The following is a 71,789-nucleotide window of genomic DNA, read 5'->3' on the forward strand; positions in this document are numbered from 1 at the left end:
CTTTGGTATTGCTGGCTTTTGAAATTGCTTAGCAGGGACAGCTTTCTTTTGTCCATGGAGAAATAAACACCCCGCCCTCCCATTCTCAAACCTAACTATGCATTTTAGGTCCTGGCAGCGGGTTTTTTTTTTAAATTCACTAATCCAAGCATTTAAAGTCTTTTCTTATTTCATTTCCATTTCAAAGGCATATAAATCGGACTCCCCTTGTAGATTCTGTTAGCAAAAATAACTGCTTTTTGGGGAGAGGGCCTTTCTCTAGAATATAACCTTATATTGAATAAGGGCATAGGTGGGTTGAAAATCTTCCCCAGAAAAGGAAGGGAATCGCCCAAACACCGCTTCTTAGCCAAGGGCATCACCTAACACAAGGGTGGTTAATTGGCCACAGGGATCTGTTCCTTAAGCAGAGCAAACCGGCTCATTTCTCTAACCACCCGCTCCCTAACTGCTGAGAAGTAGGGGATTAGTATGACCCCTCAACCCTGCAGCGTGGATGGCGGGGGTGCTTAGCAAGGAAACAGCAAGAAGGAAGCGTAAAACGAAAGTGCAAAGTCAGTACCAAGCAATCCTAACTACCAATTCAAGGTAATTCTCTCCCTCCTTTAAGGGCATTAACCAGGTCGTTCTAAATGCTGCATTTTCTCTTATAGATAATAAAATGTAGCTCATTCAGCCTTTTCTACTTGTGGCAGTTGCAAGTGGTATATACAATCAGATGTATGTCTGAGAAAATATATCTTGGCCAGACCCAAAGACCACTCAAGGAATGCCCAACCTTTTTTTTCTTTTTCTTTTTGGCAACAAGCCCAACCTATTAAAGAATTAGCTTTCTGGGTGTTGGGAAATTGCACGAACTAAATCCCAAACTTCTTGGAAATTTTGGATTCTGCAGCTGGCCAGGCTAGTTCAAGAGTCTGAGGACCTGGAATGGTTTCCATTGCTGTGATTTGAGAAAGGACCTCACCAGTTTGCTCCTAAGCAGAGAAGACTGGACTTTTTCTTGCAATGGGGTTTGCCTTCATTACATCTGCAAGCAATTTGGAAAGATAAAGCCAGGGTGAATCCTCCATCCTTTTTGTTCTTTTAGAATAGAAGCATTAGAAAAATGTGGTGATACATTTGAAGAAAGATATTTGAAAGAAAGAAAACAAAAGGCATGAATTACGGGAGGAAATTCTGTAATATGCTACTAAGGCCAGGAAGGTTTATTGCTAGTGGAACAATTAGTTTTAGCAGCCTAACGAGAATACTAGATTTGATTCACTTTAGGTGCATGTGTTATGCAGTCCCATGAAGAAGAAGCTTTTAATTTCCAGGGTAGCTGTGTTTCACATATTAATAGGAACAAGCAATCAATGAGAAATGTTATCTTTTATAACCCAAAGCCATTTTTAATACTTGTCTTATTAGTGTTGCCAAATGTGGATGTTTCAACATTCCAGAGATGTTTACATAAGTGAGCAGTTATTAAAACCACTGATATTGTTTTACAATATTTCAATTATACCCCTGAGAAAAGAACTTCCTTTCCAAAATACATTGGGCACAATTAACTTTTTTTTCGGGAGCTTGATACCATTTTCCCTTTTGAGGACCTGATGTCCACCCTGACAACAAGAGGACCACCAAAGGTGACTTTGCTCACAAGATTCCTGGTTGCAGTGGACATCCTGTTGAATATCTGAGGCTTCCTAAGGTGTTGTGTGTGGGTTCTTTTCTTGGTATCAGTTTTAATAGTTTGTTGTATGTAAAATTAAGAAGCCCATTTGTTGTTGAAATGCTGATATACAGGGGTTTTGTTCCCAGATATGTCTGATATGATGTGTGTATATGTATAAGTATTGACTTCTATAAATTGGTTTGTTCTGTTGAATGTGCCTTATTTGTTTATATACATGTCTTTAAAATATTATAAACTGTCTGTCTGCCTTTGATATATAGTTGGCTAACTGCAGTTCTGTAAGGTTATTTGCATCTTGTGTGTTTTTCTTGCATTATATTTGGGGATTCTGTCTTTTTTACTTTATTGAGAACAAAATATAAAATGTTTAGACAGCCCTAAAGAGGCAAACAAGTAAAAGAGATATTCAGACCACTTGACATTTGAGCTCTGTTAAAATCATGGCATCATCTTGATTTTAGGAAGAACGTGGAGTTTGCTTCTGCCTCAAGACTCATTTCCTTCAGAAAGAACATTACTTGGTTGGAGAAAGGGATATTCTCTTTTGCAAGTAAAAACAGCAAACCGCATTTCTAGCCAGATAACCACACATACCCGAGGCTAGAATATGTTTTCAGAACCAAAGATACTTCCCTGACCAGGATCAGCCTGAATCCGTGTCTCTTGACCGGTGCGTTTGCTGCTACTTTCACTGCTTTCACTTTCGGGTTGTCATCTGGGGCCACCCCACTGAAGGAGCAAGGATACCCTGGAAGCATGGGGCCATTTGAGCAGCCAACATGGCTGAGCTGGGTGTCTTCTTCCAGAGACTGTCTCCACTAGTCCACAACTCCTGCAGCAATTAGAAAGTTTTAAATATTGTTCATTGGTAGCTGCAGAGGAAGGAATTCCTATCTTCTCCAACATGGAAAGTGAGCCAGCTCGCAATACACAAGCACATTTGTGATTTTGTGTCCCTTTTCTTGTTTTCCTACATGGTGCCTTCCTAATTTTTACTATTTCAGCAGCCTGCTCTCCTACCTTCTTCTTGCCATATTTTCTAAGAGTGCCCTGTAAGAATTGATTGGAACCTAAGAAATACCAAATGGCACTGGTAGTGGGCCCCCTGAGGTGTTGGACTGGGAGGTCTTGTGAGGAAGGGGAAGCATTTGCTGGTCCACTTCAGGTGGCAAAAATGTCTTTGGCTAGTCCCATCTGCCAGACTCATTCTACCCTGAACAAGAAAAAGATCTTGGAGTAATTGTGGGTTATAGGCTAAACATGAGCCAACAATGCCATGCAGCTGCCAAAATAACAGAAGTATTACTTCCAAATCATAAGTAGAAGTTCCTCTATACTCCTCACTAGTCAGACCTCATCTGGAATACTGTGTCCAGTTCTGGGCACCAAGATTTAAGAAAGATGCAATTAGAAATTGTCCAGCAGAGGGCAACAAAAATGATCCAGGGTTTGGAAATGCTGCCCTGTGTGGAGAGACTGAGAGCTGGGCATGTTCTGTCTTGAGAAGAGAAGACTGAGGGGGGGACATCATATCCCTCTGTAAGTACTTCAAAGGCTGTCACAAAGGAGGAGGCCAAGATGTCTTCTTAATGATGCCAGAGTGTAAGACATGGAATAACCAATTCAAGTTGCAACAACCCAGATTCAGGCTGGACATCAGGAAAAGCTTCCTCACTGTCAGAGCAATGCAACAGAGGAACCAGCTGCCTAGAGAGGTGGGGGGCTCTCCCACACTGGAGTCATTCAAGGTGAAACTGAATGGGAGTCATTGAGTGGGAGGGTGTAACTTGGTGTCCTGCAACAGCAGGGGGCTGGATTTGATGACCTTTATGGCCTCTTCCAACTCTACTGTTCTATGATTCTATGAATTGAGTGATAACCAGCTTCTTCCATCTTTTTTGTCCCAAAACTTTTTCATCTGTACTATCATATTTCAGAGTGGCACTCTATTTGTCCATTGCTACCTGATGGTTTTTATTGATTGATTGATTATTTATTTAGAAAGCTTCTATGCCGCCCCATTTGCTGAAGCCTTGGGGCAGCTCACAACAATAAATAAATAATAACACAATATAATTGGAGATGTCCTGGTTTTATTGCCGTGTGATTCCTAACCCTGGCGAGAATCACACTTTGTGTTTTCAGCCTATCACATTAATTAATGTTAATATTAAACTATTAACTGCAATGTTGGCAGATAATTTGCAGCAAGTCATTATAGCACCAGATCAACCCAATCAGCTGGGGTTTAAAAAATAGACATGGGACTGATAATGTGACTGTTTCATAAGTCCCAGCTGCCGTGGCTTCCTTGGATGTCACACAGGCCTGTGACAAAATTCTTTGGGAAATTATTTGTGATACTGAGAAAATGTGACTGTCCAGCAGAATTTCAGAAATGGGTCAAATTCTGTATTCAGCCGTAAGAGCTAGAGCTATGACTTGATGGGGGTGGAGAAGGTTCTTGTTATAGCTGGAAGAGTGGTTAATGGGGATTTCCGTTTCCTCCACCGATGCTTGACTTATGTCTGGAACCCCTGTTAGGTGGAATAATAGTTTTCCTGAATGCATGTCTGATGCTTTATAAGTCAAAATTATTTAGGCTGATCACCTTTTACTGTTTATTTTGAAACTCCAGTCATCTGTTCTAGCTTTCATGCAGGTATTTTGTTTAGCTATTCAATTAATTAGTCTGAATTGATGGTAATTGGAGAGACTATATTTTACTTTATTTATTGTATTAATATTCTGCCTTTTTCCCTGGAAGAAAATGAAGGTGGCTTACATGATCCTCTTCTTTTTATCCTCACAACAACCCAGTGAGGTGGGTGCTCCAACAATGGCGATCTGATCCAGCCAAGCATCCTTTGGGTTTGAGGACACTTAGAAAGGAATGGAATCACTTTTGTCAAAGATGATATACAGTTTATTAAATATAAGGATGACCTATGGATGAAGAAAGTGGATGCTCCCATTCTCTGTGGCCTGTTGGGTCAATGAGTGGGCCAGAGTTGCTACATCTGTTTCCGAACCTTGCCTGTGTGAGCGATGCATCATCCCTCCCCTCCAAGTTGAGACAATGGATTGCCATGGATTTTATACCATTTCTGCATCCTACTGTTGCAGAAGCTTGTTGGCAGTTATACAGGCTCCCCCTCCTTTTCTGGGAACTCTTCTGGAAAGGTAAACAGCTTTATTCCTCACTGCAAAGGAAGGTCTTATCTGTAGAATGATTGGGGAAGCCTTCTCTCAGGCCATTATCTGAGAGACTCTTCTTAACAAGCTGAAGGTCATGAGACCCTGGGGTGCTTTTGAGAAAGGCTTGCTTTGGGATACCAGAAGAGTCACTTCACCACCTCCTGAACCCCAGGGAGCTCCTTGCCCTTCCTCTGGTGGAGGCTGAACAGCGCAGTAAGTTGAGGGTTAGCACAGGCCCAAAGTCACCCAGTAAGCTGGAACTTGGACTAGAACTTGGATCTCTAGTCCAAGACTAACTGCTATTCCACGCTGGGTCTCCCTGTTCTGACTGTGCAGCAGCTCAAAATATTGTCTCCATCACAATTAAAATGTGAAACATCAGCATACATTCCCCTTAAGAAAGTTTTAAGTTCTGACAGAATTAGCCAGACCTGTATTTCTTTCAAACTTTTGTTGGGCTAATTCATGACATAATCACCCTACTAAAAGCCTGTGAAGAATAGTCACAGAGTGAGAACTAATTACCATTTCTAATTGCTACAGTCTTGCATTGAGAAGGCTGGCTAGAGGGGAGTGCTGAGGGGCTTTCCCGTGTGTGTGTGTGTGTGTGTGTGTGTGTGTGTGTGTGTGTGTCCTCACGTGCATGTCACACTGAGGTTCTGATGCCAGCCAAAAGCCCCTGGAGACCATCCTGCTAGGGAAAGTCAAAGGCAGAAGAGGAAAAGGAAGATCAGACATGAAGTGGAAGGAAGCCGCAGCCTGGAATTTGCAAGAGCCGAGCAGAGCTGTCCGGGATAGGGCATTTTGGAGAGTTTTCATTTTTAGGGCTGCCATTAGTCAGACAACTTGACAGCACATAACAACAACAACAACAAAGGTGGAATTTAAGTGTGATGAAATACCTGCAAGTAGGAATCAGAAGCATTTGTGGTGGGCATGAATCAGAAGGAGAGGCCCAGCATGCCTGCAGTTTTATGGTGCTTTTACGAGGTCTAGGAATGCTGTTCGAGGGGAAATACCGGCTCACACATTTTTGGAAGCAAAACAGCAAGTTCAGGAAGGCACTGGGTGATCCCTTCACCACCACCTGCCCCACTGAGCCCTGTGCAAATGCCTGGGAATTATATGAGAGTGCCGTGGCTTGTGCCACATTTGACCCCACCACGTCACACGGAAACCTCTTAAAGTCTGTGTTCCTGATTCCTTTCCCTTTTTCCCTCTCTTTCTACGGACACATATGCCTCTTTCTCCCTTTTTCTTTTGCATGACCCTACCTTTCTCTTCACTCTTCTTTTTAAGGGCTCTTCCCTAAGCACTTGAGCTCTCTCATTCCATCACACCAGCACAAACAGACCCGGGGTTCCCTTCTGGGCTGGACCTGGCTCATACCATGTCCACACCGTGGCTGCCCTTGTGCCAGTGGGAAGACCTCAGATAGGACTTGAGTGCTGGAATCAGGAGGAAGCAGAGAAGTGGTCAAGGTTGCTCAGGACACCAAGCTAAAACCAGAAGGGATTGGGAGGAGCTGCAAACAAGAACGAGCAGAGAGTTGGAGCAGCTTGCCTATGAGGTGTAGCTGCAGCGACTGAGGCTGTTAGGTTAGAAAAACGGTGACCCAGGGGAGACATGATGGAGGTGTTAGATTATGGATGGTGTGAAGAATGTGGACTGGGAGAAATTTTCTTAGAACAAGAACTTGGGGTCATCTCTTGACGCTAAAGATAGACCATCATTGACCACCATCTGGAGCAGGAGTGTCCAACCTTTTGGTTTCTCTGACAGAAGAATTGTCTTGGGCCGCACGTTAAATACACAAGCACTAATGAAAGCTGATGAGCAAAAAAAAGGTCTGTGCATAATTTTTGTGAAACCCGCCACCACAGATAAGCAAAGAAGTCCTCACCTAATAATCCTAAGAGAGCATGCGTATGTTTATTTTACATGACAGTGCGACATGACGTTGTCATCCAGAAAGTTCACACTTGAGAACCAAGCCATCCTGGGCCACATGCAGCCCAAGGGGTGAGTGTTGGACACCCCTGAGCTAGAGCCTATGGAAATTGGGTGGCATATACGGATTAAAGCAAACAGAGTTCTTCACAGAGTTCCGAGCTGAACTATAGAATTTGCTGCCCCAGGAAGCGGTGATGGCCACCAATAAAGATGCCTTTAAAAAGGGACGGGCAAACTCATGGAGGAGGAGGAGGCCATGCACGGCCACTGGTCTTTCAGGCTATGGCTACCTGTGTCACAGGGCCGTCTGCCTTCGCACACCAGTTGCTGGTGAGCTTGGCTTTCCTATACCAGTAGGCTTATTCTGCAGGCTCTATGAATGCTTTTCACACTATCTCCCTACAAGGTGGGTTTCCAGCCTGTAGTTTCCATGTAGACTTGAGCCCCAGCCTCTGTCGCATCTCCTCAGAGGCCGTCCTGCTTCAATCCAACTGAGGCTTCGTTTTCCTCCCTACAAGAGCAAACTTTTCTTATTTGACTGGTTGGATAGAGCTCTGCGCTTCTGTAGTAATAGCCATCACAAAGCTGTGAAGCAGTTTTCAGGCAGGCAGCATCACGTTCAGGGTCCAGCCCATGATGTAATAATGACCTTCCTGACCTAATGTAGAAAACAATGGCTGCAAGGCCTTTTATAATCCTGCTAAGAACGTGTTGGTGCTAGCAAGTTTTTGAACTCAACATTGATTGAGTCTTTAAATGGTGTGTGACTGAAATTTCTGAATAAAGTTTTTCAGTGAAGTCTGTTTTTAAATCAGTTGCTGGTCCTATTTTGCTCTTGCCTTCCTGTTTCATAAGCTTTCGTATAGGTGTGCGCATGACTCCTATGGGAAATGGGAAGCTGGTCTAGCGAGACTTTCCTGGAGCCAGCACAGCAACTCTTCCATCCTTGGCTGTGTGCTTAATTTTTCCAGGAATGTAAGCTCAACTCTGCTGCTCCAGAGAGAAAAGCTGTGGATAATATTGCCTGCTGATTCATGCTGGCAGCAACTGCTTTCTCATTCACCAGCTCTGTCCACTTTCTTTCCTGATGGAAAGATAAATCCCAAGGGGATGCAGATTTGACCTTGAATTAGTGAGGATTGGAGAGTGTGACATGTGATGAAATTTCACAGATAAGAAACAACAAAGCTGCCTAAAAAGGAAAGGACCTTTCTTTTAGATCTTTCCCTGCCTTTGAAACTTCCTCAGCAAAAAAGACCCTGTACAGCAGAGTGCAGGATATACTTCGCTAAGGTTCCTGGGATGAAAAGAAGCAGAGATAAGACACAATTGTTAGTAAAAAAATCTCACACAGGAGCAGAGAAAAAGTCTTGTGGAACAAGTAGACTTTCAGATGGTTAAAAAGGTTAAATATTTGGGAATTTATCTTACAGCTAAGTGTACCGCTCTGAAAGAAGACAATTATGATAAACTGTTTAAAGAAATTATGAGTGATTTGAAAAAATGGGCTAATTTGCAATTATCCTTGCTGGGAAGAATAGCGCTAGCTAAAATGAATATATTACCAAAGCTTTTGTTTCTATTCCTAATGATTCTCATAAAAATTGATAGAAATTTTTTTGTTGATTCAAATTTTTAAATCTCAAGATTTATATGGAGAAAGAAGAAACCAAGGATTAAACTAAAAATACTTAAGGAGGCTAAAGAGAATGGGGGCTTTGTTCTCCCTGATTGGATACTGTATTGTCAAGCTTCTGTTTTAACGTGGCTAAAAGAATGGATAACTTTAAGAAATAAGAGAATCCTGTATCTTGAAGGGCATGATTTACAAATGGGCTGGCATGCTTATATGTAGTATGAAAAGGCTAAGGTACATGGCTCTTTTTTAAGTCATTATATTAGGAAATCATTAATGTCGGTATGAGAAAAGTTAAAGACAAAACTGTATAATAAATTACACCTATGGAAGCTCTTGTATATCCAAATGCATTGAACTTTGAAGGGATCATAAGATATGACGACATTTTGGATAATGATGGAGGATTGAAACTGAATCAAGAAATACAAGAACAAGGATCTAATATTTCTTGGTGGCATAAGCTGCAGATACAATCGAGATATGCTAAAGACTATAGAATGTGGGGCTTTTATAAGGAGTTAACAGTATTTGATCAGGTGATGCTTAAATCAGATGAGAAAATGATTAAAAGACTATATAATTTCTTACTTGATAGGAGAATGGAAGATGAACAGGTTAAGGAAACTATGATAACGTGGGCACAAAACTTTGGATATAATATTGAATTAGAAAAATGGCAAAAGCTGTGGGAGAGAAATATTAAGGTAACATTAGCAACTTCATATAAAGAAAACCTGTATAAAATATTTTATAGATGGTATCTGTTGCCAAATAGACTAGCCAAGATGTTTCCAAATATGTCAAATGGATGTTGGAAATATAAACATAAATTGGGTACCTTCTATCATATGTGGTGGACTTGCGATAATGTGAAAAAGTATTGGATTAAAATACGTAAATGGCTTGAGGAAATGTTACAAAAATCCTTAGCTTTTAAACCTGAAGTTTTCTTATTAGGCATTATACCTGTTGATATTAGTAAACAAGAAATGTACTTGATCTTACATGTAATTACTGTGGCGAGGATTGCATTTGCTCAACACTGGAAAAGTGAAGAACCACCCACCGATGAACTGATCCTAAAAAAGATCTTGGACTGTGCAGAAATGGACAGATTGACTTTGTTATTGAAGGAGAAAGAAGATACTGATTTCTATCAAACTTGGGACTCTTTTTATTATTGGTTAGAGAAACAGGACTTTGTATAGATTTAAATATGTTTCTAAGTTATCATAAATAGAAAAAAATGTGGGGGCTGACCCAGCAGGTCCGATGTTTCTGATGATTGATGTTGTTTTTAGTTTTCCTTTGTTTTAGGGTTATTTTGAATAAAACTTTTTATAAAAAAAGGATATACTTTGCTATTGGGCATACGGTACGGGTTATTTTTTTGCATGCTTGTGCAGGGATGATGATTGGAGGCCTTTGGGGTTTGGGGGCAGAAGGCGGAGCAGGGATTCATGAATTCAGAGCAAGATGTTGGAGGATTCCATTCCTCTAGCACAGAAAAGAACCCCTCCTGTTTCAGCAGCTCCCCAGGAAGTGAATGCTGAGTTCCCTGATCCATCTTGAAAAACTGTACCAATACAGCAGTTATGGGCAGCTTTAAAAATAGTGAACTTGTTTGCAGGAAAAAGCATATGTGACTTAATTACCTCATCTGCACTTTGTTATTGGGCTAACTGTGGGTTATTTAATCCAGGGTGTCAGGATTCACATGTCACCAAGGAGTCTCTGAATGGGCCAGCCCGGTTGCATAGACTAAGAAGGTGGCAGCACATGCCCCTGGCAAATTGTGGGTAAATTAACCCACAATGTGCAGCGAAAATGTGTGAGCTACATCAGAGGTTATATAGCCCTTTACACAACACCTACTTGGGCATACATTTCACTGAACTCAGTGTGGTTTATACCTAAGTATGTGTATATATGGACTTGGTTATTAACAGAGGTACTGCAGCAGAGGCTGGAGGGTTAGTTTTTAAAAATTCTCCATGTTTGGGGGAGGGGCTAGCATTTGATTTTTAATGCATGCTATAAAGTTAAATAATTGCTTTCCTTGTGCGGGACTGTGCCTTGCAATGCTGAAGGCTGTACTTCTTTAAAAGGGCATCGTATTCTCAGAAGGGCTTAAGAAAAAAAATCCAAGCCTGACTGGGGGAAGGATAGGCAGTATGGCTTCTTGGTTACCATAGTCCGCAGACTTACAGAGGCTACTTTTCGATAGCCGATATGAGGCACACAATTAACATTTCTCCCCCACACTGCCCTTCCAAGTTTACAACTTCTGCATTCCTACATGTTGGAGCAATAAAAAAAGACAGTTTAACAACCTGATTTAAGAAAAGAAAATCTCCAAGCATGTGCTGTTTGGTTCCCTTAAATCATCGCGGGAAGGAAATGGAGTTGGCTTTTGCCATTAAGCATCTTTCCTTCAGAGTGAGCACAGTGCTGTTGGAGAAAGTGATAAAACAATAATATAAAAATAAAAGGAGCATCTGTCCGTTCCCAGCTGGCATCTCTCAGAGTAGAGAGTGTTTTTAAAAGTAAGGCTGCTGGCCCAGGCATCTTTGCCGCTGCGCAGATCAGCTGATGCTTTTGGGGTGCTCCTTTGGGAGTCGATGTGGCTGGACTTTGGTCCCCAAATGTAGTGAGGGGAATTTGGCGAAAGCAGCGTGAATGTGGCCCCGTTTTAGCAGACATGGGCACGACTCAAGTGTAGCTGCTGAGGAAGAAATCCAGCCCTGACCACACTACATGGGCACGCTTGCGAGGTGGAACCTTCTCCAAAGCTGTACTTTTTTTCAGGGAAAATTGTCTGCACCACAAAAGTCTCTGTCAGTCTAGCGATGGATAAACATGAACCTACCTATGCAGTATGGAAAATGTGTACTGCAGTTAATCATGTTAGATGGACTGAATACAGGATATGAGCTTCTGTAAGTTATTATTCTAAGGCAAACTCTCATGCAGAGTTACTCACAGGGAAACTGAAATATAAGTACAGTTGCCTTCTTGCTCCAGACTTTGACCTGGTTGCTAAGTTTTTAAATGACAAACTGAAGGGAGACTGAAACTAAGATGGAACAGCTGTGCTGGATCAGACCAAGGGTCCCATGTGGCCCAGCGTGCTGTTTAAACAGTGGCCAGCCAGGTAATAGCCCTGGAAGTCCCACCACAGGACACAAGTACAACAGACTCTCCTGCCCATGTTCCCCAGCCTGTGTCCCAGACCCTCATCTGTCATCTAATGAGAGAGAAGGGCCAGATAGTTGTTTGGAATCAGACTTTTCTCAGCTTGGAATGGGACTGAGAAGCAGTGCAGCGCATGAGCGAAGCTGAAGGCACTCAAGTTACCCCAGCAAAAGAAAACTGAATTTTTGATATTCAATATGGCAGTAATTTTGGAGTGCATATCCTAAAAGCAGTGTGTTCTTCAGGTGTAGTCCTTTTTTGTGGAATATAAACAGACGCCATAAGGAGATGCTATGGTCTTCCCATTTTTACAAATATTCCATTAATATAATTTTTACATCGAGCTTTCAATGTGTTTTAATGTAGCATTCATACTGTACTGTGTCGTTAATTTAATTTGTCTCAAGCAACTCTTTCAGTTCAACTATTTCATAATTATTGGGAAAACTTTGGCTGTAGTTGTATTGCATCTAAAATGGACATGATTAGCTTTTTAATGCTATTTACTAAATAGAAACATAGAAACAGAGCAACTCAGAAGGGGTCTCCCAGGCCATCTAGTCTGACCCCTGGCTCCAGCCAACTCCGCTCACAAATATGAGATATTCATGTAGTTACTGAGGGAGAATGCATAAAAATGAGTCAAACAGAGGCTGAGTCAGATGACATTATTCAGAGCATTGGAAAAAATTTTGGGAAAGCGTTCCAGTTCCTCTTTTTCCAGGAAACTCGCAGTGATTCTCAATGAAGTAGAGATGAGATTGTGCATCAGGCCTACCAAAAAGACAGTAGCCACATGGCTGGATTTGATGGTCCACTTCAGGTGACAAACAGTATTTGGCCATTTCTGTGTGTTTGTCTCTTACTTGGCTCCCTGGGTCTTTGTTGTTAAGTGTGAGATAGAGTGTTTAGTTGAGTCTAAGCTTCCAGTGCCTGTGTACTGTATGGCATAAAAGGAGAAGTTAAAATAGGATTGTGCATTTGTTTTCGATTTCTCTAGCTTGCCAAGACCCTAGATTTTTCCCCAGTAGACTCAAGGAGGTTACTTCTACCTAGCCATATGTAGAATTACACTCTAGAATTTTATGGTATATGAACATGCAAAAGATGTCTCTACACAAAAGCTCTGAAAGAGGATTTCTATTGCTTTAGATGAAAGGAAGCATTTTTTTTCCAGGTGATACAAAGAGTTTTTTCTAAGTAATGCTGATTTTATAGAAATTCTACTATTGTGATTCAAGAGAATTGAGATTATTGGGTTTTCATCATGTCATGAGAGAGCATACAAAGAACAAGCAGCCCACTTTGGTCATTTTTGCATATGGGACAATGGTTATAGGAACATTAAATCCACTAAAAACCTGCAGCTTTCCTGTTCCCTACTAACCAAATCCCCCAAATAGATGAAGCTACTACACTTCAGTTGGCACCTGGCAGCTGTATTTTGCAACTTCTAATGACTGCTGTTATTTTTGTAAATTCAATGAGATCTAAGTTGCTTGCACCCATCATGTCTGCAAGGACCAAGACGCAGGCAGCAGGGGTCTATGTCTGGAGCACTGGGACCAGGAGTGGTGGAGGTGGATGAAGATCTCGGCATGATGCAGCAGGGCCAGGGGCAAACGGGGTCAGGGGCAAGCGAGCAAGGCATGGCAGGTTCAAGGGCAAAGAGCCAGGAAGAGGTAGATCCAGATACAGACAAGTCATGGCAGAAGAACCAGAGGCGAAGGCAAGGCAGGGCCGGAGCAGAGGCGGGAGCAAGCAACACAATCATGGCTACAGTTCGTCTCTGTGGTGAAACACATTTCTATGAGAATAAGTAGCACTGTATTGTTGAAAGGGGAAATCTGATTTCTGAGTCCAGTCATACCCCTTCCCACAGGAGCAAAAAAGGCAGACTATAATTAGCACAACAAATCAGTAACAATTAATTCTAACTTCCATGCAAAGAGTTTTCCATAACTGATGCATCACTGCTGATAAGGATGGCATATTTTGATGCATTTCTGTCAGCATATTTTCAGTCCAGCCATCATAATCACAAATTAATTCAATGCAAATTGGTATAATTTTACCTTCCTAAAGGTTTACTCCTGCCCGAGCTTGCCCCAACGCGCCACTCTTCTTTTCCTCATGGAGGTTGCCAACCTGAGCAGCGCTGAGGGAGCAGTGAAATTTTCAGGTTCCATCCAGGGCAAATGGCAGTTCAGCACCTAGGACTGGAAAAGGAGGTGGTGGAAAGGAGTTACTCCAAACACTTTTATTCTACCCTGGCTGCTTTGCATTTGATATCTTATCCGATCTCCAGACATTATGTCTGGACCGCAGGGGCCCAAGAACTCTTTCCATCTTCAACGCTTTGTTTGTCTTGGGGCCTCAATGGGAGGGTCAGTTTTGCGTCTGCTGATGCTAAGCCAAATGCTGCCACTGCTAGAAATTAGTTGCTTCTTAGGGCAATGTGGTTGAAATCTTCAGCTGATAGCTTTAGATCCTGCTAAGTGTCAGCATATATATTACTATAATACTTTTATTGGGCTGGTCAAATGATCCACAAAAATATGAAGACCTTGAGTCCCTCCCCTTTTTTTTTCATCATCAGGAGAGAGACAACAAGAGGCAGGGGGCTGGAATCAGACGGAGGGGCTGGGGAACCTGCTGATTTGATCCTGAGAGCCTATTGTTTGTATGAGCACAGTCCCAAGACTACACTGGGTTTTGCAGGCTTGTCTTCAAATGGTTGTTTCCAGTCTCCATTTTAGTGTATCCTTTTTATGGATTCTAACTGATTTCATCATTTATGAAAACTGCTCGGTGAAGTCTGCTTGGAAGGCAGTATATAGAAATATGTCAAATATTCACATAATAAAGTTAATTGGGCTTGGCTGAAAGTATTCTTTATGTTGCAGTTTCAGCAGCAACTACAAGTTGATTTTGAAGGTACCAGTTCAGGGATTAGACCTAGACTTAGGCAGACTAACAGCAGACATTTTGCAAGCACTAAGATAGTGGCTGCTAACTAAATTCCCATTAATTCCAAGGGGTGTGTTCCAAATATGACTAAGTCTAGAGCCAACCCAAACCGATCAAGCTGTTGTAGGACCAGTTATAGCTACATATTGGGGCAGAGGCAAGACTGGGGCTGCCCTGAAGTACTTGTGTTTTATCAAGAAATACAGTGATTTGGATGACTCTTAGATAGTCAGTTCTCGCTGCTTGGGCTTCAGGGTGTGCAATGAATTTATTTTCAGAATCATTTTAAGAATTCTGCACCACAGTGTGATTGGGACCAGCACCTTCCATTTATTCTGCTTCTCTTATGAACACAGGCCAAGTTCAGGCCTTAGTCATGACTAAATACGGCTTGTGTTCTGGGTGTTTGCGACTGCACAGAAATTTTAGTGATGAAGGTTGTCTTTTCAGTGAGAGCGTTGTGCAAACCCAATACATTTCTGAGCTGTGGCAAATTGTTCTTAAACCCTGAACAAAATTTCTCTCTTACTTTATGATTGCACAGTATATAATCCAAGCTGTGTAGCTGCTGTAAATGTTTGCTTTGGCTTGCCAAGTTGTTCCAAACTGCGACAGAAATGGGCTGCAGTAAGAGAAGAGACTGGCTTAGGTGTTCTCCCCATGACCCAGCTCTAGTTAGTCTTATCTGCAATGTACATTGCACTTACGTTGTACATTTGCATGTGTGAAGGCTGACCTGCTTCCCCAGGTGCGCATTCACACATTCAGATTTATTAGATTAGGTGTAAGTAGGTCTTCTGCACTGGGCTGGGCTGATTAAATATCTCATCTTTTATTTTGATCCACCTCCCTGAAAAAGTAAGTTTTTATCAACCAAGGCTACAATTTTTTAAAAGAGTGAATCTGATTGAAGATAGACTTTGGGTCCCCTTAAGTTATCTCATGAGAAGCAGGACAGAAAAAGCCAATAACCTTAAGTCTAAAATCACAGGAAATAATTTGTTGCATGTGATATCTCAGAGCTTCATCCTTGGACTGTGCCATGTGAATGATTTGTAGGAATATTCTGACTACATATTTTCCCATTCTTGAGGATTCTTAGCAAGAATCCCAACAAGGAAGCAAGAAATGCTTCAGCAGAAGGCCAGCCGCTTACCACTGGCTCATGGTCTGTCTTCTTTACCCACTTTAAAGAAGGCTTAGATCGAAAGGACAGGATTGGTGGTTGACTGAATTACTGTACACCTTTCAGTGAAGGAACTGGTCAAGTGGTCTAAGAAAAGATTTGGAAAATTAAGATAACTAATTACTGTAAGATAGAACTTTTGATCTTGAAGGAAATGTCTTGATTGCTGGTTACCTGTCCCAGGAAAAGCAGCCTTAGGAGGTGGATGTATGATTGCAGATACTGAGTCTTAAAACCACATGCATTTAAAAAGATATGCAGTGATGTTAGCCTCTTTCTTGGTACCTACGGGCATGCTAAGATGTTGCCATCTCAATTTTAATGCTGGGTTATCCTAGAAGAGTACCTTTTCCTAAAAGGTCATATGGTCCTTTTTCAGGTCTTGTAACAAGGCTGCACAATCTACAGTCCTCAAAGGCCTTTATTGTAGCACAAAACTATTTGAAGGAAGAGCAAGTTTAGTCTTCTACAGTTTTAGCCAAATCCCTTTGCAAAAAGCACATGCAGTTTGGAACAGAGGAAGGTATAGACAACAAGGCCTTCCCACCCCTCCCCCTCGAGCAAAAGCATTTCCGATATGTGACAATGAGCCCACATGCTCTCCTTTTGCATAATGGACTTATCTCAGATTCTGCCATGAGTCATTCTTGGTCTGGCGCTGCTCATTGCTGAGAATGAGTGCAAGCGAGTGGATTTCACAGTGCCTTAAGCACAGGATAGTTCTGCTTTCTTCATTCTGTGTCACCATCTATATTCTGTTAGACACAAACCAGCAAAAATTGGATGGCAGTCCTATAAATGCTTATGCTGAAGTAAATCTTGTTGAGTGGACACACATAAGGTCATGATGTTAATTATTAGCTGCCTGAGATGTGGGAAAGTTGAGCTGAGCAACAGTTTGCCAAAGGTGCCTCTGGTTTTCATGGCTAATTATATGGAAAATTAAGATTTCCAAAATGTGTTCACGAGGACTCAGACTTTGGGGGAAATACATGCATTCTTCATTCATGGACATGGACAAATCATTGCAGTAGCTATTGTTTCATGGAGTAGAAAATTGCTGATATTTGTCTGCCCAATTTGGAGGCAATAGAATTGAAATACAAACCTCTTACTTGTCCAAAATATGAGGAGAGGCCATTTTTACAGGTGGCTGTCAGCTGTGGGTACTTTCAATCATTCCTCCATCATATTTTTACTCCTCACTTCTTCCAAAGAATACAGAACAGCTTCCTATTAATTATGTATTCATTAGAAGTATTTCTATGCCACCTTTCCATCTTTAATAAAGCATCCCAACATAGTTAATACAAGTGTACATATGGCTGTTTGTGCATAATGCTGTGATAAAAAAGCTAAACCCAATTTGCAAGCTCAAAACAAGCAAACAAAATGTTCTCATATTCAGCACTATTAATTTCCAGTTATCCCAGAAGTCTGGAACTTGCTTTGGTCAACAGTCATAGAGCCAGACATAAGCACCATTGTAAGCACCATTTTGGTATAGGAAAGGAGACTATAATTTGAGAAGGAAAAATAATTAAATGAAAGTTTGTAATCTTGTTTATGCTGTTGTCTAGACAATAATAACAATACAATTTGACAATATGCATCAACACCCCCCTTTTCTTGGGTGTTTGTATTAGCTGATGAAACATGAAAGGGGAGGAATGGTAAAAAGAGATGCCATACCTGCAACTACAAAATGGTTTGCAGAGCAGATAGCAAGCGGGAAAACAGTGACACAGACAAAAGTAAATTGTTCCTGAAATAGTGTATGTATTGACTGGATTTTATCGTGTTTGCTTTCCATTGCTTTGTGTGGCTTTTATCTTGCACCCTTGAGAAAGTTCTATACTTCTACAGCCTAAACATGTTAAAAACAAGGGGAAAATATTCAGGAAGGCAACAGCTATACTCCAGGGTAAATGCCTCTTGACCAGTTTTGCCAGTCCCACCAGGAAGGCAAGCAATTAAACCAGATTGAGTATTCTTATTCATCTCACTTGAGAGATCTTGTGGGCAAATGGTTTGCCAGACTGTTTAAATTAAAAATGAAATATTCGTCTACATTGTGGGCACAATTTCATTTTTTGCCAACTGCCGACAACACCTCCAACAGTCTACCTTCAATGTGCCGCTTGGGCCCATGGGAAGGGGTGTCAGGGACTGTCAAGCTGGAGATCATGACTTCCAAAATGCACATACAAAAGTTGCACAAACAGCTTGCCATCACAGCTATGTGAGGGGGACAAGCCGAGCTGCTTCTGTGGAAGAGTCCTTGGAATGGCGAGCCCAATGGTGCACTGTGGGTTGTTCACACAACTACCGTGGCTTACCGCAAACCACCCAGAAATAAGAAGACATGCCTGGGAATTTGATATTCCCACAGTTACCTGTTTTTATGGCTAGAACATATAAGGTAGAATGTGAACAGCTGTCTAAAAGATAGACCTTGAAAAAGACCTTGAAAGATCTATCCACGGGAGGTCTTTGAGGCCCCATCGGTGCGGGTGTTCAAGGATAGGCTGGACGTGCACATGGTGGGCATGTCATGAGCGGAGACGGCTGGTGCAAGAGGTCAGACTAGATGGCCCGGGAGGCCCCTCCTGACTCATTCTGTTTCTATGTTTCTATAACTGTGTCATGTTCTTTGTATTCTAGCTTTTGGTGGCAATGCTTCCTGACATTTCTGCATAAATATTCAGCCTTCTGAAAACACTTTCAAAACTCCTTTTCCTTTCTATTTTGGAATAATGCTATGACAAAACCAATAATACTGGGGAGGCTTGGTTGGAAAAGGTGTCATTTACGATGAAGCCGACAAAGAGGGCCCATCAGTCCACACCATATGCAATTTCTTTAAATCTGGGTGAAAGCTCTCACAGGCAGAAACTCAAGGCTTGGGGCAGGCGAGGGGTGGTAGCATGGAGTCTACATCCGGCCATCCAAGTTCAAATCTCAGTAGAACCTTGGATGCTTTCACATTCCTTTTTCCAGACCGGAAAAAAAATATTTTAGACAGCAGTGGTTAAGAGTGCGGGACTGGGACTCAGGCAACCTGGGTGCTAGTCCCAGCTCAGCCATGGAACTAACTGGGTGACTTTGGGCCAGTCACAGACTCTCAGCCCAGCCTACGTCACAGGGTTGTTGTTGTGGGGATAAGATGGAGAGCAGCAGGAAGAGAACTATGTAAGCTGCCTTGAGTTCCTGCGAAGGAAAAATGTGAGCTATAAATATAATAAATATGGAAAGCCATAATGGATCAGACTGAAGGTCCATCCAGTTCAGCACTCCATCCCCAAGCCAGCTGCCCACAGGATGGGAACAAGGATGTCCACAAGCAAGCCCTCCTCTGATGATAGAGTAGCCACAGAGGGGCGCCCCTCCATGAATTTGTTCGCTGTCTTCTAAAAACATCCAGACAGGCGGCCCTCAGTACTCCCCTAGGGCAGGTTACCTGCATCCTATCAGAGGAACTGGGTGCTGGGGGAGGGCCCACCGAGTGGGCCAAGCTATAAAAGGAAGATAAAATATATCTAGAGAAAGCTAATCTCTCACCCCAGGAAAACCACTTATCTTTTCCAAGAGAGTCTGCCAAGTCTAGCTGACTGACTCAGCAAGGGATGAGACCATCCAACCAAGGTAGGAAGAACACCTTTTGCTAAAATCTGCTTTTCAAAAAGAAATTAAAAATGAACCAGAGCAAATAATTTAGATATGGGGCTGAGTTTTCGTTTCTGAGTGTTCCAACCCAGTCACAGCTGGGGTGCAAAAGCCCACAGCAGGGCTGATGGGTGGGTGGTTTATTCAAACGGAATTTGAATTCCTGTTACTAATCGGTTGTTTCTCCCACACTAAATTGTCCTCAGCCGATCTCAAATAAACTGTGCCTAGATGATCCTGCCAATTTCGTTTTAAAACTTGGGAAGGTTTTCCCTGGATAATGAAGACTCCAATTTTGCTTGGAAGATGGAAACGCTTGCACAGGATTATAGTAAATAGCATTGCTATTTAAACTGTTGCGACAGGATAACAATGCGCTTTCTGGCATCTCAGAAATGCAGGGGTGGCTGTGTTTTTAATATTGCCCATTCCCAGGTGGGTGATCTCAGGATTTGCTAAGCAGAATCAAATTTAGGATCGAGAGGCACATCTCGCTAAACAGGAAGACCTAGAAATGCGGTCTGTTCAGACTGGTTGCTTGATGGTAGCTCTCCAAGCGGAGAATCGCCAGAGTCCCGTACAAACATCTTCGGACTTCAGTGGAATCCTGTTCAAATGGATCCCACCCCACCGGGAAACATGGCTAGGAGAGGGCTCCCAAACGGAGGAGAGAGGAGGATGATACAGGAAAACGTTCTTCGCCTCTTCTTTTTCAAGCTGTAACGTTTGCGAAATAACTTTTGCGAAAGCGATTTTGGGGGACTTTGGGGAGGCTGCTCTTTTTCAGCATGGGGCAAGTTGTAGGTTTCCTTCCAAAACCAGCTCTGCATAAACAGCTGGCCTTAGCTTGGCTCAAATTAGTTGGAAGCTGGCACAGTGGTTAAGAGTGCTGAACTGGGATGCAGGAGAGCTGGGTTCTGGTCCCTGCCAGCCATGGGATCACTGGGTGACTTCGGTCCAGTGAAGCCCTCTCAGCCTCCCCCACCCCACAGGGTTATCGTTGTAAAGGTAACATGGAGAGGAGAACCTTGTAAGTGCCTAGAGGTCTCTGCTTTTTTTCACTGGAAGGCGCTTTTTCATTTCGGCGCCAGGCCAAAGCCTTTTTTTTTCTCCCATTCTGTTAAACGTGAGCAGCGTTTTTAAGGTTGGATTTTTGTCTACGACAATTTGGATGCTATATCTTATTTATTTATTTCATTGCATCACTGCCCTGAGCCTTTGCGAAAGGCGGGATGTAAGCGCAAGGAAGGATGAGAGGGAGTGTAATGGCAAACCGGTAATGGGGTGTGCGACAGCGCCCCCCTGAGGCTGTTGTGGGCGACACTTCAGCGGGGAGCTGGTCCAGGGCCCGTCCCGCAGAGGCGCCCAGCGGGGAGCGGAGCTGAAAGGGTGCGTGTGTCCCCCGTCCCGCAGGAGGACGCCCCCGCGGAGCAGCCGGCGGCAAGGGCAGCGGCGAGCGCCGGAAGCGGACCCATTTCTCCCCCGCCGAGGTGGCCATCCTCGTGGAGGCGTTCGCCAAGGACCCCTACCCGGGCTTCGAGGAGCGGGAGAAGCTGGCGAGCAGGGTGCAGAAGCTGGAGCCGCGCGTGCACGTAAGAAAGCGCGAGCGAGCGCGCCGGCCGGGCTGCAGGGGCTGCGCGGGGCGCGCACAGAGCGCGGCCCCGCGCCTGCCCGGGGACGCCGGCGGCCGTGGCAAAGCGGCCGGCGGGACGCGGGGCTGAGCGCCCCAGGAGGGCTTTCCGCTGGCGGCAGGTAGGCAGACGCGGGGGGGGGGGGGGCCCGGGGGCCCCCCCCCCCCCCGCCCGCCTCCGGCGCACCTGGACAGGTGTCCCGCGAGAGGGGGGGAGCGCCGCGCGCCCGCCAGCCCCCGGGGGCAGGGAGCGGGCGCCCGGTCGCTGGAAAAAGGTATTTGCAGGCTGGCCTGAAGCGGATCAGGGCTACGACCAGAGGCCGCCTGGTTTTGCATCCTACGTGACCCAGCGGCGTTGACCCCAAATAGGCGTGCACCGGACTGCGACCTCCGTGTCTTGCGCTTGAGAGGGCGAAGCCTGCGCAGGTCACCGAGCGCACTTCGGGGTGGTTGCGCAAGCGCTCGGTCCTCAGCTGTGGAAGTGAAGTTGTGTCTGACTTCGGCGGCTGCTGCGGGGCTGTCCCGCGACAGAAGGTCCAAAGGGCCCCGCCGGGCAAGTCCTGCGGCTCAGTCTGGTTGGAAAGTGTCCTCGCACAGCCCTCGCTCATCTCAGGGCAGCCCCTGGCGGGAGAAGCTCCCATTGCAAAGAAGCTCCCCTGGATTCCGCCCCATTGCAAAGCCTTGCTGATCGCTAGCCCCACTACCTCGCGTGGTCGCCTTTGCCTTGCCTTTCCCCCATCGGATGAATGCTGAAGATCCGTAGCCCTGCCTCCTTTCAGCCCAGCCCTTATCAGGTTTATGCGAGCAAATCGATTTCAATTGAACTTGTAATTCTGGATTAGGAAACTTTGGGATTAGGATTTGAGAATAGTTCCCACAAAACTTGATGCTTCTGCATAAACATAGGCTGTTTCAGAAGATGGGGGTTGGATAATCTCACATGAACGAGGCTCTGCTGCCTTCCAGCTCTGTTGGACCATAATTCCCAGTGAGCCCCAACCAGCATGCTAGGAGTTGTAGTCCAACTTACCTTTTGAAATTGCAATCCCAAGCATGTTTAAAAGGGGCCATGCCGGAAGACTAGACACGGGATGAAAATGAGTGCAGCAAGTGACTTCTGGGGGGCGCCTCTGATTAAGAAGCATGGCAGTGTCTGAACCGACTCTGTAACCCCTAATACAGAAATGGAGACTAAGATCAGAGTTAAAAGTTTGTTATGAATCAAGAGTGTTAAATGAACAGGTATAGGGCAGATTAAGTATAAATGTAGATTTGCAAAGAACAAAAAAGGCCACAGAAAATATTTAACAAGAATTTTGATAAGCTAAATTGGTTGAATGTAGCTTGTATCTATAACACTGGAGGTTCAAGAAGAGGCAATGGGGAACATGTGTATTTTATAAGGGCTTCTATAAATTTACTACACAAAACCCATTTTTTTCACAGCAAAAAACAAACAAGATTGTGTAGGATCTTCTCGTGTGATGCTTATCTTTGATTTGTTGTTCTAGTCTAGAGAGATTGGACATGTGGTTCTTTCCATTCTTCTATTTTAGGTCTGGTTCCAAAATAGACGAGCCAGACAGCTGAGATCAACGAATGTCAAAGTAGAAAGAAACAAGGGAGCCCTCCTTCAAAACATCCAACTTTGGTCCCAGCCAAGAGAGAGCCCAAGTCATGCAGCAGCAGCAGCTGCAGCAGCAGCAGCTCAAGATCTAGTGAATGAGCCAAGCCAGCCAGGAAGAAGTTGGCATCTTCATCATCCACTGCAGCACTGGGGACAATATGAGCAAACCAGCGACTTACAGCAGCACCAGATGGTCCCTTTCCCGCAGAGTAGTTTTGGCTTGGGTTCTGCGGCTAAAAATGTGCAGCCGGGTTTTGGAGGTGCCGGGAATCTACCTTTTATACAGCAACAGGAACAGCAAAACACATTTAACCAGACAACTTCCCCTGGGAACTCTTACACTGATCAAAGCCTACAGCCTTCTGGAAATCTACAGTTGGGAGGGCAAGCTTGCACACCATATCCAAGGCCGCAAAATTTAACACATTACTCTTATTGTAACCAAGGTGGAGTTAACGAGGAAAATAACTATGCTCACGCCTCTCTGACTGGTATCAGTCCAGTTCTATATAGTGATGAATTTCAGCTGGATAAGAAAACAAGCTCTTTTGGGGATAGTTGGTCTCATGGGTCTAGAAGTGACATGTCATTGGGATATGGTAGTAACATGACTACTCCTTCCCCATCTGCACAATGCCAAGAGGGTCTTCAGGAGCAGATTCCTCCAAGCCATGTTTTTAATCAGCCAGTGACGGAGTACTATCCCCTTTGGCCTGCAATGGGAAATGATTATTTGCAAGAGCTTTGCAAGATTCTTGCAAATGAGTAAAACCAAAAGCAAGTTAGCAGTTATTTCCCTGATACTCCCTAACTCCAACCTCATCACACATACTGCTAAAAGTGTTTTATATTTGTAGAATTGTCTGTGCATGTGTATCTGTATATATGGATCAATTAAACTGTAAGGTGCATTTATTTAACAATAAAGATCTGAGTTGGATGGCATAATTTGGTGTCCTGCAACAGCAGAGAGTTGGACTTGATGGCCTTCATGCCCCCTTCCAACTCTACCATTCTATGATTCTATGAAATGTTCAGCTATTTTAGCAAAGTAGAGGATCATGAGCAGGGATGCTTTTTAAAAGTATGACATGTGTGACTGCAATTTCTGTATAAAGGTTCTTTCAAGCCAAGTCAGCCAGAAGGTATTTGCGATCTCTTGCATCTAATGCAGTATCTGGGACATTATCAAGCCTCAGAACAGCCCATCTGAAGCAGATAGTCTTCCTTCCACAGTTCCCTCTTTCTGCACAATGCTAAATAGAAGCTGATCCTTCTGAGCCATGTTTTCCCATCAGCCAGTGACACAGTACAATCTCCCTGGACTGAAAAGGAAAACAAAGAAGTTGCACAAGCTATACAAATGATGTAAACCTTCCCTCTGTAGCCTAGTTGGAAAATTCTGGTCATAATGTTAGGAACTTTTTGTATACTTGTAAAGTCTTTATATGCGTGTTTTTCTACAGTGTACCATTTAAATGGCAAGATGTGTTTACTAAACACTTGTTATTTTAGCAAGCTTTTTTAAGGGAATCAGGAGCAAGGCTGTTTGTTTTTGTTTTTTTTAAAGTACTGAATGGGTGTAACAGAGATTTGTATGTCACTTTTCAATAAAGGTTGTTCTTGAACTGATTTGCCCTATTGCCCTCATGGTCTTCCCAGAGACGTCAGCCTAGCCAGGCTGGGAACAGCCTGTTGGATATGCACACTTTTTGTCTGATGTCCTTATGCAGTTAAGCATGTACTTGAGTTTCTAAATGTGAAAGGACAACTCTGCTGCTCACTGGCAGTAGAAATAAAAGTTTCAGTTGCAGTTAGCACTGACTGCTGAGACAAATTCTAAGGTACTTAAGTCTGTTTCCCTCGTGCTTCTTATGTTTGATAGACACCAACTCAAAGGGTGCAGAGGACCTTGAATTAATTAGGACTTTACAATGCATGGACTGAATGAATATGGTTCTAAATGGGTTTATTCACAAGCTACCACATCCTTGGAGAACAGTGTTTATTCTTAATGTACCAGACATGTACTAGTGATAAGGTATTTCAAGCTCTTCTTACAAAAGCAAGCACAATTCAAATTTGTCATTAAGCCCATGAGGAGTTACTGTTTTTCAATTAAAAAATCCAGAAGAAAAACATGAGGATTTTGACCTTGTATTAGACACAGGATCAAATGTGGGTTAGATCAACATTCAAGACAAATGTGTTTTCACATTTATGCTCTGCTGTTCAATTGAACTATTCTCCAGATAGTGTACAACAGGCTATAACAATACCAAAAGCTGCAAAAATTCACACTTGCTACACCTATAAGCCCATGGTCCCCTGCTGAAGAATGGATCAAGTTCTGCAGTGCCTGGCTAATTACTCTCCCTGGCAAGAGAGGAAACCAGAAAGCTCCTTGCAGGGACTGTTTCACTGGGGCATGCTGGGCGGCTGCTTCAGTCCATGCTGGGGCATGCTGGCAGTTCTTTCCACACAGGCCAGGCTTCCACTCCTATTCACAGATAAAGCCTTGCTTTGCGTGGAACTAACTCTCCTTTCATTCTTCTAAGGGACGCCGACATCTCCGCCCGTTCCTTTTTCCTACAGCAGCTTCGCCCAGCCTGGGACGCTGCAGGAAAGCTTGAACCACAACTCCCAGAATTCCGCAGCGCACTTCCAGCGCGGACTTCCGAGGCCTCCTCGCCCGGTTGTCATGGTTCCCTTCGGCGTCCCTGTAGAGCCCCGCGGAACCAAAGTTCTCGGGCAGGCGTTTCCGGGGGACGGCGGGGGCGCGGAAAAGCGGTGCACGCGCACGCTTCTTTCTGCCGAGCCGCGTAGAGCCTGTGGCAGGTTGGCTCCGCGTGTGCACGCGTCCGTCTGAGCAGAGGCGAGGTATGGGGGGACTGGGGGGCGGTCATCCGCGGCTCGTGGGGGCGGGCGAGGGCCTCGTGGCCCCATTCCTGTTAGGGTCATGGCCTGGCTTCCCTACGCCAGGGGTAATTCTCCCAGACTCTGTTGTTATGGTTGCGATGTCTTGTTACTATTAATTGCTATCATCATCATCATCATCATCATCATCATCATCATCATTCTGTGTTTATAGCCCTCCTTTGCTATTGTTCTCCTAAGTGGATAGGGGAAATTGAAGAGCAGAGGAGATCAGTGAGAAAGATAGATTTATTTATTTAAAGCTTTTCTGTCCCGTCTTATTATAAAAAGTCTCAGGATGGTCTTACGATAAAATGAAGTAAAGCACAATATCACATCCTCTGTAAAACCCCTATTAAAATTACAATTAAACCTTAAAATGTTGAAAAAATAAAAAGGTTTTGGCCTGGCGGGGAAGAGAATAAAGTGTCGGTCGGTATCAGGCAAACCTCTCTGGGGAGCGTGTTCCATAACCAGGGTGGCACTGCAGAGAAGGCCCTTCCCTGGATAGCCACTCTTCTGATCCTCCTTCAAAGAAGGCTCCTGAAGAAGGACCTCCAGCCTAGATCTTAGGGTGCAAGCAGACACGTAGGGAAGGAGATGCTCCTTCAGATATCCAAGTCATCACCAATACCTAAAATTGGGCCTGGGTTTCAATTGGTAGCCTGTGTAGATGGTAAAGGACCGGTGTTATATGTGCATATCTGCTGGTCCCTGTTAACATCCCACCAACTGAAGTATCTGGACCATCTTCAAGGGCAGTCCCACATAAAGTGCACTACAATAGTCCAGTCTTATGCTTTCATGTTGTATGTGTTCCATTTTGCCTTAATAAACTTAGTGAAATAGAGGGTAGCAGGGTCCTATAAGAAGTAGTTTCTGTGACTAAAATTCAGTCTTGCATTTAATGTCTGGAATGGCAAGAATGTGTGTCTATTCTGAGACTCGTACAGATGATGCCACTAATTTGTTTATGCAGTAATAGCCAAGATGTGCTAAGCTTTCTCCTCCACTTTCATGCCACTGAAAAAACTGTCAGTAACCAGCTGCTGAAGGTTTCATTGCGTTGGAATAGGGGTCCATTACTCTGTTGGTGCTAGAAGTGTTGAAATAACTTGGTTTCTCTGCTATGTGATGACACATACTGTATATTGCATATTTTTATTCATCTCAGTTATACTTGTTTTCTTCTAAAAGAGATCGTTTAGCAATGGAGGAGAAGGACCAAAAGCAGCATCGTAAGAAGCATAGTGGGCCAAAGGCTGACAAGAAAAAGAAGCGTCATTTGAAAGATTTGGGACTTGAAGATGAGGAAGATGCCCGGAAGAGAAACCCAAAGGCCTTTGCAGTCCAGTCTGCAGTCCGAATGGCCAGAACTTTCCACAGGTATCTTACAGCTGGATTTAGTAATGTTAACCTTGGTTTAGCTCTCTCCCTTATCATCCATGAAAGGTTTTATTCTGATTTTTTCCCCTCCCTACCTTCCAGAATGCTCCTTTCCCCATCTCTGAGGTTGACTTTTCAACCAACACAGTTCCCTCTACACCCCTGTCTTGCACCTCAGAGTGGTGAAAATGAGCTGTCCTATGGCCCCTGGGACATTTGCTCAAGGATCATAAGCTGGCTCTCTGAACTGCTCTTAGTCAAAAATGGAAGGGAAAGTTTCTCATCTTGTAGGTGTGCTAAGGAAGTAGAAGGGAGTGGCAGCAAGGCTTGCTCTCTTAACACTAAACCAGGGATTATTATTTTGTCCAAACACAGACTTTGTTGTTGCTTTATAATCTAAAAGAATTCTTATTCACAAACAGGACTCAGGATTTGAAGACAAAAAAGCATCACATTCCAGTGGTTGATCGCACTCCTTTAGAGCCTCCACCTGTGGTGGTGGTTGTAGTTGGCCCTCCAAAAGTTGGAAAGAGCACCTTGATAAAATGCCTTATTAAGAATTTCACAAGGCAGAAGCTAGTTGAAATCCGAGGTCCTGTAACAATTGTGTCAGGTAAGAAGGCGTGGGTGCATGTAGCCTTAAGGTTCTTAACTTTGGCTGGACCATGTCCTGGATTAAAAACACCAAAAACAATACTTAAAAGTTTGAGATATGGCATCTGACTGTTCTGATGAGTAGGGCCCAGTTGAATGTCTCTGGGAAAAATGTTTCACAACCAGAATGCTGCCATTGAATCCTGAACACCAATTGCCACCCACCTTACCTGCCGCAAGGGAGGCATCTGGCACAACAATCTCATGGATCAGCAGGTGCTCATATTTACTGAACGTTATGGATGTAACTAATTGGAAAGGTGTCTTCAAGGGAGTCCCTGTGCTGTCCTTGATCATTTGTACCATAATATGTTTTATTACACCAAAATGAGCCAGAACTTCTTGGATTTCCCTGCCACATAGTCCTACCACATAGAATCAATTAAGTCAAAATTGTTATAATAACTGACATTTACACTGTACTGAAAACTGTCATGTTCTGCTGTTTTTTTCTTGTGAACAGGGAAAAAGCGCAGGCTAACAATAATTGAATGTGGATGTGATATTAATACAATGATTGATCTGGCTAAAGTTGCTGATCTGGTAAGTCATATGAGTATATGATGAGGAAAGTTTTTTTGAGGGGGGTTAAAACCTATATAGGGAGAACAGGTCACACATTAATTACTAAGTGTATAAGATGCAAACTCACTACATTGCTTTAGAGTAGTACTCTAAACAGTAGCTGGAATGAGTAATCCTACACATTTTTACTCAGAAAAAACTCCTGTTAGTTCCGTAGACCTAATCCTATATAATACGTTGAGGATTGCAGCTTTGCATATGGATCCTATGTTTTGATCTGTGGACGAAAGACCTTTAATGCAATATGGTTTATTGGAGCAAACTTGTTACATATTAACTAGGTACTGTGAATAGCTAGGTCACGTTCATGAATTGTCTTTTTGCTTCTCTTTGAACAATTCAGTAGCTTTCTGGGTGAAACCACTTGTGTGCTTGAAAAAAAAACTTTTGCTGTGCATAATTCCATTTTCAGCCAGTGGTGTTTACAGTACCTCTTGATGATTCGCACAAATGAAGTACATGCCAGAAAAATAGAAACAGATTATATTTCCTCATGTGAAAACTGCAGCAGAAACTAATAGCCAATGGGGAAAAGGAAGACACAGTCCCAAGGGACAGAGAGAGTTTGACTCCTTCATGTAGCCCAATATGTTTCAACCCTGCATTTTGGGCTGCCTTCAGGAGCTTAACTAAAAAAGAGGGACAGTAGGATATGTTCGTATATATTCTTAACTAAATATTTTAGTATTTCTAATTACCTGTTACATATGACTACCACAACAATCACTATGCATACTTTTTAAATTAGTCTGCAGAGATTTCTGAAATTTGAAAATGTTTCCAAGATAAATCTTTTGATTGGTTTATATATATTTATCTTGATAAATGCCAGTTGTATTCATATTTATGCTGCTTAGACTTAAGGTCATTCTTTTCTAAAAGTGCAGCCTCTCTCTCAGAGAGTCTAAACACATGTGTATTTTAGAAGAAAGAAAGAAAATCTAGCCCTTTATTAAGACCCCCTAACAGTTTAAAATCCACTCAGGTTCATTTCTTATTTTTCCATCTGTAAGGAATTTTTATGAAGTCCCAAACCTAAAACTCTTTGCTCAATGTACAAAACAAAAAAGGTGCTTTGGTTCTTAGTTCTAATATTGTACTGATGTTTCCCTACCCACAAATAAAAGATAAATCTCCCTCTCCCTCTGTGTGTGTGTAAACATTTATATAAATGTATACATTTGTATAAATATAAGCATTTTGATACTTGGTTTCTTTTCCCATCAGGTTGTTTTGCATGTTTTCCAGTTTTTTGTCTGGCCCCTATAAAATAAAGATCACTTCATTATTTCAGCGGACTCCCCGTCCCCCAGCTCTTTACACTTTGAATTCAACAGGAACAGGGTGTATTTTCCTATGATGCTAGTAAATTTGTTCCAGCTAATTGTTGGGACTTTCATTTTTCAAGTGGTTGTTTACTTTCCATTTTTCCTTTCAGGTTTTGATGCTTATTGATGCCAGTTTTGGTTTTGAAATGGAAACATTTGAGTTTCTGAACATTTGCCAAGTGCATGGCTTTCCCAAGATCATGGGCATTCTTACACACTTGGATACCTTCAAGAATAACAAACAGCTCAAGAAGACCAAAAAGAGATTAAAACACAGATTCTGGACTGAAGTGTATCAGGTATGATAAGTCACTAACTTTGTATGAAGGAGTTAAGAGTGTGTAACATATCTTTAAAGAGGGAAACACAGGTGCCAATAACGTGGATTGACTGTGCAATTGCATTTAGTTGCCATTGCAAAATTGCATGTATTTAGGTGGTTTCTATCACAACTTGATTTAATTCCATTCTGAAAATCTATTCATGTTGTCTTGTAGTTCAGTGTCTGCTTGTGTAAACTCATAGACTTTGATTTATTCGGGGAGAAAATTTAGTCAGGTCACTGTGCAGTGCTTGGTAATAATCCTCCAATAATGCAAGCATTTTTATATTCCATGCGCATTTCAGTTATGCTTTCACTGTAATTATGCCCATTCCATGGTACTGCAGTCTCAACAGTAGCATTCATGCAGGAATGTGTTACATACACGTAAGCCATCCTTGCCATCGCTTGTTTGAAAACTCTGTACATTGAAGGGATAAGCAGTGCAGCGCATTGGCACCCTGCAGGACCCACTACCAGATGTCCTTCCTCATCCATCTGCCTGTCCGCTTGCTTGTCTGCTCTTCTCCTTGCTTTTGTGGCCAGAACACCTCCGAGTTGCACAACTTCTTGCTTCCTGGTTGCTGTGGTGACTCAGAAGCATCCATGGAGGAGAAGCAGCTGGCTAGCCGTGCAGAAGAAGCTGCAACAGGCAAAGTGGCGGTGGTGGGACAGGAGAACCTACGGTGGCGGGCGAAGCAGCAGATGCTGCAAATCTGGCCTTCATTTGTCTACTGTTCCCACAATTTTAACATAGGTTTTCAGTCATACCTGATAGAAGAAGCCAAAGGGGAAACTATACATCTCGCTTGTTGCAGGACTGCCACTGCAAATGGTGCTCCCAGATCAAATCATCGTGTTCCTCTCCCCAAAAATGTGGCCTTTGTCTTGTCTGTGATGGCAGCAGGTTGTGTGTTTTCCCAGCCACTGGTAGCCAGTTGTTCAGAGCACAAGTTGTGAAATATGCGATGCAGTAATGTCGCTAAATTTTACGGGGAGAGCTGTTGGGACTGGATGGGGGTGCTGCTTTCGGTTGTAACCCTGTTGGTTATTGAATGTTGCCCTTCCTAACCTTCTCGGGAAGGTGAACTTTGTTTTCAATACCGTGTTGTGCTTTTTCCTATCTTTGTATTCGTATCACCTTGCATTTATAGTGAATGAAAATCCCAGACTTGCTGGAAAAATAGTTAATCATGCAATTCTATACATACTGAACTCAGAAGTAAGCCCTAGTATATTCAGTGGAACTTACTCCCTGGTAAATGTGTATAGGAGTGCAGCCTAAGTATAGCACCCTGCTTCAGGTACAACAAGATACATGTGTTCTGTGAATTAATGGTATTATTTGTGAATTTAGGGTGCCAAATTATTTTATCTTTCTGGGATGGTACATGGAGAATATCAAAAACAGGAAGTCCACAACCTTGGGCGTTTTATTTCCGTGATGAAATTCCGGCCTCTTACATGGCAGACGTCTCATCCATATGTTCTAGTGGACAGGTAAATTCCTTGTTGCGTTTTTCATTATTCCCTCCAACTGTCCACAACTTTAGTTGTTGTTGTTTTTTTAAATCATATGAAAGTACTGTGAAACTCCTCATTGTTTGATATTTGCGGAGGCAAAATATTGCCTCTGATGTATTTCATTGTCTTAAAATGGATCAGGCTAACAGAGTGGTGAGTGTGGGGTTCAGCTTCGTGGTTCAGTCCACATTTTAAGTTGGAGAATGTTTTTAAAGGTGTGGGAACTCCCTTTATGCAGAGCTCTGCAGCAGGTAACCTGGAAAGGTATGAATGTTGAATTGTGGGTAGCCATGATTGCAGCTCCTGTACAAGCAACAGTGAGGTAACCAAAAGAAAGTAGAGGTGACATGACCAGGCAATCAGCTCATTTCCTCCCCGAAAGAGATCTGAAAATTATATGGTGCTTAAAATTAAAAAAAAAAAACATACTTGACTGTCCTGCTAGCATCAAGCTTTTAGAAATTATATTGCTTGTAGAGCTTATACTTACAATTATATTATTTGTGATTACTTACTACAGTTGTTTATAGCTTGACTATACAAATCCTCCCAAGGTGACTTACAAATAACAGTGAAATACTGAGCATTTTGCACATTTTTTTTCCTAATGTTGTGAACCAGAATCCTTCCTGTAGTGAGGCTGGTGGCCACGGTGGGAGGAAAGGTCTGCCTGGAACAGGCCATGAGGTTGTCTTTGCCTGCCTGCTTTTCCCTCTTGGAATCCTTTGTACAAGGCAGTTGGCCCTGTGGGTCGGAAGCAGAGAAGGAGACATTCTAATAGGAACTGACTCTAAGTTTATTGTTGCTTCACTCAAGGTCAAAGGGATGTTTCTGCTTCAAGTCTGCAGACAGGAAAAATCCTTTATGGCATGGCATTTTGTTCGGCCAATTTCTCTAAATATTCAGTGTAGATACACATCATTTCTTGCTTTTGAACATGTTTTTCCTTACTGATTTGAAGAGTACTCTATGGAGTAAGTTTTAAAAAATCAGTATATAGTAGTACTCTTTTCAGAAGCCAGAAAATGAGGGTCAGTGCAGGGCTGGGGGCGGGATTGAAATAAGGAACATGATAATTGACAGCCAATCTTAGGTGAATATGAAATAAAACAATAGCCTTCTGTCTTTATGTTAAATGGAAGTGCCTGCAAAAGCAGTGGAGGCAGTAGGAATTATTATAGTGTGGGATTTTTGTGGTGTGAGATTTACAAAGATGGAACTTCTGTAAAACACATGCACTTCTCTGGTTTTGTATTTCTGGTGCCCACAAACTTGACACTTCTGGCTAAAGTTCTTAGAGAAATATGAGCAGTCTGGTGTTTTTATTGCTGCTACTAAAGCTACGGTCCAATTAAAACAATATTTCATAGTAGGGTCTAGCGGCCCTAAAATGTCTCTAGTTGATGCAGGAGAAAAATGTATGATAAAATTCAGTTTCACAGCAGGAATAACCATTCAAAAAGGTTAAAAGGTGAAGATGCTTAAGGGAATTTTGGTACCAGGTTAGAATATGCACAACATTTTGCACTTCATCCTTTCTGAAAATGTAGATAATTTGGTTCTGAAGCATCTTCTTATATTCTGTAGGATGGAAGACTTGACAAACCCAGAAGATATCAGAGTTAATCCAAAGTGTGACAGGAAGGTTTCACTTTATGGTTACTTAAGGGGAGCCCACTTGAAGAACAAAAGCCAAGTTCACATGCCAGGTTGGAGATAATGCATTGCTAAATATTTTTTGTTTCTTACTTTATTGTTAAAGGACCATTTTGAACTTTTAAGATTCGTTAAGAATGTTGTTTATATAAACTTGGATCCATTGGAACATAGATGCAGCCCCTTTAATAAAGCTACACTTCCTTTCTCTTTGCTGTTTGGTAGGGATAGTAATCCAGCCTCCCCTGACCAAGATTTTACTTCTTTTGAAAAAAGTTTTGCCACAGATCTGATAAGATCAGTAAATAATTGTTACTGCAGATTGGGAGCTGAGGTCACAATTAAGTCCCATCAAACACCTCTGAATAAACTCCAGTTCATGCAATCCCATGCACATCTCAGACTTAGGGGTCAAATGCAGCTGGCCTGGTGTTGCAGTCTGGCCCCCAGCCACCCCCACCCCCAAGCTGGCAACACCCACTTCCCTCTCCTCATCCTCTTTACCGCAGTCTCTGATTGTTCAGTGGGTTTCTGGCTTTTCTGGAGTGATTCATCTCCTCCAAATCCCAGTTCAAAAAGAGTGAGAGATCTAATTATAGATAGTTGGAACTGCTTTGCTTGTATATCGGCCCTGTCCCCCTTGGTCTTCAGCCTTCGCAAGTGCTGGTGTGTGGCCCCCAAGGGCCTCATCAAAATAGAATTCATTCCTGGGGCTAGAAGACTTGCTGAGCCCTTGCCATAAAGCCACCCAGTGACTAAGGTGACATTGAACTGGGACTTCCATGCCAGTTAAATGCTCTTAGCCACAGTGCTAAGAAAAAGCAGATTATTGCAGCCCCCCACCACCAAAAAAGGGCAGATACAAAGGCACTCTGTTGTGGTTTCTGTTTTTTGCATTTATTATGCATTTTTGGATCATAGTGCAGGTGTTAATTTTGGGCAGTATGCAGTCCTATACCTGTGTTAGCACAACAGAAAGCTAACAGTTCCAGAAGCAGCCAGGAATAGCAGAAACTCCGAAATGAGAATTTCTGCCTTTTTACAGAGCTACTGGAGGAAGCACTCATTCCAGTTACACTGGTGACGATTCCCATGAGTGCAGTGGAATGAATAAAAGTACAGTGACAGTGTTGGATCCTGCCCATTGCAACCTGTTCTAAAGTGACCAGTTCAAATGAAAAGGCAACATATAACTAGGAGCAATAAGTATTTAAATTACCAGATGAGAGTCAGTCAGGTAGCAGTGCGGCAACAATCAGAAATAAAGTATTTTATTTTAGCAGCAACCTACATTTGTGTGCCTTAGGGCACAATACTGTGTGTGGTTAGCTGAAGAATGCTGGTAGTTCTGGAACTTTCTCTGTCTAAACTTGCATAGATTCTGAAGCATTATAAGAAAACTGTATCATACAGTGGCATGAAATCACAGATATGGTAATTTTTATATGCCCATTGTAAATGTTTAACCATTGGGCCTCCTTGCTTTTACCTATCAGGCGTTGGGGATTTCACTGTGAGTGATGTCAGTTTCCTGCCAGACCCTTGTGCACTTCCTGACCACCAGAAGAAACGTTCCTTAAATGAGAAGGAGAAGCTGATCTATGCTCCACTGTCAGGTGTGGGAGGCTTAGTGTATGACAAAGATGCCGTTTACATTGACCTTGGGGGGAGTCATGCACATCAAGTCGAAGAGGTAAGTTTTTTTCTGCTTGACTTCTGTCTTCCCCTGTAATGGCGTGAAAATTACTGTCTGGTATTGAGGAAACCTTCTCTCCCCTCCCTTTGCTTTGCTCTGGAGATCATGGCTGGTAGGGAGCTGGAGGGAAGGGCCGGGATCATTGAACGTCCTCACCCTGGTTCTCAGGCAGACCTTGCAAGCCTGGGTGAGGGCTCTTGCGCTGCCATCAAGAGCAAAAAGGAGTCCGTAGCCCTGCTTGTGAGGAGGCGTCACGAGCCGAAGTGGAGACTGGCCCTTTCCCAGCTTTCTTGCTGCTGCCACCAGCCAAAAGGGCCAGTGCTGAGGGCCAGGGAGGAAGCCTCTGGCAGCCACCCTCATGTGCCACTTTCAGTGGCGCTTGCCCAGCAGCTGTTTCATGAGCACAGAAGGAATTCTCGCCAAGCAGCCCTGCAGCCCGTTTTGTTCTCCCAGGGGTGGTCGTGCTTTCCAGGTTTGGATGCCATGGCAGTCCCAGGAGTGCTCACCAAACCCTGAAGAAAGCCGTGGGCTGCTGGCGTGGTGCATAAGCACGAAAGGTGGGTTTGCAAGCCTCCCTGAAGAAGCTGTGGCAGTTTGCATGGCATGACAAGCCCCCTGTGGGCCAGGGGGCTGCTTGTGCGCTTGAATCCGGTCAGCGTCCATCTAAGAAATGTCGTACGTGCTGCAATGTGAATGTGGAATGCATGAGTGTTCTCTCCGCTGGAGGTATATCCATCTAGCAGGCGTCAGGACAGAAAGACCTAGACCATGGCTCCTCAAACTACGGCCCATGGGCCAGATTCGGCCCGCCATGCCTATTTATCTGGCCCGCCTTAGAGGTTTTGGACTCGCCGTGCGGCAGCTTGCTCACATGGAGATTGTTTTGGACTCACTCTGAGAAAATGATCTCCACGCGAACAAGGCGCACGCACCTTGCTGCGTGCGCCCCCCTGCCTCACGCCCCCCCCCCCCGGCCTGCGCCGGCACTGCCTTGGCAGCCCGTGCCCACTGCAAGCACCTTTCAACTGGCCCCCTGTTGAAAAAGTTTGAGGACCCCTGACCTAGATGTATGAAATAGCCTTGTCTTTGCCTTACTAGAGCGATAGAAGTGATTCTGGCATGTGCAAGGCAAAGGTGTGGCCTGAAGGACGTTGCAGGAGTTAATATTTTTCCATGTGGATTTTATTTCCCCTCTGCTTTTCTTACTACTGTTTTTGCCTCTCTGTCTTGGGAAGACTGAGAAACAAAAGGGTCCTGTTGAAATGGCTTCTGCAGTTCCGTGCTGCTACATTGACAGGAATCATTCTCTCAGGGCAGCGCCCACTGTGGATGGGTGCTTTGGTACTTTGATTAATTCAATTTCTCCTGGTCCATGAGCACAGTAGTTTGGGAATTTACTCTCCCAGTGTTAAGCAGGCTTTAAAGGAGCATACAAAACCTTTAGTTCCCATCCTTGTGAACTGGTTGCAGCATTCCACTGAGTTTCTCATAACCCTTGTTGTGTTTGCAGGGCAGTGGCCGGGAATTGAGCCTTGTCTGCCTGCTAACAGTGTCCCCCTTCTGTGCTGTGTGCAGCTGCCATTTATGCTGTTGCACTTGAAACAGGAGGTTGCTGATTGCAAAGCCTTTATTCTGCAAGCTTTGTGAGCTCTCTCAGCTCTGCTCACTTTTGTAAGACTGGGCCAAGCACAAGAAGGAGTCCACGAATGCTAGAGGGATCCCAATCCTAGTGATAGTACACATTGAAGAATGTGGCTCAATTTCTAGGTTTTGGTATGAAATGGAAATACATGGAATTTTAATTTTTAGGATGGATATGTGTAAATGAAATATGTTGTCAGAAAAGTATTGCCATTTTTTCTGAAATGTTTGACAGCATTTATTTTTTGAAACTGACTGAGCAGAGAATAAAGTTCATTCTTGCTCAGTCCCCTTTAGCTTTTTAGGTCCAGTGTACTTACTTTTCAGTGATTAATGGAATGCTGTTGGAGCAGTGGCTGATGAGAGAGCTAATAGAAGCAGCTCCGTTCTAATGGATGGAGCTTTAAAAAAGTAGTTGCTGAAAGAGTTTTGTTTCTCAGGAGGACGCAAGACCCAACCATGAATTAGTCCAGAGCCTCATCTCCACACACTCAACCATTGATGCCAAGATGGCTTCAAGCAAAGTCTCTCTCTTCATGGATTCCAAACCGCTGGGGACCGAGGACATTGAAAACCAAGGGTAAGCTGCAGTCTGTGGTGAAAGGAAGGCACTGCGCAGACCTTTTTCGTCTCAAGATCTTATTGAAAAAGAGAGTGGATTTGTTCAGTATCTGAACAAAATTATTTTGTTTGTTGCAAATATTCACGTGGGATAATAGAATTTGAAGATCATGTGGCTCGCACAGGTGTTTGATCCTACTGCCTGTAATACCACAGGTTTGCTTCATGTCATCCAGTGCGCCTGCATTAAGTCTTCATCCAAAAATGAATCTTACCAGTACAGTTTTGGGCACAGCTGCAATTTTAAAGTGAATACAGAAAAGTATTGCTTCCAAATTATCTAATCTGTCACAAGATTTATTTTTCAGGCATCTTTTCAAGAACTGTGTTGACTAGTTATGAAATTTGTACATGCTGAGGGAGTCTTGGCACATTTATGAAGTCAACACAGTACTTCACAGTGCTCATGTATATTAATGTCTATTCATGTATTATATTGTTCATATTTTATAACCCCTAAGAAAAGCCCAGATATCTATGCTGCAGGAGCAAAGTGCATTGGGTTTCTTTGAAGATTAATTCAGTTTTTACATCCTGAGACTCGTTCTTTCTTTTCCATCAGGTTATTTTGCATGTTCTCCTATTTTGTCTGACTCAGGACCCTTCAGGAGCAGCCATGTACGGGCTGCTTTCTGATGTTGTGATCATATGAGATTGTCGGCTGTATGTGTGAACAATGCAGCTGTGTGTGCAGTTATTTCCCCCAGAGTGACACCCACAATGCTGACTGGGAAAGAAAGAACCATGGGATCTATTTTGCCCATTCAGTCGAGTTACTCCCACTTCCCAGCAGAAAGTGTATGGATTTTACATTAGAAATGTTGGAAGTTCTAATATTTGCTTAAAATAAGTATGTACCTTTCAGACTAGAGAAAATCTTATATTGATGTTGACTCTCTAAAGAAAGAAACCAGTAGGCATGTACTGCCTCCCTTACACTGGTGGTAGTATTAAGCTATTTGCCTAGATCTGTGGGTAGATGAAGAAGTCACTAGTGTTATACCAGTGAAGTATATTTTTCAGTATTTTAATTTCTGAACTATTTTTAATTTGATGATACTTTTTTATTTATGCTTACTTTGAAAGCATTTTTGCAATGCCTCAAGAAGAGAAGAAAATTGACCCCCAGACTGGGAGGGTACGTCGGAAAGCACTGTTTGAAGATGAAGAAAACGAAGATGGTGGAAGTGATGAGGAAGATGAAGAAATGTCTGAGGAGGAGGAGGAGGAGGAGGAGGGAGAACAAAGTAATAAAGGTTTTCCAGACCAAGGACTGTTTTTGAGATCAACCAAGCAGCTAAAAAAAGAAAACGAGCAAGCAACTCTAGTAGAAATCCCAGTATTTGCTGACAGTGATGACAATCTTGAGATGAGTTCAGATGAGGAAGAAAGAACTGGTCTTGATGGGAGCAAGGAAGAGGCAGATGGCATCAGACAAGAAAGTGAGGAGGAAAGTGTTACTGATTCTGAATCTACACATAGAAATATGGATTTATCATGCAGCCCTATACACTGCGATGCAAACAAGAATGACAAAAAAATGAGAAAGGATAGAAACTTGCGTAAAAAGGTGGCTGCTACTACAGATTCTGGAAATGAGACGGCTGAAGAAATGTCAGTGTCTGACTTAGAAGAATCCTCCTTGGAGGAGGAGGGAGGATCAATTGATGGTTCTGATACGGAAGGATCAGATGGAGAAGATTCTCAGCCACAGGGGGCTGAAGTTAAAACATGTGCATCAAAGTTTTTAAAAGATGAGGATGACATTGAATGTCTGTTGAAGGAGGAAGAATACAATGAGGCATCTGATTTTTCTGCAGACACAGCTGGTATGTATACATCTCTTGTACAGACATGACGTGATGTTTACTTGTGGTTTATCTTTATTGCTATACAGTAGATTTGCATACTACCTTGCTGGTTTCCAATGGAAGAAGCTGTGGTTGAAATCCTTTATACACTTAGCCGGTAGTCGGTGCCACCGAATTCAGTGGCATGTATTTCTAGGTGGATATGTATAGATTTGCACTGTAAACCATACATAAGTTTGAGTCAGTATTTGAATCCTGCTGTTCAGTGAAGGCTCTCAGAACAACTTACTCATTTCAGAAACAAATCAGAGACCTAACACTAAAGGAAAGAGGATTAGGATGGAGGAGGAAAGTAACACATTCAGGTACTGGATTCTTAGTTAAACAGTTCAACGGATAATTGACTACTGCTTTCTCAGCTGGACCTCAGCGATGACAACTGGTAATAGGAGTGGGTGCAGGGAGGTTTCTTCTAGAGATTAATCTAGGCAGTGTGGGGGGATGTTGGACTGCTGCTTCCTCTCCTAATGGCTGCAGCACCATTTGAAAAACAAGCTCAAGGAAAACTAGAAAATGTAAGATACCTTTTAAACTTGAATGTCAGACAGTTGTAAAGCCATAGGCAGTTCCACCTCTTTCAGATAAGGAAACCATGTTTGTTTGTTTTAGGTGCACTTAAATGGAAAGAAGGCCTTACTCAAAAAGCGGCAGAAGCCTTTCTGAGGCAACAACAGTCGGCTCCTAATCTCCGCAAACTTGTTTATGGAACAGGTACAGATGCATTGCTCAGTCTGTTTCAGAGAATGCCAGGAGACTAATAAATGGGATTAAGGAAGGAGATGGGGGGAAACCTAGGAGGCAAATTTATGACTTACTTAGTTTTTTACTTGACCTCATGTACCTATGGTGTTCATCCCTGCCATATTGGTAGCCTGAGAGATGGACAGCTAAACCTTTCTCATAGCTTATGAAGGCTTCTCTGTCGGCTCACATGAATTCTTTTTTACCACACAGCCAGTGCCTGCATATAAGCGTGATGCCCACTTGGGTGTCTGTAGTCCTGAAAAACACCCTGTTTTCTATGTTTGAATGCAGAGGTGAGCAAAATAGGTCCAGATGTCTGTACTGGACCTATTTTGTAATAGTAGATCAGCAAGAATCTCAGTTGTTTGCCAATAAACAGATGCCTAGGAAGGCTTGGCAGTTATAGGCAGCCTATGAATGAATGAATGAATGAATGAATAAAATAAAATAAAATAAAATAAGAATGGGTGAATGAATGAATGAAGCAAAATATCTCCCATCCTCTGCTCAAATTCTGCTGCTGGAATGAAGAACGCCTCGAGTTGATTTTTGTTGTGTGGAAGGTCTGTAGTTTCTACTCAGTTCTCATACTTAAAGCAAATCCTGAGGCTCAGAATTCTTTTAATTCTGTTTGACTTTTTATCAAGCTTCAGTTAGTGAATCCTGGGGTTCCACTATACCAAATAGATCCAGAAACCAGAAGTCTGACCTTCCCTGTTCTAATGTATGCCCTAAACTGCATTAGACAGTTTCCCAACACTCAGCTCAGCCCAAATGCAGACTATCAGAAAGTTTCATAGGTTGACTATTAATAGTAAGTGATGTTCTTCAGCAGTTATAACAGGAAAGATTACAAAGTTTGGCAGATTACAACTGAATTAAGGCTGAAGGTCATAATTATTCCTGGGAGTTAAAAAAAACCTTAGTAACAAGGATAACAAGAGATTTGGGATGTTATCAGGGTGGATTATATTAGAATCAGAAGAGAGCAAGGGATTTATTTAAATTTAATAAAACATTTCTACCCTGTCTTTCACTAAACATCTCAAGACATTACATTTATAATTCCCGACAGAAGATGACAAGAAAGAAATTTTCAACTCTAGTGTATGGATGCTTGATTTTGACTTCTTTTAAACTTCTTTTAAACTAATAGCCCTCTGGGCTATTGGGATGGTATATAAATGCAATAAATAAATAAAATAAAACCTGTTACGGAATAGCCATGCAGTGCAACTTGTAGTACAGTGACTTGCAGTAAAACTGCAAAGCACTTAAAGTAGCTTTACTGTGCTATTGATTTGTATTCAGTGGCTGAAGATGAGGAGAAAGAAGAAGAAAATGAAGAACTTGGAGGGTTGTTCCGTGTTAACCGTCCCAGCAAAGAATCCAAACGAAAAGCTGACGCCCTTGACTGCTCCAAATTCCCTGTGGAATCCCCACAAGACTGGGACTTCGATGAGGTGCTTCCATATGAAATTCATTTTTCATATTCATTTCTTAAAAGGAGTGTTGCTGGATAGGTCAGCTTGTGTCCTGTAAACCTTGCAGGATATGATCTGTTCCAGGAAATAGAGAGAGGAAAAATAAAAAGAGGCAGGTGATGGAAAGAGACAGCAAAGTAACAGCTGGTGGGCTGAGACTGGGGAGAATATGTAGTGGCAAGGGAGACTTGTTTGAGGGGAAGGGGAAGGAGAAGGAGCAGTTACTTTGAGACCCAGTTGTGCAAGACTAGCCGATTCCTTCCTTAACTGAGGAATGGAGCCAGTTTTGTGTTTTACTCCTTGGAAAACACATTAACCAAAGTTTTGCTTAGATGGCTTCCTCCAGAAAGGAGCGAAATGGCTGTGTTTACCAAAGAGCAAGTGGCTGAAAGTATTCAAGAATGTTTTGTGCGGTGAGCTCTGGTTTTTGTAACTAATCTTGCAAAATGCTTGCCTCTAATCCGCTCTGATTCTTTATGTTGACGTATAATAATCCTATTGCTCGATTTGATTGACAGGTTATGGACAGTATCAGAGACTGTTTTGTGACTGGAAACTGGGAAGCTGATAAAGATGCAGCAAAACTGTTGAAAGATGATGGTAGGTCAGAGGTTTTCCCTGTGCTGCTTACTCTCTGTAAGGTCTAATGTTCTAACTTAGCCCTTCTACTTGCTGGAGAAGCTAATAGACACGTGGGTCAAGCGAGAAGGGAATTGGCTTTTATGGTAATTGTAGGGGGAATTCGGTGAGGCCCCTTTGGTCGGGAAGCCAGCAGTATCCGGGGGGCAGGGGGATTTTGCTTGACATTTTCCATATTAATAAGGAGCAGGCTTTGGGAGGTGGCTGTCATTCCTTGGCTGGGAGATTCAGGTGGAATGCACTCCCCTCCCTTCATTTTAATAGGGAAAGGGGTTCTGGAGAAACAGGCTACTGAATGAAGTGACTCTAAGCCAGGTTAAAAAATTAGCACATTTGTTTTATATCTGACTGTAACTCATTCTCAGCATACAGGAAGGAGCACATAATCTATCCAATTAAGTAACTCCTACCGCTCGGTAACTGTGTCTTATGGAAATATCTGGAACGAAGAGCCAAGGGATAGAGATGGAATGGAAGAGAATGTGTTAGGATGCATGCATGATTTAGGGTCTTTATTAAGGATAAATTGTCAGATGACGGAAAATAATGATCATCTTTCTGATTTCTGTTTTTTATAGAGGAACTATATGGTGATTTTGAAGATCTTGAGACTGGAACTGTACACAAAGGCAAACCAGATGATCAAGGAGATGAGGTTTGGGGGGAATATGCAAAGTGGTCATATGGGAAGCTCAAATTTTGGATTTTACGAACGATGCAGATCATAAACATTTGATCATAATTCTGCATTGTTGTGTAGAAATGAATATGTGTTCACTCTGTCCATAGTTCATGTCAGACTCCTAATGGCCTCTCAACCTGTGGCAGATGTGGAAGAGTCCTTTAAAATTCTCAAATTCATATGTGGGTCGATTAAGTGCATATGAGCAGCCCAGGGGCTCTGGGACCCACAAGGAACCCAGGGGAAGGAATACTAGATGTCAGGATCTGCTCACCCAGAGCTGGCTGGGTTCTCTTGTTACTTCTGAGTGTGTGTTGCATTGTAGCCACTTGAAGGATTGTAAGGATCCTTCCTTACTTGGTAGAATGTCAACAGACCTATGTTTACTGGAATGCAGTATAGCATCAGGTAGCATATAACGCTGTTGAAGTTCTCATGGAGGTTAGTTAGGCTATGAGAAGGATAATATCTGAAGCACCATGGCCTTAATGAGGCACAGACTCAGTCTGAAACATTTTGGTTCTTGGAGACCTAGCTGTGGATTATTGCCAGTTAACTGCTTTAATGGGCAACCCATAATTAGCATACCATATTTTGCCTCTTCCTGGGGACTTAGACATTTAGATCAATCAGAAATGCAAAGTGGCAGTATTCAAATAGTTAAGAAACAAAAACATGTATTTTTTTTTGTCAAGGGGTGGGTGGGAACCATGCTGAACAAAAGTTTCCTTTGATTTTACTTTGTTGCGAGAATATATTAGTGGCTAATGTAACAGCATTCTGCTCCCCACCCTCTGTTTCTTTCTTTCATGTGTTTAACTAACTTCAGCCTGCTGTGAAGTCGTAGTTGGAAAGCCAATTATGTATACATGTTTCTTCTTTAATATATGTTCATGTAAGCAGCTAGAGAGTCCACAAGCCAATAATTTCAATAAATATTCTTCTAGTTCCAGCGCCCTGAGGTATCCCCTCTTTTCTCCTCATATGCCATAGCCCTCTATTTTATATCCTCAAGTTAACCAGCTCTTAATAGCTTGGAACCTTCCTGTTTTGAAAACTTCAGTGCAGTTAGAAAGTTCTTGGAAGTCTCAGGTTAGATTTCATGCACGCAGAAAGAACCGGTAGCATCCTGATATAGTAGATTTCAGCAGTTTGTGGGTGGGGGGGTGTCCCCATTTTTAGTGTCCTCCTAAATGAAAGACTCCTTGCAAGTTGAAAACTAGGAGAAGAGGCTTTAGGCCTAGCCCTCTCCTCCCTTTGCCACTGACGACTGGCAGAACAGTTTGGTTTCTGAAGGAGCACCAGTCCATTTGACCAGACCGTTCTCACCTTGCTGCATTGGAGAGATCCACCTTCAGCTTCTTGCAACATAGTATGAAAAGAACCATAAAAAGCAAAGTCTGCTGTGTTTGCCCTAAAAAAGGGCAAAATCCATATCGTGTCATGCCATTATAAGCCCAGTGCAAAGATCACCAGCTGAAGTGCTTTAGAGTTGGCCCGATAAGGGTGTTGTACAGTATGGATTACAGAATGCCATGTAATTCATGTGCGTTTGCTTCGCAGATGGTTTCATTCCAGTCCACACGTACCTCCTCTTTGGGAAATTGCCTCTCCTGAATTCTTCCTTGTGTGCATATTGTGGTGTTATGCACACCACACAAACCATCCTTTGGCTCACTACTTGTACAATGAAATGGATGCTTGCTGGACAGCTCCCAGTTCTTTTAAAAAGGCTTTGACAAGATTCTTCTTCCCCCTCTTATCAGGTGGAAGATGAAGATGGTCGGGAGCAAAGTGAGGGGAAAGGTGGCAAGGCTGACGAGGAAGAGGAGAGGAAGAAGCGCATGGATAAGAAGCAGAAGCTGAAAGAGATGTTCGATGCCGAGTACGACGATGGAGGTGCCACCTATTTTGATGACTTAAAAGAGGCGATGCAGAAACAAGCTCAGGTATCACTTTCTGACTCGACAGGGACCTTACCTTGGGTAGAGGCTAAGAGAATAACCAGAAACTGGGAAGCCTCCGCTCTTTCTCAGAGAATCTGTACTTTTCTTTCCGGATTATTAATATACACCTGACAAATCATGACGTACATGCTGTTCGTGTTGTTATTATTGTTAACTTTTAAAAGAACTGTGCAGGACAGGAGATGACAGGGCTCTGCAGAAGAAAAATCTGGTTGGATGATAAAGGGCAATAAAGTGCATATGAGCTACTGGTATCACAGAATACCAGTAACAATTAGATCTCACTGGCTGACTCACTTTCATTGGATGCAGGTGTGTTGGAGGCAGTTCCAAGGTGTGTAGCAGGGAAGAGTTTTTCATTTTAGGATCCGAAAGGTGAGGGAAACCACAACCCCTTGCTGGCAGTGGCTCATCCGCATTTGAGTTTGCGCTGCCTGCCTATTTCATTCTTCATTTTCCATCAGCCAGCTGGGCAGCTCTTCCAGCATTTATGTTCCTCTTTCTGACACACATCATGGGAAGGGTCCCCAGCCCCAAGCTCGAGAGAGAGCAATGGCTCCATGGGTGGCGGAGGTGGTTGGAGCGCCTTGCATCAAAATGACCTCATGGCACCCTGTGGGTTCCTTCTATGGAGCTGGGCCTCCTGCAAAGCAGTGAGCATGAGAACCGGCAGCTTGCCTCTCCCTCCGTAGCTGAGGCGTGCAGGCTGTGTAGAAGATTGCAGCAGGTGTGGATCAGGTCAGGGGAGGGGGCGGGGTGGGAAGTGCCTCTTGCCTCAGGGATGGTGTTGGGAGTGAGGGCTGGGAAGAACCAGGAGGAGGCACTTCTGGAAATGTGGAAGGCTGCCACATAGAAGGAAGAAGCGACTCCCATTTCCTTTTGGGAGAGGTCAGCACACAGTCAAGGCTCAGAATCCAACAGGGCACTGAACATCCCCACTAGCTCCCTTCTTCCCTGCCAGTTCCCTTCTCCAAGCACTGGGATTCCATTGCACAAGCAGGACTCGCCACTTAGACAAGGCAGAAGTATTTCTTTCTAGGGGGACCCCCCCCCCCCCCGGGAAATGCTTGTTTCTGGAAGGAGCCACATGAGTGTTGCCAACTTGCAGTCTTGCAGGAATGAATGTTTTCCCTTATTCTGGGTTGTCTCAATGCACTAGATTGCCATTGCACAAAAGGGGCTGCCTGTGCAGTGGAATGAGTGGACAGAAGAGAATCGGTGAGGTAAGTGCCCTTAGAAATTGGATTCTACACAAAACAGCTCCAAGACTAGGGAAAATTTACTGTTGCTAGGTTTAGATGGGCATTAAAAAGTAGGGTAATCTGTTGGTTTTCTTGTCTGACTTGAAGGGAGATCACTGTTCAAAGGCTTAAACTAATGGATGGTCATCAGTATTCCTCCTTTTTAATTTACTTTTTCTTTCTTTCCTTTAACTTTCTACCCCACTGATTCTGTAATACAGTTCAACAGAGCTGAATTTGAAGATTTAGAAGACGAGGCCAGAGTTCAGTATGAGGGCTTCCGGCCTGGCATGTATATCCGGGTAGAACTTGAGAATGTCCCTTGTGAACTCTTGTTGCATTTTGACCCACACTATCCAATTATCCTAGGCGGCCTGGGAAACACCGAAGGAAATGTGGGATATGTACAGGTATGCAGTCACAACAATATATGCTTTTTTCATTATCTTATGGAGTACTAGTGTCCTTCCTCCTTCAGGAACCAAACTTGAGCTGTGCACAGAGTCCAAAGGTGATGCTTACTGATTGAAAACCCACTCAGAAGTGCTCCCTTTCTCATTGTGCAACAGGAAGAAACGCATTTCTAAACAGCTGTTGTTTTCAGAAATAAAAGCTTTTTCCTGCTGTGGGGGCCCAGAGAAGCCAGAAGTGTCCTAGCCCTGTTCTAAAACTTGCTTGTACTGTTTCATATCGTAGCTGGTCACCTGCTTATATCAGTTATCTGAATGACCTGCTTGGGTGCCCATTGGCATGTGAAAACCACTCAGTAGGCAGATGTTTTATACCTGGCAATAGATATTTTCTCGAGAAGAGTGAAACTTAGTCTGAAATGGTTTTCCTGCAGCCGCCTGTGCAAGGGGAAGCATGAAGTAGGTCTTGCCTACTAAAGCACGATACAGGCACTGAGCGAGAACTCACTCAAAAATGTGCAAAATACTAGAAACAGTTGTTTTCCACCCACTCATGGTTTTTTGTGTCCCTTCAACATGCTGCCTGGGGAAAAATACATATTTCCTTAATCCCCACATTATTTCTGTTTGCAAGATTTCTATTTAGGGGTTACGATGATCATGCTACGTACAATAATTTTGAAATGCCGAATATCAAACTTGGGTACATCGTCGGCAGCTTTCTGCACTGCAAAAGTATTACCAGTTTCAAAACAGAATAGAGATTGCTGAAATAATTGTGAATACTGGGGCTTGCTTCTCATGACTTTGATTTTTTTCTCAGATGCGTTTGAAGAAACATCGCTGGTATAAGAAAATTCTCAAGACTCGAGATCCTCTGATCTTCTCATTAGGGTGGAGGCGGTTTCAGACCATTCCTCTGTATTACATCGAAGACCATAATGGCCGTCACAGGTTACTCAAGTACACCCCACAGCATATGCATTGTGGGGCAACGTTTTGGGGTAAGAGGGAAATCTACACTGTTCTAACTTCTGGAAGAACACCTGGATTTTCTTGTAAACCGATCTTATGAAGGATGAACATTTTTCAGGGCTTTGCAGAAGAGTAACTGTGAAATTATTGCACAGAATGTAGAGAGCATGTTCTTATGGGACCAGGTAAATGTCCATTAGAACAGAATTCCACAAGTGGCCCGGGGGAGGTCACTACTGAAAAGGCCCTGCCCCTTCTGTCCACCAGCCTGCTTGCTCATGCAGCTGGGCATGCAAGCAGATCCTCCAGTGCTGATCTGAGAGTGTAACAGGCAAGTTGGTAAAGACGATGGCGATCCTTCGAGTCATCTGGACTCGGCCCATTTAGAACACCGCGGGACAATTTGCAGCCCTCTTGCATGCCTTGGGCTGCATCTCCCAATGGGCCAAACCCTGTTCAGTATAATCAGTAGTGAAGGATGATGGCTGGCGTGTCCCTGCAGGTGTTTTGCTTGCCAGCGGGCCACTTGGCACTTCAGAGGCCAATATCTACCCTTTGAATTTGCCCTGGAGCCTGGCTGTCATCAGAGCCACTGGTACATTCTACGTGTCACATCATTTGATCGCTTAGTACCTACCAGTCCTTTAGCAGCCATGTGTCGTTTTTAAATCATCCTTCACTAGACAAAGACAGCCACACGTAGAGGTACATTTGAGTAACTCAATCCAAATGTCACAAGATCATGGATAACTGAAGCAAAATCTGTCCTTTCATATGAAAACCGCTCCCAGTTTTCTTAATTTCAGCCCTTCCTCCTCCTCCCTCCCTCCTTCCTGGATGGGGATTTGTTTTGTAGTTGCCATTGTTAAAAACAATAGGGAATCAGAGGTTCTCCTTCCAGTCATCCAGAGAGCTCTGAGCAGATCCCATCCCAGCTGTATGTGATTTTAACTGCTTTCACATTTTACCCCTCTTGCTGTCTTTAATAGAATATACACTGTTGAAGCACCATCTGAAAATTTTGTTCCATTTGCTTTGCAGGTCCTATCACGCCACAGGGGACAGGGTGTTTGGCGATCCAGTCAGTGTGTGGTACTACAGTAAGTGCTGTATTATTAACAGTTTCCAATCAGGCTCGGGCAGCCTCCCACAATCAGGCACCCTGCAGTTGCTTTGGACTCCAACTCCCATCAAGAGTTGTCATCATGAACCTCTGGAAGGCACCAGATTGGGAAACACCGGGTCAGATGGCAATGGATTTCTTCATGAAAAACGCTTGAATGCTTATATTGATGGAGAAATAATATGCATTGTAAGACTAGAATGAGGCCTCTCCAATCCCAGTGCCCCAACTCTGTCATGAAGGTCTCTAGTCCGGGGAGAAGGTTCTCATGTTGTTATTACATTATTACCGTACATTGATGCCCTGCCTTTCTTCATTTTGTGAAGAAGCCAAAGAGGCCTCCTTCATCTTGCTTCCTTCCTCACAACAACAACCCTGTGAGGCTGAGAGTCCCTGACTGACCCCAAGCTATCTTGTTAGCTTCATGGAGAGGTAAGGACTGGAACCCAGATCTCTAAAGTTCCAGTCCAGCACTGTCACCAACACACCACACTGGCCCTCATAGTATGAAAGCAATACCTGCCTGCTTTGAAGTCCAGCTTGGAATTTCCCCCGGGTTCTCTGTTCCATACAGAGTAAGCTAAACCAATGTTTTGTGGACCCCTAACCGGTGAACCAGGAACTAAAGGGACTCTTAAGTCTGGCATTTTCAACTTTATTTCTAGATCTCCCTCCCTCTCTCTCCCCTCTCCCCGCCCCCCGTGTGTGTACATAAAATACAAATACTGTATTTGGATGTATTTCAGCCTGATTTTCGAATAGCTGCAACTGGAGTTGTGCTTGACTTAGATAAATCTTTAAAGATTGTGAAGAAATTGAAGTTGACTGGTTTCCCATTCAAAATTTACAAGAATACAGCATTTATTAAGGTATGTATTCAATAGGTATTTATGGCGTCTAATAATTAGCATGTGAATTCTTTAGAAATACAGTTTTACCCATTTTGGTTTTGACCATATCTGTGAAGGTTGTGGCCAGATACTGACCATATCTGTGAAGGTTTTTGCGACTAGGGAGAACTGGTCTGAAGTGTTCAAACGCTTGAGACTAAGCAAGCATCATTCAAGAAGAGTCCCCAACTGGGTGTCCTCCATTTGGACTTCCAGCCCCATTCAGCACGGCCAGTGGCCAGGAATCCTGAGAGCTGCAGTCCAAAGCATCTGATGCCAGGTTGGGAATGTCAGCCGTAGAGCATTTAGCACCTTTTCCCTCAGCAGAGTTGCTTGAGTTCCCTGTTTGCTCCCTCACTGAACTTAATAAAATCTAGGGTTCTGGTGAAGGAAGTGGCAGAACACATCTTGACTGCTGAAAGCGCTATATAAATGTCTCTGACCAGGGAGCTCCCATTTAGCTGTCGCACAGTGAGTAGTTAAACTCTTTGGTCTGCCTGGTACCTTGACTTGACTTAGGGCCATAGACCACTCGACATTTCAAGACGGGCTTCTAATATACAGAGCTGTAATCCTTAAAAAGGGCCTCAGACAATTCATTAAGCTACTTGGATAATTCTCTTCTAGCACTCTTTAAATCTTTAAGACTGAGAGGATTTGGCCTTCAATTTAATTTGTTTTAATGTTCTACAGGTTTTGTTTTTATTGTTCATTTATTCAGAGGGTTTTATCCAACTCATTAACTGAAATGGGTCCCAGAACAGCTTATATATAATCAGTAAAATAAGGCAGTAGTAGTTGTTATGTCTTTAAACTCTGCTGTAAACTGCCCTGAGCGAAATTTTAATGAAGGGTGGAGGTATAAAAAGACTCTGAAGTAATGATAAGAAAAAAACAAGGCCTGGCATGTTTATTTTCCATTGTGTATGGAGAACAGTGGTTTCCTTAAATTATCCTTACTTAATGTAAAGCATGGATTAGTGGCATTGACTTGTGCTAGTTATATCATTCAAGTCTATTTCCTGTGATTTGAGTAAAGATAAATGCTTTTTGCACTGATGTTTGTCTTATCACCCAGCAGCATTCTGTGAATGACAACTGTGATTACAGTCATTATGTCCGTCCTTTTCTGCATTTGAGAACTGACAAGGCTGTGCCTGCCATGTATGTGTGGATCTGCCAGCCTGAAGTTAGGTGGACAAGCACCAAAGCTCATTCCAGAGCAAATTTGCTAAGGGGGGTTATTTATTTTTAACAAAGAGGATTCCACAAGAGTATTATTTATGTTATGAGGTAGGCCTCTCTTTTGTTTCTCCATTCTCTTTAACACCTCTGACATAACAAGGTCACAGCCTTGTTAATTGTCTAAATTGACGGCAAACAAGAGGGTGGTAGAGGTGCGGATCTTTTGCATTTGAAAACTGCTCTGATTGAACCCTCCCCCCCCCCGAAAATGATTTATCTCAACTTCTAAAATGTAGTAGGGCCAAAGAGGACCTGCCTTGTTTGGGAGAAACAAAAGCGAACTAGCCTGTGATAATCTGAACTTGCCCTAGCCAGCATTGTAGAGTTAATTAGACCATTGTAGCAGTCTAATTCTTGAACTTTTCTGGGCTATGGGGCAGCACACAAATACAACAAATAAATATTCCCCTTCCTCTTAAATGACCTTGCCTGATAAAGGGTTCTAAAGAGCTCAAAAGCATACGTTAATTGCTTTGGTGGCATTAGTTGACATTACTCAAGAAGAAGCTCTTCTGTTGCTCTTCATTCTTTCCTTGTAAAGGGTGGAATTATTGGAGGGGAGGAGGCATCTAAAGCTCCCCTAGATATATATTGGAGAAGATGACAAGCCCTTGGGCAGCAGCAAAGATTCCTGGGCAAATTAGTGAGTGGTCCGTTTCCTGCTCTTACAGAATCATGGTTTTCCGGTATGAAAGTGCTGCCATGCCCTGTTCCATGGCAGCATTGTGGGGCCCTGAGAGATGATAAGTAGGGGTAGTGGTGAGCCTGGCTTTTCCTGGGCATGCTCCTCTTTGTCATTTGCTGCACAGTGACCCACAACTGGCCTTCACGGTTCCTACCTGTTTCCCTGATGGTTGCTATAGACAGTTTATTCTATTTTGCAGCTGGCTGTTAAGCTGGGCTTAGTTATTGCTACTGCTAGAGCTCTGCAAAATCTTCCATCGGGAACCTAAAAACCAGCTTTTGGGGGAAAGTGGGAAGTGCCTTCTTGTCCTGTCTCCGGTTAACCTGCTTCCAGTTACTGTCTACAAATATGCCATCTAATGGTCAGAAAGGAGAGTGCCCCAGTGTTTACAACCACTGTCGGAGTAGCAGATCAGCTCACATTCTCTATGCCCCAAGGAAGGGTTGGATTTGTGTTTCTCAAATAGCAGCTCAGTGTGCTGCCTTGCACGCCACTTTTGAAAGGGGGAGTGGGGAATCCCACTGGCCATATTGGAGCCCAGCAAGCCTGATGACTGGTGTTGGATTGCATTTTTAATCCACCCAATAACAAAAGTTCCTTGGGTAAAGAGCCAAAAGAATAGAAGCACAGTGCAAAAACAGCAATCACCAGAATGAAAAAGTACAATGTGAAAAAAATAAAAGCAGCCATTACATTCAAATTCCACAAATGGTCATTACTTGGTCCTGGCTTTCATGTACAGGGTTATGATTTGTTAAAGTTTGTTATTGTATTTTTGTTTGTTACTGTATTTTGATGACCCTCTCAAAGTGTCTGCTACAAAGAGGGTTAGGAACTTGGCAACACATTAACAACCTTTCATTGCTTCATTGTTTACGTCACACAGGGGATGTTTAACTCTGTATTAGAAGTGGCTAAGTTTGAAGGAGCAGCCATCCGCACCGTGAGCGGTATCCGAGGGCAGATTAAAAAGGCCGTACGGACACCAGATGGTGCTTTCAGAGCGACATTTGAAGATAAGTTGCTAATGAGTGGTAAGTGTCATCCTCCAATTAAGTACATTAAACCTATTTAATAAGAAGATCCTCTCAAGTGAAATATCAAAAGAGAGTTTGTACTCTTGAGAATATATCAGCTGGACTGATCACACAGTCATTTCCGAGGGGGTAAATTCCTGAAGCTGGTTCTGACCCAGTCAGCTTCATGTAGGCATCTATTTGTCTTAAAGTACTCTCCTGTGGAAATCGATCAGAGATAAAGGCTAGTTTTCAACCGTTAATAAGAGATTGATGTTTTGACATCAGTCTATTTTCTCTCTCTCTTCATAGCTAGGATGTAGATTCAGTGTCGCTAATTATGTTCCCCAGCAGGCAACTCTTCCACTTTCTATACCTAGAGCAAGTGGTGAATTTCCTAAGACTGTTTTTCTCCTATGTTGGAGATTGTGATTAGGAGTTTGTTTCAGGTTTCCTGGGGATGGTAACTGGAGTGCTCCACTTATGTGCAGGGCTAGACTAGTTTGGTTCCCATAATTAATCAATTCACATAATTAAGAAGAAAACCATTTTAAAAAAAGTGTATTCACTTGCTTCCGTTTTTCAGATATTGTCTTCTTGCGGACTTGGTACCCTGTGTCCACCCCAGCCTTCTATAATCCAGTGACTTCCTTGCTTAAGCCTCTGGGTGAAAAAGATTCCTGGACAGGAATGAAAACAACAGGCCAGTTAAGGCACGAGAAGGGCATCAGGCTCAAACAAAACAAGGACTCGCTGTATAAGGTAGGGTTCCAGGTAGATGTGCTCTTTCAGTATCAATTACGTGTAACTTTGATCTGCACCTCAACCGTCTTCAGCATCTGTGAAAGGACTCCCAAACTGCTGCCTAGCAGGGACGGTGCAGTGGCAGCTCCTGGAGAATGTTGATCTGAGAGAACTGTGATTTATTTACAAGAAGGCAACCTAAACCCATCCTGAGCTTCATGGCACTATGAATGTAGAAAGTCTTGAGACTTCACTTTGCACAATTTTAGCCACTTCATAGTTTCTGCATACTTTGTCTGTGCCTCCTCCTCCTCCTCCTATCCTGATTCCTGTCTCATATTTTCACAAAAAGACAATTAAAATAGCAAATACTGCTCCTTTTCTCAAGTAAAACCTTACTGTGGGCATCTTTCCCTGGTAGTGCGGGCGTTTGGTCCTGAGTATGCAGCAGAGGTATATTAGGTCACAATTGGAATAACCTTTGTGGAGAGCCTTCCATAGTTTCACACATATAATGTAGTCCAGCTTTCAGCTCATGATTCATCCTGTCTGCCCAGCTAACCAAATGTGCTGCAGTCTTTAGCACAAGGTGAGCAGCTTGGGGCTTTCCAGCTGTTTTGGTCTAGGATTCTTATCGGCCTCAGTAGCATAACCAGTGTTGACTGCTGAAGGGTGTTGCAGGCCAGCACATCTGGAGAGCCACAGGTTGCCCGCCCTGTGATTTAGCAGTACACAGAATAAGTTTCTGCCTGTGCACTTCAGTCCTGGCAGCATGTTTCACGATCTGTCAGTTGATGAAGTCTGTTAATGTTAAACGGTAAGGCCCACTTCAGCACAGTTCCTTAATGGCTGTTTGGCTAAAGTGGAAAGAGCTGTTCCCCATGTCACAAGTTGTGGGGAGCAGCTGCCTAGGATCCTTGCACATGGTCTGGGACTTTGAGAGTACCTTTTGGGTGTAGGAAGAAGCTGTGAATGTCTTCCAAATATTCATTGCAATGCAAAAATGTAAAGTGTGACTAAAAGGTAATATTCACATGTAAAGTGAAGGTATATCCCTGTTCAATTTGCTTTCACTCTTTCTAGCTTATCGTGCGGGAGAAGAAGCATTTCAATAAGCTACATATTCCCAAAGCACTCCAGAAGGCCTTGCCATTTAAGAGCAAGCCTAAGATCCAAGAAAGAAAAGCAAAGGTCACAAAGGACAAGTGGAGACCGACTGCTATCAGAGAGCCTCATGAAAAGAAGGTAATTTTGTTTACTTGGAGAAGCATTTGCTAGGAAAGCTATTTCATTCATTCATTCATTCATTCATTAAATTTGTTAAAAGCTGCTCACTAGCAACCTGCTTTCTGGGTTGCACTTGCAATATAAAATCAACTAACATTAATAAAATAATACAGTTAAACTGCCATAATAAATAATCAAAAATTAATTGCAACAAAATAAATAAAAATAATGCATGCATTCATATAATTAAAAACATGCTGATAAAATAAAATAACAGTAAAGTGGGGCAAAAAAACTTAGGTGCTAATGGGATTTCAGCTACTTGTGACAGACCACAAAAGGGATCTTGGGGTTGCCCTGGATAGCTGAACGAAAACTTTAATTCATTGTGCAGCTGCTGTGAAGAAGGGCACGTTCCGTGTTGGGGATCATTAGGAAAGGGATCAGAAATAAAACTAAGATAGTGATGCCCTCGTATAAATCTGTAGCGCAGCCACACTTGGATAGCTCTGGTCATTGTGGCTCGAAAAGGTTATGGTCATGGAACTGGAAGTGTGCAGAACAGGGCAAGCAAAATGATCAAGGGGCTAGACGGTTGCAGTGCTTGGGGCTCTGGTTTTAAATAAAGGAAAGGAAGGGGGAACATGATGGAGAGGTACATAAAATTCTGCAAGGTATGGAGAAAGAAAAAGACAGGGAGAGGTTTTTTCTCCCACTGTCCTAATACTAGAACTTAGAGTCCTCCAAGAAGCTGAGTGGTGGGGGATTCAGGGATTAGGTACCACAAGGCGAGTGGCCACCGACTTGGTCCCCTTTGAAAGGGAATCATCAATGGCTGCTTGTCATGAGTGCTCTCCAGAACATTGCCTCCAGCATCCGAGGTAGCCTTTGAATGCTGGTCGCTAGGGAAAACAGGCCGAAGGTGGTTAAACTCATCCTTCTGTCCTACCTGCAGAGTTCCTGTTGGGCATCTGGCTGGCCACTGTGGGAACAGAATGCTGGACTATATATATGCTGGATCAGATTCTGGCCACTGTGTGTCTTCAAGAGCTGCCTTTTGTAGTGTGTTGATCCAAGGATCAGATTTGATTTTTAAGGAGGAAGGGTGCAATAAATCCAACCCCTCGATTGCAGCCTAAGAATTGCAGCATTGGCTCTTTATTCATACTGGCACTGAGACCCCATCCTGTCCCGACAGTGCTTGCATTGCTACACCGTAACCCCAGTACTTAGCACCCGACTGTCAGATTTCCCTCTCTGACTATAGGTGTGAAATCCTTGGAAGCATAGCTGTGTCTGCCAGTCCTCACCACACTTGTCAGCCTTGAAGTAATAGATGTATATGTCACACACTGTTTTTCTGTTTTGTTAAGATCGCAGCACTTCTGTCCGCTTTGAGCACAGTGCACAACTACAAGCTGAAGAAAGCTAAAGTGAAACACCGGCAGCAGCTTAAAAAGCACATTAAAGGGAAACAGAAGGAGGAGGAAGAGAAGCTGAAGAGGCAGAAGGAAGCAAAGAAGAAACTTTATCGTATTCTTGGCCAACGGGAGAAGAAGAGGCAAAAGTCAAGCCTGAAGGGATCTGCTGAAAGAGAGAAGTGAGCTTCTAGCCATTGTCTACAGGAAGCAAAAAGTCATTGAACTCTGGAGTGCCCAATGAGGAAGGAGACCCAAATACTGTCAGTAGGTTATGGACTCCTGTGATCTTGCCTCAGGAAATGATGGGAGAGACGCAAGTATGACATTTGGAAAACTGCAATCATGGTTTTATGGTGTCTGCCACAATACACTTAGGGGATTCAAGTGCAGGCCTTGAGCACTGTGCAATATCTGATCGTTATTAAACTTTTTGATTTGCTGAATGAGAGTCATTCATGCTTGTACTTAATGTTCAAGTAGCATTGCCTGTTTCTGCTGACCAGAAAATAGATGCTATAATATAGCCACGGTTTTAATACTGGCATTTAATACTGATGGAATCCATTGAAGGCTTGAAGAGCAGCCCCTGTACCAAGGTGAACTGGTACAAAAATCTGTGCTTATGCACTGGAATATACTCTGTCTGTCACTAAGAAGGCAGTTTTTGCAAACCATGGAAAGAGGCCTTCCAGCAATAACAGTGGGACACAAAGGAAGAGAGGGTGGAAAGTACTCTGATGTTGCATCATGAGGCTCCAAGAAGGAGATCATCTTGTGTGTGCTTTGCAGCCGCATACCGAGGGGAAAGTGATTAAGGTTTTATGACCCCTGATCCTTTTGCACCAAGTCCCATAAAGGTTTACTAATGAAGCCTACTGAGAATGTGATGACAAAAGCAGAGGGTGATCTTTCGTTCTGTGTTCAAATGTGCTTTGTGCAAATTGGGCAGCTGACAGAACTGCATGGAATCCTAGAAGCAGGAACGCACACTTTTTCAAGACTTCGGGAGTTTCTGTTGATCCAAATCCAGGGCTGCGAAAGAGGTAGCCCCAGGTTTGGAGCAAAACAGCTTTGGAAGTCTTCCTTCTGTGCTCTCTGCAATGCTGACATTGTGCATTTAAATACATGAAATACCAACATAATAGACGTACAGTAAGCATGTAGTGGTAAAGAAGGATAACATCACTTAATGCCTGTGGATGCCTGTTTATTGAGGCAAATGTAATGAAAGCAAAGGGTCGATCTTGTAGTCTTAGCAAGTTATGAATCGTAATTCAAGATGGACAGTCATCAGGAATGCTTGACCTTGGAGTCCTACACCAAGTGGGGCTTGGACACAATGGCCTTACTGGCCACTTTCAGCTCTACTATTCTACGATCATGCTATCTATAAATATTATTCATGGTTACTAAAGCTATAAGCAGGAATGATCAAGAATGTGCATAATTCAAGCAGTTTATTGCAGCAATTAGGGGATTTTCTGAGACTTAAAACAGCCTCCTTGAATGACTTCTTCCTTGTTTTCATTTAGTTAAACACATCAATTAGATTATCAAAAGGGATATGCTGAATCCACCCACTTTCAGCTGAAAACAATTTGGTTATTCTTTTCTTGCCTCTGAGAGATTCTTTATTAGTTTTGGGTTAGTAAGCGTACACCTGACGGCTGCCACCAATATAGAGACAGAACAGAGCATTCTCGTGTGTTTTTATCTACTGCCTTATACCCCTTGCTCCTCCACGAGGCACTCAGAGCAGTTCTGGGACCTCCTCCCCAGCCCCACACATGCCAGATCACCTTTCTTCCAAGCGGGAGCAGGGAAGGGAGAACTTTGGCTAGGCAGGGGTGTTCCATTCTTGGCAAGTCTCAGCCTGGCCAGGCTGTCCCTGCCTGCTCCGTTGTTCCCTTCCTCACAGCTCTTGCATGAGAGTGGATCAGACCTTCTCACTCCTCTGAAGCAAGAGAGGAGGGTACCAATGAGCTCACCTGCCCTCCCTAATGTGCTTCAACACATACGCCCTGTTTGCGCAGCTGACGCTTCTTGACAACTACGGTGAACTGAACTCAGTCCATAGCTGCCAAGAAGAAGAGCCTCTTGGCTCCCCTTGGTGTCTTATGGGGTGCTGCCTGCAGGAATGAGATGGAAGGAAAAGCGGGGAAGCAACCACAATGAGCCTGTGTGTCCATCAGGTTCATTGTGGCTTCCTGGCCCTTCAGGGTTAGCCATCATGGTAATGGGCCATGAGGGGTTGTCCTGACTTGCAAACCTGCCCATTGAGAAACTCGGGGGCAGAACAAGTTGGACTGGAGGGAAAATGCAATTTAAGGTGGGGTCTTCTGGAGCACCTGCCATAAGTGCTGCTGGGGAGGTGGCAGCTCTGGAGACCCCCAGTAGCCCTGGTGGGGCTCTCTGGAACACTCATGGTAGCAATAAGTCACTCCTGGTGGTACAGAGGAAATATTTGCTCCTCTGTAAAGCAGGAACTTCAGCAGAAAGATGGCCCTGATTTTAGTGGTGTTCCCAGTCAGAGATCAAAAATAACAAAACTGGAGAGGAGAGAGTTAAGGTGAAAGGACAGGGAGGAAAAATAAAGCTTACTCAGGAAAGGCTGCAAGGCGCTCCACAGGCTGGGTCCCCATAATCATTCTGGCAGGAGCTGAGCCCAGGCAGAGCTTAGATAGGGGACCTTAATTTGGCAGAGGTTGACCAAAGAGATATCTCCGGAGATTGCCACCCCAGGGTCTGCTTGGCGGGGCGGGAGGAGTTTATTGTTCTTAAACAATAGAACAATAAGAGGATCGGCACCTTAGGACTCCAGCCAAGTTACTCAGAAAAGAGAGAAATGCAGATAAGCAGACTGATATGCCAGATAGCTTATTAGTGATTGGAGTTCAGCAGAAGAGAAGATGGTCAACATTTGTCCTTTGCCAAATGTGCTGTAGCTGGCCTTGCAACTCTGAAAAGACTGAAAAGATCAAACAACAAACCATCAGGTGAGTCAGCTACTAGTCCCGGGAGTGGGGGGCAGGGGGGCTCTGCTCTCCCAGGGAACATCTGAGGTTGGAAGTCCTGAGTCTCACAGTCCTGTTGAAGCTCACAGCCATACATGTGGGCTGCTATGCCTCACCATCCACAACATTTTCCCTATCATGGTCCAGAACAGGCACGGTGAATATGTGGGCCCCATATGCTGGACTACAAGTCCCATTATTCCTCCCCATTGGTTCTGCTGATAGAGGCTGATGGGAGCTGCTGCCCCACCTTTGGTGGCCCACGTGTTGCCCATCTCAAACCAGTTCCAGGAAACATCACATGCCCAAGGTAGATGTTCCACAAAGCTCATTGATCTAAACTGCCCACTTAAGACCACGGTACTTCAACATGCTTCACAGTGCAACAAGGGCCGGCCTCTTGTTACTCCTCCATTCACCCACCAAACCACTGCATGGGTTGCAATGAACCTCAGAGGGAAGAGACATTCTGGATGGGGTGCTATCTATGGCCCTTCTAATGAAAAAGGGCTAGCTTTGCATCCCTGTGAGTGAGCCCTGGCTCCAGGACACCATCTGATGGAGGACTCTTGTTCCAAAACTTCCACTAATTGTTGGAACAAAATCCTGATCTTCCTAATGTGCTCACTCTAGCCTATAACTATTAGGATGGAATATTTTTTAGAGCCAATCATCTAACCCATTTTCTGGGAAGATTAAATGGAATGCTTTAGTTCTAACGCAGTGAAAGCCTGGCTCAATATTTTGTTCTGTTTCCAAAGGCTGCCTGGATTAATGGGCATTCATCATCTTAGAAGATGAATCCCCCTTTTCCAGTTGGGACCATAACCCTCCGAGTATTGATCGAAATGTCCACATCACTTCCACCTAATAGAATTTCTAGGTGAACTAATTGTTTTCTCTCTTTTCATCTCACTAAATGAGGTCAATAGCAAGGACGGAATGAGAGAATTCGCCTTAAGTGATTTTGGCATCAAAGCTGGCTTGGAGGATGTGGTGGGACTCTCTTGGACCCTGACAGTATCAGGAGCTTTTTGTAAGCCACCAAGAGGCTTTCCAAGAATTCTAAATGGGGAATTGCATCTGATTAGTGGGGGCTGTTTGCTTTCTTTCAAAGAGTTCTGCTTTCTGAGCATTAAAAAAAATCTAACTTTCTTGGTTACATGTGCTAAGCAGGGCCGGCCCTTTGCGAGACAAGGTGCATGTGGGGCCTCAGGCAGAAGATGCAGATGGGTGATACATCCAGTGTGCCCTTCAATGCCATTAGGGGAGGGCTTTCTCAGGGTTGGAAGCAATACTTCCACAGTGACAAAGAAGAAATGCATTCCTCTTTGAAGATGCCACCAGGAATCCATTTTGCAGCATCAGAGTAAGGCAGCTATTCTTCTGGAAGAACCTGTAGTATTGGGTGCTCAGCAGGTTCCACTGAAGAGCTCACTAAAGGCTGTGAACAGTTTTTTTTGTTGCAGAATTTATATCAAATCTTCACTCATGCACTTGTTTGTTCTGACCCTTTTTAGGGAGATGCTCAGATTGATTTGTCTTGATAATTTGTCTTGATAATCTCCTCTTTGGGGAGATTATAACGGGTTACACCCATGCCTTCAGCCAGGCAGCCACATCATTGCAATCAGTGATGAAGGAAATTTATATTGCTTATGTTCAGAGGCATTTACCTTCTGTTATTCAGATCTGATTTATGTGTAACACCAACTCATGATTTCTTCAAATCCTGGTTTATCGCCCTAGCCAAGGAATGTCTTGCAGATGATTGAACAAATCATGCCTTTTATTCTCAGTCTTTGAATTCTTTGATGCTCTCCTCCTTTGCCTGTTTCCTCCCTGTACTATCCCTTGCAGCACCACAACACTGGCATGTAAAGAGGCTTTTCCTTTCTCACCCACTGTCTCTGTCGCCTGGGAAAACAACCCATTTTCATCTGGGTTCACATGTAATGACAATCCATGGTTTAAACAACCCATGGTTCACAGAAAACCAAAGGTTCACTTTGGTATGAACAACCCAGAGTTACCAGCTTGCACTTAATAAAAGCCCACAATTCAACAAGCCATAGTTAATTAAACCATTGTTTGTCTTTACATGTCAATCAGGGTTCAGAGTAAGCTCTTGTGCAAGGAACAAATTATGTGCCTTAAAACCCCATGCACTCTGGGGGTCCTGATTTCTTTTTATATTTGTTTCTGACCTGGTGCCATGGTCAACAGTCATTGTGTGCTGAAATAACCAGCACTATAGTTGGCAACACCAGAGGTCAGCTCAGAACCAAAGGTTAGGAACTACGGAACTGAAGCTGATGCTGGTATGTGTTCAAAAGTTCAGATTGATATTAACCCAGTGACCTCTGGAATTACACTGTGCAGCTTTTCCCCATTGCCTCTGGCTTCGCTTTGTTCCCATCTGAGAACCAAGAACAAACAGGACTTTTCCTTCTGCCTCCCCACTTCGCCTTCTTTCCTTGGTTTCACTAATTAGTGTGGTTTTCTGATGCTACTTCTAAGGGCAAAGAAGTTCTGGATCCACGCTCTTCATGTACCCATTGGCTGGTAAGGTAAGCTTGTACTTGACGCTAGTGGGTACTTTTTAATTTAAGGATTGATTGATTTAATGACTACCATTGTTTTCAAAAGAAGTGACTTTTATATATTAAAGCTGCCATCTAACTCTTGTCTGGCCTAAAATTTCAATAGGATGTGCAACTTGATCCAGATTATGTTGCCATTTCTAGATTTTACTGGTCTCAGCCTAGCCAAACTCATTAGGTTCTTATAAAGATTAAAATGAGAGGAAGAGAAAGATTATGTATGCCACTTTGGGTTCCTTGCAGGAAAAAAAAGGCAGGACATAAATTAACTAATAAATATGCTTGAATGGGTAGGAAAGATACAATTCATGTTGCTGACCATCTTGCTTTCTTTAAAAAGGCACTGTTCTTAAGTCTGTGCTGCAACACTTATTTACAGAAGTTCAATTGTACAATTCACTTTCAGGATTTGTTAAAAATACGTTACAAAGTGTTAAGGCAAAACAGGGCAAGTCAAACTTACCATTGTGCCAAAAGAGCAGTAAAAGAATGACAGTGGAGTATATTTTGTTGTTTTAAATAGGGTGTTTAACAGTCCCTATAAATACTCTTTTTATTAAATTAGCTCTGTGATGTTCCTTCATTTAGGTAATAGGTATTTAAATATATTTTAATGTAGCAAAACAAAGCATTTTAAAGCTTATGACACAGTCCTCCAGCTGTGTTGGACTTTGATCCTGCCTAATCTTAGAAGCTAAGCAAGCTCAGGCCTGGTCAAAACTGGGATGGGTGACTTGAGTGTATGGTTCTATGATTCTTGTTGTGAACTGCCCAGAGAGCTTTGACTATGGGCGGTATAAAAATGTAGTAATAGTAGTAGTTATATTATTCTATTTCACCCAAGGGCTGTACTAAAGCAATCTGCACCCCTTCGTTTCAGTTCTGGCAGAGGAACTATCAGTGTCCGGATCTTGCAATTCCATTTTTGTAGACTAGGCTGGGGAGAGAAGCCCTTCCGCAGAGGCAGTTGGCTTCTAGAACATGGAGGCCGCTCGCTGGCATGGCATTCTCAACGGAAGAGGGAAGAGCACCGGAGCAGAGAATCGGTTGGGGGAAGCTGAGCGAGGGAACTGAGGCCTGGTCAGGATGGCATGGATTGAACCCAAGGGCTGATCGACCTCTGTGGCACAGCGCTTCAGGTGAGACAAATTCCTCCATTTTGAAATTGAGAGGGGAATTGTAAAAAGTCATTGGGCCCATAACCTGTGAAGAAACTCAAACCATTGGCCTTGTGGGAAATTCCTTACACCTGTTTCCTTACAAGGTACAACCAGTAGCTTCTTGTTGACAGAAGTTTATCTGTTTCTTATATTACTAGCCTAGATTCTCTCCTACAAAAAGTCAAAGGGGTTTACACAACCCTCTTCATTTCCATGTTGTCTTCAGAACAGCCCTGTGAGGTAGGCTAGGGGGAGTCAGTGACTGGCCCACAATCAGCCAGTGAGCTTTGTGGCCAAGTGGGGTCTAGGAGCCAGCTCTCCCAGCACTGTAACCATTACATCACTCTGGCCTTCCATTTCAACCTATTCTTTTCTCTTCTATACCCTTCCTTCTGCACAGTGGTCACTGCCCTTTCCTCTCCCATTTGCTTCATAACGTGTATCAGAAGCTCCAGGTGCTACCTTGCTCGTTCCTCCTTTGTTCTGGATGACCCCATGGGCTTAGGCCCAGCCCTGGGAAAGCCAAGTTCTCCTCTTCTTCTTCCCCTGAGAGGAAGCTTTGTACAGTGCTACAACTGAAAATAATATTTGCCTTTCCCACAAACTGTTCCCTATAGATAATATCTTCCCACTAAAGTATAGTGTAGAACCTTGCTGCTGGAGAAAAAAATGTCAGAGCTCCAACCAACCATGCATGGAAATGCCAACTATGGAAAGGACAAAGAAAGTTTGACCATTACTTCTCCCTTTAAGCAGACAGGCAGCCAGCCAAAGATCATGGCAAAGCGGCATGGGGGTCAACATATTCTTGTCCTATTGTAATTCCTTGTGGGCATGGAAAATGCTTTGGGAATTTGATGGCCTTGCTGTGGACTTGGACATGGTTGCTAAGCAGCATGACTCACTGTGACATCACTGGAATGAGTGACATCCCTGCAACCAAGAAGAGAGTTGGCTCTGAGCAGCTCTGCCCATGCTTGGCCAAGGCTGAGTCTTCTCCTTGGTTATGATATGACCATGCAGAGCGTTGTGATCTGCCACAACACAGCTCGTTTCAAGGAAGAGAGTTCCTAACCATTAAGAAGATGGCTGACATGACATTGAGCTTTGCTAAGCCGGAAAGGTGTGAGCGTGCTGCCGGATGGGAGACCACATGAGAAAGTGGAGCACAGGGTTCACCTGATGGCCCTGTAGGCCCCTTCCAACTCCACCACTTCTACTATTCTCCAAATTCCTCCCAGAAGGAAAGGATTTGTGTGCATTGAGGATCTCTGTTGAAGAGTCAGTCAACACAAAATAGGACTTAAAGAGAAAAAGAGAAAAAAGAAAGGGAAAACTTTTCACACGTCTTTATAAGTACAAACATAAGCATGAAGAGGGGAGCTCATTACTGAAAGCTTATTGTGTTGGGCCCATCAACTCTACTATTCTATGATGTTTTCCAGTACATTTCCATCTAGATGCAAAGCATTTATCTGTGAAGCTCAGAAAATACAAAGGAGGTCTCTGTACCCTGGAGTGGTCCTTGACATGCCACCATCTGTAAGTACGTAACCTACCATCAGCTCACATTATGATGGAAAAAAACTGATGCCTCATTAATATGGTGACCAGCCTGAGCTTAATCTCATGTGGATTTCCATGAAAAGAACAAGTGTTTATTTCCAGTTATTTATGTATTCCCACCCCCATACTCCATCTTTCCTTAAGATTCCAAAGTGGTTAACAAGTCATGATGACCATAACAACATTCCCACTCTGCCCCTGATCCCCCCCCCCTAAAAAAAAAGTTCTGTTTGGAATTTTATTTCTCTCCACTTTGAGAGACATGTGGACATTGACTGCAAGGGTACTTTTGGGTATGCCCTGTTAGCTCTGCTGTGGATTGGTAGCCAAACCCCTTTGCCTTGCAGCTTGATGGAAGGAAGGTAAGATCAGTTTTCCAAATGTCGAATGCAATAGCACTGAGCTGAAGGGTCCCCATTTCACTCGAGTTTTGTGGCTGTCGGCCAAAGGTGCTTCAGGTGGGATGCTTTGCTATTGACCCTGCCGGCAGCTCTCATGTGCCTTCAGCCAAACACTATTTACTCAGGGGGAAAGTAATGATGAACATTGCCCTAGATTTGACACATCTCATTGTTTCTTAGATCATCTGACACTTCCATTATTGGAAAAATCTCATGATGCAAAGCAGATACATTTCAGTATTTCAAGGCAACCAGTGACTGGTACTTCCTCTTATCAGTCAGTGATATTTGACTACTGCAAGACAAATAACTTGTTTTCAGAGCCAATAATTCACGCAGTTGTGACAAAAAAGTTACATATGTTTTGAAGATTCAAAGCGGGCTATTTTTTGCTTAAAGGAGGCCAGATAAGGTGTCCTTATCAGGAGATTTGGCTGTGTGGAAGCAGTTGTGTTTCAACATGTTTCACTAGTGACTTATTACCTCTTGAGAAATCTCCCCCAGGTCTGTTGAACTAGAACGTCTCGGCTTCTGATTGGAACAGCACGATGGAGCTTTTCAAGGCCAGCTCCAATGCAAAATGCAGCTTGCTCATTTATTTACTTATTTCCCACTTATATTCCACAATTAAATTCATCCCAAGGATTCTCCAAGCAGATTATAATAAATACTGATAAAAACAACCTCTCATAAAAACATACACACATGTAACAATCACAATACACAAGTTGCCACTGAGGGGTCAGATAGAAATAGATTAAATTAGTATATTACACTAAAGGACACTATAAAATAGTCCCATTAAAATTACACAGTATAAAACCAATTATTAAAATGTCTGAAGAATAGGATCGTTTTTGTCTGGCACCGGAAAGATTGTCACGATGGCATCGGGCAAACAGGTCTCAGAAGGGCGTTCCATAGATGGGACAACCCCTGAGGAGACCCTTCTCCAGTTTACCATGCTCTTCACCTCCTTGGAGGAAGGCTCCCACAGGAAGGCTCACCCATCTTGCTTCCTTTGGGTGAGACTGAAATCACCTGCAACTGTGGTTACGTTTGACACTTTGACTTTTGACAGCCGTTGGATGGAACCAAAGGGGGAAAGAAATGCATTTGCAGCCTGTGTGGGGCAGTCCTCAGGTTGGGTACCTGTTGGATGTTGTCATCCCAGGCTCCCCATTTGTGCACACGCACACATATGCAGTTGTGCAGGTACTTTTTGCACACATATTTGTGCAAAGTGGGGACAGTGAAAAAAGGCTTGACAACCCACTGCCAGTCCCTCCAGCCTCTTCCCAAAATTGGATATTCTCCAAACGATGGACTACAAATCCCATTACCCTTGACCACTGGCTAAGTTATGTTGGGGTAGTTATTTGGGAAGACTGGTAGCAGCTGTCTGAATGAGATAGAGAGCATGACTTGGTGTCCTGCAACAGCAGGGGGTGGATCCCAGTAGCCTTCATGGCCCCTTCCAGCTCTACTATTCTAGGATTCTATGAGGTGAGGCAGGAGCTGAGAACTGAAGATGGGCTCACCCAGAAGTCAAGACTGAAGGACAGACCGGAAGCTAAGGTGGAGGCATGTGGCTGAAGTCTGGGCTGGAGAATAACCGCAGTTAAGGGAACATGTCAGCACTCATTGCTCCAAGGGAACAGGAAGCCTCCCTCTATTTCTTGCTGTGCAGGAAGAGCCAACAGAGCGCTCGAGTGGGTAGAGTCAGTCCGAGGCCACAGGATCCTTCTCCAAGAAACTGCCACATGCCGTTCCATTGTTTACCGCTCGTGTGAGTTGTACCCAGAAGCAGCCATTGCTCGCAGCAGGTGAGGCTGAGAGGGAGTGACTGGCCCAAGATCACACAGCAAGATGTCAGGAGGAAGAAAGCTCTGTAGAGAACCTTCTGAAGTGCAGGCGTTCATCAGGGGAAGTCTCCATTGCAGCACCCTTGAGGAGGCTCCATGGATGCATCCACTGGGGATTTCCTGCTGTGCTTGTTATTGATTTTCCGAGAAACTCATGCAGCACATGGTGGGATTTTTCTATCTTACACCCCAAAAAGCAAACCACTAAGACAACTCGCCATTAGGTTTATGTGACATGGAGGGAATCCTGTGTGGAGTTAGGTACCTGAAAGGCAGGTGGTGCTTCCCTTAGTCCTTCTGACTGTGCAACCTTGACTTGCAAAACAAGCTTAAGATTAACAAAGGATCTTTATCCACCTAAAACGCAGACCAGACCCCTCGGTTTTAACTGAACATGCCAACCGGCAAAGAAGCATTGCCATTTAAGCATGAAACAGAAATGTAAGGAACCATTCGGGGATTTTCTTATATGCAGCAGCACAAGTGTTACTAGGAAGCACATAGATTGGAATTCCCCTCACAGTAAAGGGAATAATTGTCCTGATTATTTCCATCGGCTTGCAGGCACAGGCAATATGAAGCCTTGTTTTCACCTCAGTCCCTTGCCAAGCTTCGGGGAGGCCATCCAAGGCACCGGCTGTCCAGCTGATGAGGTCTGTGCTCTGAACAGGCCCAGAGCTGGGCTCCCCTGTGTCCCGCCAGCACCACAACACTGCTTAACTTACTGCGCACCAGCCAGGTATTTTTCCCCAAACCCCACAGTCCCTGGTTCTGTTACTGATTACGTCTTCTGCCTGCAAAGCAGGCTTGTGGTGTTTAGACAAAGCAGGAGAGAGCATTTAGTGCAAGGGGAGGGGGAAACGCCGGGTTCCACTCCCCATGATCCCTAGTCAGGGTGGCCAAAGTCAGGGAAGATGGGAACTGTAGTCCAATATAATATGGTGAACCACTGATTGCTCATCTCTGGCTTAGTGTTTTGAAACAGAAATGCCCCCCACCCAAAACCCACTTTTCAGACTGTTCCTCCTTTGGCTGTTGAAGCAGAAATTGGTTTTGTAAATTATTGTTATTCAGCAAAAAAAGGAAGCTGAGCTGCTGATGGGCAAGGCAAGGAAAACTTCTGAGAGTTTATGGCTGAGAGCCATAGGTGCAACCCTGTGCGTATTTAAGCGGGAAAAGTTCCGACAACATCCACCATGGATCAGCCAGCTGTAGGACCCTTTTCTGTCTAAGCGTGCATTAGACTGCTTGACTATAAAAGTTATTTAAAAATGAAGGCTTGGGAAACAGAAATTCCAAGCGATGCAGCCAGCACAGTTTTAAAGCCAAATTTATTCCCTAACCAGATTATATGATCTGCCAGAGGGACAGAAGGGAGAGATTATAATGAAGACAGCTAGGAAAAAGGGCAGAAAGAAAAATGCATTTCTAGAGAGAAAATGACATGGAAGCTACACAAGCCTTCCACTAGAGGCTGCCGCACACCTCGGAAACTGCAGAAGGCCAGTGAGAACATGCAGTAGCACTAAGGGAATTTGTTGTCTGCTCTTTCCTTTTGCGTGTTTCTCCCCGAAATAAGCAAGCTGTATGCAAAAGCCCATGAAGAGCACACTGGAAGATGCATGTGGGCTTTGGTGCTGCACATGCAGGGCCGGCCTTCGTCAGGGGAAACTGGTGCCTTTCAAAGCGACGTTGAAGGCAGAAACGCAAGCCTGTGGAAGCACATGCCTCCCACCTGTCGGCCTCTCAGGTGACCTTTGGAGCAGGGCTGGAGATGTGTGACCCTCAAGACGTTCTTTGATGGTCCTCCTCACCAGCTTTCCAGCCTGGGCAGCAGGAGATGGAAGATGAGCATGATGGCTCGTCAGCATCTTGCTGGCCACAGGCTCTCCATCCCTGCCGAAGCGGCACAGTAATCTACCCCACAGACAGGTTTCCATTTTGCCTCCCTACGATTTCCTTTCTCTTCCCTGCCTTTTTATTTGAGTGATTTCTGATGGCCGCCGGGAGGCGTGTCATGTATCGAGAGATCATCTTTCTGCCAATGCAGCAAGAAAGCTTGCCAATACCGGGCCTTCAACGAACAGAAAAAAATGTGAACTGCACAGAAGTCCTGCAAGAAAAGGAAAGGAAAAGCTCTACCTTGTTCTGTATTTATCTTGGTACTTATTATTTATTTTGAAATAAGCATGTTCTCTAAACATGATTATTTCAAAGCAAGGAAGGAAAGCCCTCAAGTCTGCATAGGCTGATATTTTGCATCGAACCTAATATTTCCATGGCTCTTGAAACACGTGAGGAGGAATCCATGGGCCCCGACTGGGAATTACAAGTGCTGCTGAAGAACCAACGTGCAGGCCAGGGTTGGGAAATTTGTGTGCCCTCCAGGTGTTCTTGGACTGCAATCCTCATCATCCCCCATCATTCTGCTGCACTGTGGATAACATCCAAACTGCTTTTTAAATGAAATGTTGGGAGTTTCAGTCATGGAATTCCTAGGTAAGGATGTCAAACGGAGCCTGCAACAAATACACAGGAGTTTAGATTTCTATGGATCTACAGGTTTGGCAGCAGAGCAGTTTCTCCTGATGGATTTGTGGTCTATGTTTAAAAAGAAACTTTCCAGAATTTTACACAGATTGATCAAAGGAAAATTCAAGAAATAAAAACACATCAACTAAAACTGCATTTCCTCCCAAACATGAAAACACACTTTTTGGTGGGGCGGGGGGAATTTCGCTGTCATGGAAAGCTGAACATCCCTTAATATTTTTGAGAGCACACACGTTCCAGCAGTAGACGTCACTGCATCTGTTTAACACGGCCCCGTAAAATGCAACGTCAAGGAAGGCGTATGCAATATGGAGATTTTGCATCATGTCTGGAAATGGCAAGTGCGCTTTTCTCTCTGTGAGGATGTAAAAGTATCATAGAAGCATGAAGAGCATTTTGGCTCTGACAGCCATAACAGGCAGGGGGTCTCAGGCCATTTTCTTTGTGAGCAAGATTACATGTCATAAAGCTGTCATGAGCTGGTCCTAATTTGACAAGTCTGTTGGCTCTGGAGGCTGCAAGATGATACATGTGGAAGATGGGAATATCTCATGCATGCTGCAAAGCCTTCACAAATGGCACTGACAAAAGGCAGATGGGTTTTTTGGGTAAATGAATTTGTCTTCGCAAAGGAATAAAGCCATCTGCGGTGGGCTGAGTCAAATGTGCCATCCAGCCCATCGCGGGACGACATGGATGCTTCAGCGTTTGGCCGATTCTTAATTCTGTGTGGGCCTCGAGCTATATAGAAGCTGATCAATTTATGAAAGACATGTTGTAGGATTAATTACACGATGCGTGCGCTCCAACAGTGCACAGATGAAAATGAGGATTCATGTATAATTGTGAAACCCATAGTCTCTCTCCAAGAGCATAGCATGAGCTCCTGTTTGCAGACTCCAGTTGCCTGCCTTCTTGGCAAAGATCAAACCGGAACTGGCTTCTAAGAGCCAGGCTACACAGAACGCAAGAGAGCTGCAAATGAGTCCTTTGCTTGCAGAGAAAGCAGCCGTGTTTGGGTGAGGGCAATTTTGGATGGGGGCTCTACCACTGAGGTTATTAACCAGCATCCTCAGCATTCCCTGGTTTGCCATCACCTTGTAAGCCGCTTAGAGTTCCCCGAAAAAGGAAAAGGCAGGCTCTAAGTCCCATGTTTAAGAAGCAGCCAGGGAAATGATACGGGAGAAAGGGCTAACTCTTCTCTCCCAGTATGCAGCCCAATCCAAACTGGGGTGTGTTTGGTGGCCTTTTGCCAAAGATGTCAGAAGGGCTGACCACGGATGGATCTCCCACATCGCATGTAGTGTAGCCCCGAAGCTAGATGCATTAGTAAACTGTCCACAACGTTTTAAAAAGAGCAGGCAGTGATGTTGATTTTGATTTATCTTTCACACGATCCCACCAGCTTGGGGTAGCATATAGGGTCTTTTCTAAATGGTAATAGTTCTGGCTTGAAGAGGTTCACAATCTAAAGAAATCAAAGAGTCTGGGAGAAAGAAGAGGCTAAATGAAAGGAAAACGGCATGCTAAAGAAAATCGCAATGGATGTAGTTGCACCTACTAAGAAACAGCAGTAAGCCAAACCCAAATGCATCTGATATATGGAAAGGGAGCAGCTCTTATTTACGCTTTCGCAGTCCGGCTGTGTGGATGGCACCCTCACCTCAAAGAGTTAAATTAAAGACCCAGGAAGCAAGATCTAAAACACTTTTAAAGGGTCCTTTAACTTTGGCCCCTAAGGAAATATAAGGACAGAATACAGGGTCAGGGGCATTGTTTTTCCACAGATGTAGATAATAGGGAGTGTCACTAGGGATAAGAGCTGCTGGGATTGGGGGTGGATGTTAATAATCTATTACGGGCACAATGCAAAGGTTTTTTTACCCAGACTTGCACACATTTACAAAAACTGTAGAGTTTTTTCCTGGTTTAAATATACATATAACTGCCCCTAAATCTTTAGTAAAGTTTAGTCCATGGACTGGTAAGTGGAAATTTTAATCACTGGGATTTAGAGTTAAGAATTTGCTTACCTGAGAGAATTTGTTTGCTTGTTCTGGGAACTACTGCAATAGGAAATGCATCAAGAAAATATTAAGGGTGACCTAGCAAGGCATTGCGGCTTCAGTTTAAGAAATTCCATGTTTTCTTCTCATCATACTTCAAAAAGGCATGTGTGTTGACACTGGTAATGTGTGTATTTAGTAAAACTGAATCAATTTAACTCATGTATTATCAGCTGAAAGTCCGACTCTGAAGTCAATATTTATTTCAAAATCTCTGGCTTCACCCTCTGCTGGCTTGGTTGCGCAGTTGCCTCTCTATTTCTTCAGACTCAAGCTAAACTGACTGGGAGCCGAGGCCACAGAATTACAGTACCTTCTCCTTTGCCATGCAGTGGAACAAGAGTCCGCTTTTCCACCTATGTGGATTTTCCAGAGGAGCCCCGCAAAGGAAGTGGGATGGATCTTTGCACACAGATACCCTGGAATTGTGAATGCTGGTGCCACAGCAGAGTCCTGACTTTGCCCAGTGCCCTTCAGGTAGTTCAGGGTCCTTGCTGGTCCAGCCAGTGCCCCTCTCCCTACTTACAACATCTAATCCTCATCCATGTCGGCTCATTCAGGCATCGGTGGGGGTGGACGAGTGGAAAGCACACCCATTTACCTAATTATACTTAACCGATGTGATGCAACCGGGGTAAGGCGAGTTCATGGCCTCGCCGTGCAGAAGAGTTCATTCTGTTCTCACAACAAGTTTATACTATTAAACTGGCACCTCCGGTCAATATCTAATTTAGCACAGCAGGCGAGCCTCACTGACAAGCCTGATGACAAATGGGGCCCATGTAGGCAAGGAGCGGAGCAGGCAAACAGATCTCAAAGGCAACAGGGCTGCCAAAGGATTAGCTGCTTAAAAAGCCATTTGCTTCTTTCCTGTCTTTGTGCAGCTGGTTGGGTGGATGGGAAAGCCAGCTCTAAGGTCATCCTGTGATCGGCACTATCTGGTCACTGCTTCTTACCAACCATGGGCCTTCTGTAGTGCCACCGCTGAAGAATAAAGCTCGGCAAGATGGCACAAGCGGCGTCTTTATCGTCCATGACCAAAATGGAGTAGCAGTACATGAATGAAATCTATCAGACAAAAACTCCCTGCAATAAAACGGAGCACATTAAACCAGAAGCT

General features: G+C 43.7%; 1 protein-coding gene across 1 annotated transcript; it reads left to right on the top strand.

Moving 5' to 3' along the window:
• The first annotated feature begins 25,544 nt into the window (after positions 1–25,544).
• Positions 25,545–55,884, top strand: BMS1 (BMS1 ribosome biogenesis factor). The gene is made up of 23 exons (XM_044420312.1): positions 25,545–25,628; positions 26,862–27,050; positions 27,473–27,663; positions 28,168–28,247; positions 29,728–29,916; positions 31,297–31,439; positions 33,051–33,172; positions 34,616–34,812; positions 36,897–37,036; positions 38,164–38,906; positions 39,558–39,659; positions 41,004–41,155; positions 41,695–41,776; positions 42,394–42,470; positions 44,264–44,446; positions 45,927–46,115; positions 46,939–47,119; positions 48,132–48,190; positions 48,960–49,082; positions 51,920–52,067; positions 52,636–52,811; positions 53,877–54,038; positions 55,394–55,884. Exons 2-23 carry the CDS (start codon positions 26,875–26,877, stop codon positions 55,622–55,624), a joined length of 3,846 nt encoding a protein of 1,281 aa, XP_044276247.1. The 5' UTR covers positions 25,545–25,628; positions 26,862–26,874; the 3' UTR covers positions 55,625–55,884.
• The last annotated feature ends 15,905 nt before the right edge of the window (positions 55,885–71,789 follow it).

This window comes from Varanus komodoensis, unplaced genomic scaffold (assembly GCF_004798865.1).
Source record: "Varanus komodoensis strain SLA01 unplaced genomic scaffold, ASM479886v1 scaffold11, whole genome shotgun sequence".
Classification (NCBI taxonomy): domain Eukaryota; kingdom Metazoa; phylum Chordata; class Lepidosauria; order Squamata; family Varanidae; genus Varanus; species Varanus komodoensis.

Coding starts and splice junctions, on each gene's coding strand:
- BMS1 (XM_044420312.1), top strand. CDS start 26,875: ATGGAGGAGAAGGACCAAAAGCAGCATCGTAAGAAGCATAGTGGGCCA. Junction 42,471..44,263: donor CAGATGATCAAGGAGATGAG/GTTTGGGGGGAA, acceptor CCCTCTTATCAG/GTGGAAGATGAAGATGGTCG. Junction 49,083..51,919: donor AGAATACAGCATTTATTAAG/GTATGTATTCAA, acceptor TACGTCACACAG/GGGATGTTTAACTCTGTATT.